A 72089-nucleotide genomic window follows, 5' to 3' on the forward strand; every position below is an offset into this window, starting at 1 on the left:
TGTCTGCTGAGACCACTGGCTGGGTTGGCCTATCATATGGAGCTGCTGAGTGGATACTTCAATGGTTTATGGTAATACCATTCACAGGAGACATTCCCTCGCTGGGCCATTTGGCTATTTGAGGTTTGTAGTTGGACAGTACTTCAGGCTGGGATCTGAGGTTAAGCAGAGTTTGCTGCTCAGCAAAGATAAGGCCAGGGACTATGCTCCTTAAAAATGCACAATTGATAATTGTATTCCTGTCAGGATGGAGCTATGGTATAGACTTTTTGCTGCGTTGAGTTGCTGTTTTCCTTCCTGAGTAAAGCATGTCTAGTCTCTATGAATCTCCAAAATGAACATAGATGAAAATAGCCCTGTCTGGGTGAAATTGTTGGGTGACTCTTTGGCTGATTGTAGCTGCTTGACATCCCAGGTCAAGCCAGTCTATATCCTCTGCTTCTGTTTCCCTGCCTGAACAGAGTTGTTGGGAGGATGTTTTATTGCTGAGTGAAGCCACTGCTTGACTTCCTGGATGAAACAAGTCTATTGCTTACACTGCTTAACAATGGTAACAGGTGGGTATATTCATGCTTGAGTGTTCATTGGGGTGAGTCCTCAGGCTGGATGTGTAAACTAGCAGTCTAAGTACTCAAACTTGGTCAAATTTCCCACTGTGCTTCTGAAGGTGACCAGTTCAATTTTGCAGGTGACCTTCGAGGTTAGTTGGTACCTGCCCTCAGGCATTATAGCTAACAAAAATACAGATGTACCATCAAATCCATGCATAGGTCACTATGACCTGTGCCCTCTTTCTTTGTTTCTGCCTGATTCCAGGCAGTTTAGTGATGCCATTTTTTTTTTTTCTAGTGTTTCCTTTAGTGCTGCTTCTCCTAGAGTACTTACTGAAATGAGATTAGATTGGGATTTCTGGGAAGTGTCTTGGAGTATTAGGGAAGCTAGATAACTGCCTTCAGTTTTTCATTTTCCCCTGTAGATACTAAGCACCCAGGAAAATTCTCTCCATTTGGTTTTATTCCAACTTGAGGGAGAAGCATGGGTGACATGGTCTAATTTGGAATCCACTCATTTCTGTGAATAATGTGGTTATCTTAGACTTATTTCCAAGTGTTGGGGTTTTAAAGGATGTTATGGTATGTGGATAGTTAGCAGTTGAACTTTCTTTGTGAGAAATGGAGCCTGAGACATCGGATTTCACCGTCTTTCTGATTTTCTGTCTCCAGTTTCTTTTAGTATTAAAAACTAATATCCGTGTGCTAGATGTGGTAGTTAATATTGGTGTGCAGTTGCTTCTAGGACCTCTCAGCTGACATGGAAGGAAATATTTACACATATGAACATACTTGTGTTTATAAATGTATCTATAAATATTTATATGTATAATTATCTGTATCTCTATTACACTAAACATATTAATGTCTCCAACTCTAAACCATTAGCACATATATCATTCTAGCCACTAACCTTGCTTATATGTAAACTCTTAGTCCAACAGCAATAAATGGTGTGTCTACCATCTTCCAGACATTTGCTTACATGTTAAATTATAGTATAAATATATATTGGTTTCAGAGTTGTTAATCTATACGTTTGTGAGAAACAACTTTACAACCTAGAGTACACTGCTTATGTACAGTTCCTGTTATTTTTAATTTTTAGTTTGTATTGACTTTCAAAGTTACTTAGGTCAGCACCTGTTTTCCTCCATGTCCTTCACAGAGCTTGTCTCTACATATATTATTTACACGTAGACACTTTTGTTGAATTCCACATTCAATCTTTGTATCCCCTGAACTCCTAATTGATTTTTTCAAGAGTTTACTTATCTTAAGTTTCACAATATGGTGCTATAAAAGTCCATAGGTTTTGACAAATACATATTATAATGTATATACCTTCACTATTTCACAAAGATTCATCCTCTTACTTTAAAAAGTGTAGTATACTTCCTTCTGTAATACATTTTCTCTTCCTCACATACTTTGTAAAAACTGATTTGTTTTCACTTTCTATAGTATTGCCTTTTCCAGAATGACATGAATGAAATCACAGAAAATGTAGAATTTTCAGATTGTCTTTTTTTACTTAGAAATAAGTATTTAATATTCAGTGATTTTTATATGGATTGATAGTTTATTCTTTTTTATTGCTGAATAGTAGTCCATTGCATAGATAGTTCATTCCTATTTATTACTGAATAGCATTCAATATCTCCAATTTCACTCACCTACTAAAGGATATCCTGGTTGCTTCCATTTTTTGGTAATAAAGAATAAAAGTACTATTAATAGGTTTTATTTTCAGTTTGTTTGTAGACTTAAGTTTTCAATTACCTCAGCTAAATACATAAGAGTGTGGGAATGTTGGGACATATGGTAAGATAATGTTTAATTTATGAGAAACTGCCAAATTGCCTTCTAATGTAGCCATACCATTTTGCATTCCCACAAAGAAAAGGTTTCTGTCTACATTCTTGTCAGTAATTGTTAATTCTCAATTTTTAGATTTTAATCTGTCTAATAGTTAATGCTATCTTACTGTTGTTTATAAATTATTTTTAACTTTCCAGCCTCTGTAATATAACGTTGCACACTAGAAAGTGGTTGGGATGAACACTGAGTGCCGATTTGCTATATCTATAGCAGGTTATTTGAGTTGCTTGGGGGTACAAAGATAACAACTGGGGCAGTTGTTAACCTCAGTTGGCATTTTCTCCAGGACTGAAAATGCATATTAATCAATGTACATAGATAAAAAATGCTCAAACGAAAATAAAACGTCAAACATCTCAGTGAAAAACATGGGGAGAAAAACAGCACCATTTGATCTGAGTCAGAGAGTATTTATTAAGCACCTGCTACTCACAAGATAGTGTGTTAGACACTGCAGTATATCTAAGGATGACTGAGAAACAATATAGCACCTTAATAAGTCTGTACATTTCTCAACTTCCAGAAAGACTCCACTGATAAACTTATTTTTTTCCCTCTATTTGGTAAGATATTCTTCCTCTATGTACCCAGAGTATATTGAAATATAATTTGATAAATATGGAATAGGATAAGGGACATGAGCATTTTAGATTTAAATCCAGGTATATTGGCATACAAGCTCTGTGACATTTCATAAAGTTTTTTAACCTCTATGGATGTATTTTTTTTATTTTTTAAAATCTGAATAATATTATACTATGTCTAATGTATTTAAATGTGTGTCTAATGTATTTAATATAGGTAAAATGAATAGTATACAGTATGAGCTTAGCAAATATATCAATTAACACTATCTTCTAGTTCTATTAATCTAGTATACAAAATCTCTAGTAGCTGCCATAGAGTTAGATATATGGGATGGGAATGGTCGAGAGAAAGCAAGAACCTACCAGGTAGAATTTCATGGAATAATTGAAATTTAATCTGGTCCATAAAATACGGATAGAATTCAACAGGTGGAGTCTGGGAGGATGACATTGCCTAAAGAAGCATTCTCCCTAATAAAACATTTATTTGCATAGAGGTTGAAACAATCTGAACAGTACAATTTAGACTGTATTTTGTAAGAAATGTTTCTCATTAATTTTTACTTTTATAAAGCACCCACATTAATGACATATGCACATAGTATATTGGAAAGTAATGGGGCCAATGATTCTTAAAGAGAAAAAGGAAATGTCACTTGACTAAAATATTGGAATATGACAGGAACAAGATCTGTTTTAAGGAAATATTCTAAGCTTCCAATTCAATACTTAAGACGTTTACAACTGAAAATCATCTTTCATTATCTGCCTCACTAGGCACACGTTGGCTTGTTTACTGCCCTGCTACATACAGTCTTCTTTCCAAGAAAGTTTGGTAGACAATTTTGGAAATTTAAAGATGAAGCAAGTCAACCCCAACCCCAGGCTAGCCAACTACTCAGAGCATTGAATTTCCAAGGTGGTCAGAAGTTCCACGTGTTGCTTGTAGAAATTCACCTAAAGAACTCACCAGCCTAAAAAACATGACTTCCTTTTTATTAATCTGGAATGGTTTAAAAAGAAACTCTATTTTTGTAGGCTGACATATTTTGGAGAAGAATTTTGGAATCCCACAGTAGTTACTACCCTAACCTTTACCAGAGGCAATGCTTCAGTAGCATACATCAGGTTGTTTATTTAATCAATTTCCCTCTTTTAGAACTTACTAATTTTTTCAAATTTGGCCACCAAATTCCACCAAATGAAACCATCACTTCACTTACTTTTGCTTGTAGTATTAATATTCAAATGGCAGTCTCCAAATTATAAATTGTCTAGGGACACATTTGATATATAGTCATAGTATTACACGAAGTGTTCTGATAGTTATTTTGGATAAAAGATTAAAAATTATTGTATCCTTTAATTTGTAAAAATATTAAATTATCTTTCAATAACAAAAATGTCATTATATTCAAAAATGATCCTCAGCGGAACATAAGACATGTAACCTGTCATGAACTGTTAAGTGCAAAATATTTGAAAGATTAATATATGCCTTTCATTTTATTCCAAGGATATTGGTTACATAACAGCTGCATTTGGTCAGGTGATTCTTCAGAGAATATGTTCAAGAAATGTGTCTTTGAATTTAGCTTAATAAAAAATTAGTTACATATGTTAAAATATAGACAAATTATAGATAGATGAAAAACTTAAGGTAGAAAATAGTGCAAATTAAAGTGCTTTTTCCCCTTCTCTTTCTAGGTTTCTAATTTTATTTACTTTATTTGTTTTCTTTTGAAATTGAAACATCTAGAATAAAATTTGTTTAAGTTAATGCATAAGCACACAAAATTATTTGGGCCACAGAGAAAAGTTGTGAGGGCCTGTAATTACCTTATATATATGCTTGTATGCTAAACTTCTGCTTCCTAATAGTGTGTTGCTCCAATGTGCCTCTAATATTTTCCTACTGCTAAAAGTAAGAAGATAAAGTAATAAATATAAATGTAAAAGCAAAATTGAGGAATTCCTTTTAAGTTCACTACCAGAATATCTCCTCTCAATGAAAAGATGTGGAAAAAATAACACGTCTTCTCAATGTCAGATGGCTACTGTAATAGATTTGCTTGAATTCCAGGGGCCACATAGTGATTCATAATTAGAATATTTGAGCAGTGACTTATCATGGTAGAGGTATTTGGCAATGGCTATGGTGACATTGAACCTATCCACTGGGTAAACCAAAAAGCTACTAGTTTTCAGTGGGGGTCAAAACAAAATAAGGTTCTGCAAAATATCCAGGCTGCTATGCAAACCATACTGCCACTTGGTTCATATGATCAAGAAGAGTCAGGCTGGGTGTGGTGGCTCACGCCTGTAATCCCAGCACTTTGGTAGGCTGAGGCAGGTGAATCACCTGAGGTCAGGAGTTCAAGACCAGCCTGGGTAACATGGTGAAAACCCGTCTCTACTAAAAATACAAAAAACTACCTTGGCATGGTGGCGGCACCTGTAATCCCAGCTACTTGGAAGGCTGATGCAGGAGATTCGTTTGAACCCAGAGCCGGAGGTTGCAGTGAGCAGAGATCATGCCACTGCACTCCAGCCTGAGCAATAAGAGCAAAAACCCGTCAAATAAAAAAGAAGAAGGAGGAAGAAGAAGAAGAAGAAGAAGAAGAAGAAGAAGAAGAAGAAGAAGAAGAAGAAGAAGAAGAAGAAGAAGAAGAAGAAGAAGAAGAAGAAGAAGAAGAAGAAGAAGAAGAAGAAGAAGAAGAAGAAGAAGAGAAGAAGAAGAAGCAGCAGCAGCAGCAGCAGCAGCGGCGGCAGCGGAGGAGGAGGAGGAGGAAGAAGAAGGAGGAGGAGGAGACTCAACTGTGCTTGACCATGTCAAAGGCCGATAGAGATGCTGTTTGAATCCTTTATCAGGCACCTATAGGTAAATCTCAGTGCTGACTCCTAGGATATTGAGACAAAGCCTCGTCATCCTCTGTAGATAACTACTCTTTTTATGTACAATAGTTCCTGGCCTGTTACTGGGCCTGTGTAGAGAATAGGCTCTTTACCATGGGCCACCAAGTTACTATATGACCTGAGCTTCCCATCATAAAGTAGGTGTCATCTGATGACAAAATGAGAGATAGACATAGGGGTCAGAGAGGTGAACACACCACCTACACAATTCCGTTGTAGGATATGGCTTAGATCTGGCCAATTGAACAGACAACTTACAGAAGCGAAGAAAAATTTTCAAATTGTGTATCTGACCAGGGTTTAATATCCAGCATCTATGAGAAACTTAAACAAATTTACCAGAAAAAACACCATTAAAATGTGGACAAAGGTTATGAACAGACGTTTCTCAAAAGAAGACAAATATGAAGCCAACAATCATATGGAAAAAGGCTCAACATCACTGTTCATTAGGAAATGCAAATCAAAATGACAATGAGATACCATTTCGCACCAGTCAGAATGGCTATTGTTAATAAGTAAAAATAACAGATACTGGTGAGGTTGCAGAGAAAAAGGAACGCTTTTACACTGTTGGTGGGAGTGTAAATTAGTTCAAACATTGTGGAAGACAGTGTGGAGATTCCTCAAAAATCTAGAGCTAGAAATACCATTTGACCCAATAATCCCATTACTAGGTATGTACTCAAAGGAATATAAATTGTTCTATTATAAAGTCACATGCATGCATATGTTCACTGCAGCACTATTCACAATAGCAAAGACATAGAATCAAACTAAATGCCCATCAATGAATGTGGTACATTCATTCCATGGAATACTCTGCAGCAATAAAAAAGGAACAGGATTACATTCTTTGCAGGGAGATGGATGGCGCTGGAGGCCATTATCCTCAGCAAACTAACACAGGGACAGAAAACCAAATAAAACATGTTCTCACTTATAAGTGGGAGCTAAATGATGAGAACATATGGACACATGGAGGGGAGCAATGCAAACTGGGACCTACTGGAGCGTGGAGGTTGGGAGGAGTGAGAGGATAAGAAAAAAATAACTAATGGATACTAGGCTGAATATCTGGTTAGTGAACTAATCTGTACAATAAACCCCCATGACTCACGTTTACCTATGTAACAAACCTGCACATTCTGTACACATACCCCTGAACTTAAAATTTAAGAAAAAAAAAATTAACCATAGGCAAGGTGAAGACACTTACTCAAAGAAAGGATCTGGCATAGAAAATAAATCTAGATCTGGCTTCTGAAACTTACCTGACCTGACGAGCATTTACCCTATTGTTGAGTTTCAGTTTTCCAAGAGAAGAGCCTTGGTGGCCCGTACAACAGTAGGGGGCTAAGACAAGTGGGTATTTACCAACTAGTGCAGAAGTATTTAGTATTTTATCAGCTATTGATAGAACTATATGCATGAATACTAGTTGAATATTATCCCTTAAAGATGCCATGAGTCATGTCTTTTCTTTCCATGATGAGAATCCAGGCTGAGAATATAAAGAAGAGTGATTTAGAAGTAGAACAGAAAAACAAACTGAGAGCTTTTCTTGGGGAGAGTGCTGGAAAAAGATGAGACACTAGAATAAAAAAGATTAGATATGACAAAGAGCCCCAGAAATGGTAAACATAGGAAGCAGAGACAAATATTTTATTTCAAAATTTTGCCAGGGGCAGGTCTTGCTTACCTCTTTTCTTCTTCTCAGAAGTTTAATAGCACTACACCTTAAAAAGTGAAAAAGAGAGAGGGAAAGACATGGTGGTAATAGCACAAGACTCTCTAAAAATTCACTCTTTAACAATCCCTCTCAGGTCCATCACAATTTATCAAGGAAGGGAAGGAAGAATATTCCTCTTTCCCAGTTTTCTCTCTGACTTTTTAAGGAAGTAATGCTGAGTAGTATAGGGCATTGCTCCTTCTATTCCTTTGTAGAAAGTGACATAATCTTTTTAAAACATATTTTGTATTCTTAGTTGGGAAATAATTCAGAAATCTTTAGTTCAAAATCTTCCTTTGACAGATGAGTAGACTGTGCCAGCAAGAAAGGGAAGTATCTAAGTCACACAACTGGTAATTGGCAGAACCCAGACTGGAACCCAGGTGTCTTGAAACCTAGTCGAATTTTCTTACTTACTACCCCATGTAGCTTCTCTTCTCCCTGGATCAAATTTTCATAGCTGTCAGTTGCAACTTACTAACAGCTATTCCTATTACCAACGGTTTTGATGGCAGTGAATTACATTATTTTTGTCTTTTTGTCCAGTAGCCCAATTCCATGAGTTTTGAGGCATTTTTTATGGATACGTTTCTGACACTAAGGCAATTTGTGAATTGACCTCCAATATGCTAAACCAATTCCATAGTCCTGTAAGAAAACTTCTGAATGACTGCTGCCCATTTTAAAATACTAAGGCAGCATGCAATTGTAGCCTGGAATGTAAATGTGATTGACGGTTTCCATTATTTATGAAAACACACCTTCACTTCAGATAGTGAACCATAAAATAGAAGACCATAAAGAAATAGAGTCCTGGCAAATGAGAAATAAACAGATGCCACAATTTATAGTGTAACTAATGGATACCCTTTGTTAACACTACAATAGCCACCAAATCTATACCATGGGGGACAAATTTTACTTTTGTCAGTTATCTGTCAGAGTTTTACCAATTTCAGCATTTATAATGTCTATGAATACTTACTGCACTACTTTGAGTATGATAGTAATAATGTTTTATGTATCTCATCACTCAACTCACTATTTAATAGTTTATTTGAAGTTACAATCATTGTCACAACAATTTTTCACATTAAACACACATCACAAACCTAAATAAATAATGACCCAGATTAAATTGCTTATCTCAAGTTAACCACTTACTCTGGAGTACTTTATATAGCTATAATAATAGCAATAAGTTGCATATTTATAATGTATTAAAATTATAAACATTGTGTTTTATACGCATATCACCAACATATTGTTTTCTGAATAAAAAACATATTGAGTTATAATTTAAATATCATAATATTCACCCTTATAAAGTGTACAATTGAGTGAAATTTAGTATATTCAAACAGCTGTGCAACCATCACCACTATCTAATTCCAGAATATCTTCACCACCCCGAAAAGAAATTCCTGAACCTTTAGCAGTCATTCCTTATCTGACCCTCCCCACAGCTCTTAGTCATCAATAATCTACTTTCTGACTCTATGGCTTTACCTGTTCTGAATATGTCATATACAGCCATCCCTCGGCATCTGTGGGGGATTGGTTTCAGGAACCAATGAAGATACTAAAATCTGTGGATAATTGAGTCCTTTACATAAAATGTTATAGTGTTTGCATATAATCTATGCACATCCTCCCATATACTTTAAATAATCTCTAGATTACTTATAATACCTAATACAGTGTAAGTGTTGTATAAATAGTTGTTATATTTTACTGTTTATGGAATAACAATGAGAAAAAAGGTGTATAGATGTTCAGAATGAATATGACCATCGTAGCCCTAGCTACAGTTTCAATCCATGCTTAGTTGAATTATCAGATGGCAGAACTCACAGATATGCAGGGCCAACTATAAATGGAAACACAGAGTATGTGATGTTTTGCTTTTAGCTTCTTTCAATAAGTGTGGTTTCAAGGTTCGTCCATGTTGCAGTATGTATCACTTTATTACTTTTTAGTACCAAATAATATTCCATTGTATGGATATATTACATTTTGCTTTTGTTATCTTTTTAAGGACATTTGGGTTAGTTACACTTTTTGGCTATTCTGAATGATAGCTTTGCTATGAACACTCATGTATAAGTTTTTTTTATGATCATATGTTTTTACTTCTCTTAGGTATATACTTAGAGGGGAATTGTTTTGCTATATGGCAACTCTGAAGTTAAACATTCTATGAAATTGCCATATTGTTTTTTAAAAAAGGCTACAACATTTTATGTTCCCACTAGTAATGTATAATGATTCCTATTTCTCCATATCCTTGGCAACACTTGTTATAACAATTGTATATGTAGATAACATGTATTTCAGACATTATTCATTCATACACATATAACATAAAATATAGCTATTATAGTCAGGTGTGAAGTAATAATTCATTGTAGTTTTGATATGCCTGTCTCTGAAGTGATGTTGAACATCTTTAAATTCATCTATTTTTAATTGCATTATATATAATTTTGGTTTTGAGTTTTAAAGGTTCTTTCTATATTTTGGATTCCAGACATGTATCAGATAAGTGATTTGCAAGTCATGATGATTTTGAAGAATGATTTTTCTTTTCTTTTTGAGATGGAGTTTTACCCTTGTTGCCCAGTTTGGAGTGCAGTGGCGCAATCTCAGCTCACTACAACCTCTGCCCCCTGGGTTCAAGTGATTCTCCTGCCTCAGCCTCCCGAGTAGCTGGGATTACAGGCATGTGCCACCACACCCGGCTAATTTTGTATTTTTAGTAGAGGGTTTCTCCATGTTAGTCAGGCTGGTCTCGAACTCCCGACCTCAGGTGATCTACCCGCCTAGACCTCCCAAAGTGCTGGGATTACAAGCATGAGCCACCGCACCCAGCCAAGGAATAATATTTTTAAAATTTTGATGAAATACAATTTATCAATTTTTATTTATTTTATACTTCTGGAGTCATATTTAAGAACTATTGCCTAATCCAAAATTAACATCTATATATTCTTCTAAGACTTTTAAAATTTTGGCCCTTACATTCAGGTTTATTATCTATTTTGGGTTAATTTTTGTATATGATATAAAGAAAAGGCTCAATTTCATTCTTATGCCTGTGAAAATACAGTTTTTTTCTAGCACCATTTACTGAAGAATACATTTCCCCCATTGAATTGTCTTGGCACCACTCTTGAAAATCAATTGACCATAAATGTTAGGGTTATTTCTAGATTCTCAAATCTAATCCATTAATTTATACTGTCTACCACTATGCCAGTACGACAATCTATTTCTTTAGTAGTAAATTTTGAAGTTAGTAAGTGGGGGTCTTCCACTTTGTTCTTATTTTCAGGATTGTTTTGCCTATTCTGGATCCCTTGCACTTTCATATAAATTTTATGACTCACCATATCTATAAATAAATTAACCATATTTATAAATAAATAATCCGAGCATGTACGAAGAAAGAGATTGTCTTGTTAATTTCTGCAAAAAAAAGACGAGAGGAACTGTGATATTAACTGCATTGAATCTGAAAGTCAATTGGGAAAATATTGCTATCTTAACAGTATCTAACAGTATTAGATCTTCCATTCTATGAACATAGAGCATCTTTCCACACATTTAGCTCTTCTTTAGTTTTTTCCAACAATTGTTTTTAATTTTTAGAGTATAAGTTAAACATTTATTTTTTAACTATGCTTTTTTGATGCTATTGTAAATAGAATTGTATTCTTAATTTTATTTTTGAATTATTTGTTGCTATTGTAAAGAAATACAATTGATTTCTGTACACTGATAATGTACTCTATAAATGTCCTAAATTTATTAATTTTAGTTGTGTGTGTGTATTTACTGGGTTTTTCTATATACAAGTTTGTTATCAGCAAGTAGAGATACCTTGACTTCTTTTTTTATCTGATGTCTTTTATTTATTTTGTCCTTACCTTCAGTACAAGGCTGAATGGAAAGTGAGAGCAGAAATCCTAGTCTTGCTCCTCATTGTCATAGGATCAATGTTTTCAGTCTTTCCCCTTTAACTATGATGTTAACTCCCACTTTTTTACAGATGCCCTCCACCAGGTTGAGGAAGTTCCCTTCTAGTCCTAGTTTGCTAAGTGTTTTTATTGTGCAAATTTATTCAATTTTTTAAAAATTATTTTTCTCTGTTTATTGTGATAATCATGTGATTTTTGCCCTCTCTTTGGTTAATACAGTGTTAAACATTAATTGATTTTCAGATGTTAATTTAAGCTTGCATTTTAGGAATAAATCTCACTAGATTGTGGTGTATAATTATTTTAATATATTGTTGAAATATATTTTTCTAATATTTTGTTAAACATTTTCTATCTATAGCTATGAGGTATATTAGCATACAATTTTTTGATATTTTTGTCAATTTTATTAATTCAGGTTTCATCTTTTCTAGTTTAAAAAATGTGTAGGATTGATATTAATTTTTCTTCAAATATTTGGTAGAAGTAATTAGGAAAATCATGTAGATTTATGCTTTTCTCTGCGGGAAGTTTCTAAATTTGCTAATTCAGTCTCTTCATTTTTATAGATCTGTTCATATACTCTATTTATTTTTAAATAAATTTTGGTAGCTTATGTATTTGTATATTTAATCTAGATTATCTAATTTGTTGGCATATAATTGTGCACAATATTCCTTTAAAATACTATTTATTTCTATAAGGTTAATAGTGATTTATTTTTTCATTCCTGAACTCATTAATTTTAGACTTCTCTCATTTTTCCCTGGTCTGTCTAGGTAAAGATTTTTCAATTTTGCTGAAAGTTTCTAAATACCAACATTTAGTTTTATTTTTTCCAATTGTTTTCCTATTCTGTTTTCATTTATTTTTGCTCTAATAGTTATAATTATTCTCTTTCATCTACTAAATTTGGGTTTAGTTTATGCTACTTTTTCTAATTTCTTAAGATAAAAATCTAGGGTATTGATTTGATATTATCTTTCCTTTTTAAATATAGGCAGAAGCTATAAATTTCCTCTAAGTACTACTTCGACTGCATCCCTTAAATTTTGGCATGCTGTGGCTTATTTTTATTTATCCAAAGGTATATTTTTTTCCTATGATTTACGGCTTAATTTGTTGTTTATTTAGGATTGTATTGTGTAATTTCCACAAACTTGTGAATATTTGTAATTTTCTTTTTTTATTAATTTTTAAAATTCAACATCCCTTTATAATAAACACTCATAAAAATTGTCATGGAAGAAACATTCCTCAACAAATAATAGTCATATACAAAACAACAAAAGCTAATACAATACTGACAGGGAAAAAAAAAAATCTGAAAGCCCCTCCTCTAAACTCAGGAAGGAGACAAGGATTCAAACTCTTACTACTATTATTCTACATAGTACTTGAAGTCCTAGTTAAAGAAGACAAAAGAAAGATATAAAGGGCATCCAAATTGGAAAGAAAGTACTCAAATTATCCTTGTTTGCTGATGGTATGATCTTATATTTGCAAAAATCTAAAGACTCCACAAAAAACCTATTAGAACTGATAAACAAATGTATTAAAGTTGCAGGACACAAAATCAACCTACAAAAATTAGTAATATTATATGTGCCGACAACAAACAATCTGAAAATGAACTGAAGAAAGTAATCCCATTTATAATAGGTGCAAATCAAATAAAACATCTAGGAATTAACCAGAAAGGTGAAATACCTCTAAAATGAAAAATACAAAACATTGATGGAAGAAATTGAGGAAGACACGAAAAAGCGGAAAGATATTCCTTGTTCATGGATTGTAGGAAACAATATTGTTAATAATGTCTATACTTCCCAAAGCAATCTACAGATGCATGCAATCCCTGTTCAAAATATCAATGACATTCTTCATAGAGAAAAAAAAAACCCTAAGATTTATATGAAACTGAGAGGAGGTTCTAGCTGGGCTGTCTGGGTCGAGTAGGGGCTCAGAAAGCTGTGAAACTAACTCATTTCCTGCAACAGGACTTACTTTGACCCTGGATAAATAATATTGAACATATATGCTTAAAATATTCCTAACATTAGAATTTGTATATGTGTTTTCTTTCTCAAGAAAACTATAAACAGCAACACTTTTGCTGTAAGCTTTTCTGTGTCCGCTCTTCCTCTCTCCCTTCCCTCTCCCCTAAAACTAAAAAGAATGTTAAAAGCCCGTTTTTCTGTGATCATCAGATCTTATTTATGCTCCCAATTCCAATTCCTTGTAAATACAATTTGAAAATCCTGTGAGATCCTGTCTCCTTTGCCGTGCCGCTACAAGGTTATAAAGTAAATAAAATTTAAGTTAAAATTCCGGTTTTCCTCAAGATCTAAGACATATTATTTGTCTTTGTTTTTTGCTCTGGCAACATCTTCCCGCCGCACGTATTTCCTGCCTTAAAAAGTTTAAAAGGTAATCAAAAAAATCTAACACTGGCTACCCGCTGGGGACCCCTTCCACGCTGTGGAAGCTTTATACTATCACTCTGCTCAACAAAGCCTACACCTTTTTTTATCTCGGTCCCATCCGTGTCTCTCTCTCACGGAGGTCTGCCGCCACACCAAATCTTTGGTGTGGCTAAGGCAAGAACCTTTGTTACATTTTGGCAAGCCAGCCAGGAGGATCTCCAGGAAAGGCATCTAGATCGTCATGTGATGAGCAGGACTGGAACTCTTTTGCTTGCTATTCTGTCCTGTCCTTCCTTAGAATTTGGAGGCTAAACCCGGAACTTTTCGGTCACTTAAAGGCGATTAGCGTGGCAGCTGGACTAAAGACACCGGTGTCAGACTGTCCGAAAAAGCGCTCTCTGACAACCCCGAACCCTCAGGGGCTGGGAATGTCGGTTAGTCTGGATCCAGTTCATAACTCTTTCACTTTCCGTGGCGGTCCCGAAGTACACCCAGGAGTTATCAGAGGATGTTCTAGTCTCCCAGATTTCCTGGTTGAGACCACGGCCCCTCCAGGGGCTCCCCCTGAAAGGGTTACTGAGCCTGAGACCGCCACATCTTCTGACCCCTGCCTCCTGGGTCCTAATGTCCGCGGGCTAGACTTCTTTCCTCATCTTGCAAGCGAGGTTATTCCCGCTAGGCCGGATGAAGATTCCCTATTTAGAAGTCTTTTTTTTTTTTTTTTTTTTTTTTTTAATTTAAAAATGTTTATTGAACAGAAATATAAACATAAGCCCCCGAAGAAAACAACATGACAAACTTTAAGTAAAATGTAATTTCCCCCTAATTAATATAACTGCTTTCTGTTCATGGTTTACAGAATGATGGATCTTTCCCTTCTATCCCTTTGTACCTATGTGTATCTAGCAGAAAAGTTCTTAGCTATGGCTATGGGCACACAGAAACTTCTTATAGATGATTATGTTCAAATGTTTATTTACTTTCCCCAGAATAAATTGGGGCACTGGCACTGGCTGGATTGATCACAGAACAGATACTCAGGAAGGTTTGATCCTCTTGAGTTCCACGTTTATGAGCAAAAAATAGACGCCATGGCTCGCTAACAGAATTTTGTTGAATGTGTAGATATGGCACCCATCACTAACATTGTAAAAGGAAATGGACCTCATACCTACATCCAGGAAAATCCCCAATCTGTGCAACTGGGGACTCACCCAGAGAGGAGTCAGGCATACTGCTGGCGGCAAAGACCTTTTCTTTTCCGCAACCCACAGTCAAGAAGCCGTGTTCTGAAGAAAGCACAATCTTCCCCTGTCGGTTCACAGATTCCTTACAAATGCCCACATCCCATACTTCGCTGGTGCCCACGTCCACCTCCCAGTAATGGCGGCCGGAAGTAAAGCAAGGGGCGCCCAGGACTCACAGTGCAGTGTCAAACCTCTCAGCTTGCTCCTTCCTATTCTGGCTGAAATCCCGACTTTGGAAGCTCCTCAGGTCTTCAGAAATGATGAGATAGTTGTTGGCTGTGTCCACATCCAAGGTCATATCCACTTGAAACTTCCTTATTTTTGGATTCGTTGTTAGAATAGATTTCAGCTTGGGCTCTAGTTCCTTGATGATGGAAACCAGCGCCCTCAGCTTGTACATGGGCTTGATGTCATTCTTCTGAGAGACCACAGAGCAGAAGCAGCACAGTAAACCTTCCCCATCGGGCTCCTTCTGCAGTGCATTGAGGCATTGGAGGCAGCAGACATATCCGCATTTCAGCTGCATGTGTTCTTCAAGATCTTTTAGACAGACAGGACATCTAATGATTTGTTTGAAGTGTTCAGCCACGGCAAATAGTCTCTCCTTCCGGAGTTTCTCCCCTGGCCTCCAGCTGCTTCTGTGGACAACTCAGATCTCTAGAAGTCTTATATACTTGGGGTGGTGCCCAAAAGATCCCTGTTCATGGTGCCCTCCAGGGTTTAGACAGTTGTCACCATTCGATGGCTATTTTAAAGAGCCAGTTCCCCACCATAGTGTATGGTCCCCCACATCAAGACAATTTAAAGACAGGTCTATAGTTTTCATGTAGATGGTAGACAAGCCTTAGAGTATTTCCTCCATTGCTCCCCAAATAGACTTTCCCCTTCCTTGGGGCCTCTCAAGTACAATCTGTGGTGCCTGGGTATAGCTCTTAGAACCGACATTAAAACAGTTACGGGGATTCCTTAAAATCACTGACTTTTGCCAACTGTGAATTCCTAAATACAATAAAATGACCAGGCCACTCTATACCCTAATTAAAAAACACTCAAAAGACAAACACCCATCTAATAAAAACCAAGAACAAAAACAGCCTTCGAAACTTTAAAACAGGCTCTAGTACAAACTCCAGCCCTGAGCCTCCCCACAAAACAAAATTTCTCTTTATATGTCACCAAAAAAACAGAAATAGCTCTTAAAGTTCTCACTGAAACTCATGGGACAACCCCACAACTAGTAACATACTTAAATAAAAAAAATTAATATGGTAGCCAGAGACTGGCCTCACTGTTTACAGGTGGTTACAACAATGGCCATCTTAATGTCTAAGACTATTAAAATAATAGAAGGAAAAAATCTCACCATCTAGACTACTCATAATATAAACAACATATTAAAACTAAAAAAAGTTTGTGACTCTCAACCGCCTACTCAAATAAGAGACACTACTCCTTAAGGGACCAGTATTTCAAATACACACGTGTACAGCCCTCAACCCTGCCACTTTTCTCCTAGAGGATGAGGAACCAATTAAACATAACTACCAACAAATTATAACTCAGACTTATGCCGCCCAAAAAAATCTCCTAAAAGTCCCCTTAGCTAACCCTAACCTTAACCTGTGCTCCAGTAAAAATTCTTTTGTAAAAAATAAAGTGCAAAAAACAGACTATGCCATAGTTAATGATACAACAGTACTTAAAAGTAAGCCTCTTCCCCCAGGGACTAGTATTCATTTAACAGAACTAGTAACACGCAAGCCTTAAAATGAAAAATAAATAAATAAATAAATGTATACACAAATAACAAGTATACTTATTTAGTCCTACATACACATACTACAATATAAAAAAAGTTCCTAACCTCTAAAAAAACACCCATTAAAAAAATCATAAAGTTATTACACACAGTACAAAAACCTAAAAAAGTAACAGTCTTACACTGCCAAGGCCAAAAAAAAAAAAAAAAAATACCGCCAGACACTAAGGCCAAACTTACTGCCAGACAAAACTTTCCTCCAAAAATGCCCATAAAAGGACCCCTGGTATAAAACAACTCCCTTCAAAAAGTTAAGTCCCAGTATTCCCCAATTAAAACAAAATGGGGACTTTCACGAGGCCATAATTTTCTCCCCTCGGGGTGACTAACAACAACAACAACAAAAAAGGTACTTATACCCAAAGCCGGCCAATAAAAAATACTTAAAACCCTTCACCAACTTCTCATATGGATATTAGAAGTATCCATAAGATGGCCACATCCTTATTTACAGGGCCACACCTCCTCAAAACCATTTGACAATTAGTCAAAGCCTGTAAAGTGTGCCAAAAAAAAATAACCCCTTAGTCCACCATAAGGCCTCTCCAAAAAGACAAAAAAAAAGAAGACATTATCCTAGAGAAGACTAACAGTTAAATTTTACCCATATGCCAAAGTCAAAAAAATGTCTGTACTTATTGGTCTATGTTAATACCTTTACAAATTAAATAAAACCCTTCCCTTACAAAACAAAAATAGGCCCCCAAAATAGTTAAAGTCTTAGTTCATAAAATAATTCCTAAATTTAAACTTCCCAAAAATATACAAAACAACAATAAACCACCTTTTGACACTACAATAACTCAACAAATTTCGAAGACACTAAGAATACAATATCACCTTCACTGAGCCTAGAGTCCACAATCCTCAAAAAAAGTCAAAAAAAACAAAACAACAACAAAAAAAAACTAATGAAACACTTAAAAGACATTTTAAAAAAACTAACACAAAAAAACTCATCGCCCATGGCCCACTCTCTTGCCCATAGCCTTATTAAATAAAAATTCGAAACTCTACTCACAAAATGGGACTCAGTCCATATAAAATACTATACGGACAACCTTTTCTCACAAATAACCTCCTACTCAACCAAAAAGTGCCCAATTTATTCAAAAATATAATTTCTCTAACAAAATATCAACAAAATCTTAAAACTTTACCTAAGAAGTATAACAAAGAAAAATAAAATTCTTTCGAACAAAAAATCTAGTATTGGTCAAGTCTCTCTCCCCTCTACCTTTCCATCTATAAATCCCTTATGGGAGGGACCATACTCAATAATCCTCTCTACCCCTACCACAGTTAAAGTAGTAGGAGTAAAATCCTAAATTCACAACACCCAAGTCAAACCTTAAATATCTCCTAAAAAACTTACAAAATTATCAACTCAAAAGTCACAAGGTCAGCCAGACCAGCTTCAATATACCTGTCAGCCACTAGAAGACCTACGTCTCCTATTAAAAAATAAAAATAAATAAAATAAATAAAAAAAAAAAACCTCCAGCCAAAAAAACTCCTACTGTTAATTCAAAAAAAAAAAAAAAAAAAACTTTTTCCTACCTAAAAAAAAAGTAAAAACCTACATAATCTTTAACATCTCTCCTTACTCTTTTTAATAAAATCCTTCTACTGTTTCGTTACATTATTAAACAGTATACTAACTGTACTTTTTACAGTAAAATTATATACTGTAACTCCAGCAGAGACAAAAATCTTAATCACATCAACCTTTCTTCTATCGTCCTTCCAACAACAATTTACTCCTTTTTCCCTCCTCTTTCCTATGACCGTTCCACCTACAACACGTCACAACTCCTCTTAGGCCTCCTGCCACCCTCTTTGTACTTATTTTCCTTTCTCCAACTATAACACACCCCCCATGTCAGTGTGCCTCTCCTAAAAGAGTCAACTGACATTCTCTCAAAAACTTTTGGGAATTAGGTAGCCCCTTCCAGACACCCACACCTTTTGCCACATATACTTGTATATATAGAAAAAAATGTTATAAAATTACTTCTTTCTGTTCTCACAATAGCCGTACATATCACCAAAAAAAAAAAAAAAAAAATCCAAACCAACTCCCTAAAAAATGGGGGACCAACACTTGTTAGACATATTATACCCATATAGGTATGTCTAACTAAGGAGAAGTTCAAAATAAGACTAAAAAATGACATATCCAACAAATAATTTAAAATTTAGTACAACTCTCCAATACTCCCAGTCCATACAAAAAAATTAGACCTTTCCAGACTACAAAAAACTCTTAACTCTCATTCCCATCTCTAAAGCCTGTTTAACACCACCCTTACAAAAACACAAAAAGCCTGTCCTAATAATCCACCCAACTGTTGAGTGTGTCTTCCCTTATGTTTTCAACCATATGTCCCAGTCCCTGTCCCCAAACAGTAAAACTTATCCACCCCAGTCCTAAACATCACCAAATTAATCAGTCCCATAGTCATCAGTTTACCAACCATACAGACCTCAAATCTCACATACATAAACTTCAACATGACTCTCAATAAAAACGCCTCCCAATGTCAGTCCTAAATATCAATAACCTCAGGTTTCACCTGTCTAACTTCAGACATTTTTTTCATCTATAATAACACAGCCTATCAATTCCTAAATGGCACTCCAAAAAAACTATACTTTCTCTCCTTTCTAACACCTCCCATGTCCGTATATACTAAACAAAAGTTACAAAGTCTCCTTATACCCCAATCTTACCACACAAAAGCCCTTATTGTCCCTTTTATTATAAAAGGCAAAATACTAGGCAAACTTAAGACTAAAATTAGAGACATAATCTCCTCCACCCAATTCTATTATAAATGATCACAAAAAATAAATAATAGCATAAAACAAGTTGCCATCTCCCTAGTGACCCTACAAAGCCAACTTAATTCTCTAACTACGGTAGTCCTTCAAAACCAGAGAGCCCTAAACTTAACAATTAAAAGAGAAAAAAGCTGCCTCTTCTTAAAAAAAAAAGAAAAAAAAAAAAAAAAAGTTATTATTTCGTTGATCAGTCAAAAATCATTACTAAAAAATAAAATAAAATAAAACAATTTAAAAACTTAAACACTCAAAGCCCTAAAACATATTTAATAAATAAATACCTTGACTCCTCCCCTTTCTAGGCCCTACAACAGCCATCCTACTATTACTCACTTTCAGCCCTTACATTTTTTAACCTCCTTGTCAAATTTGTTTCCTCCAAAATCAAGGCCATCAAACTACAAACGGTCTTACAAATAAAACCTCAAGAAAACTCAACTCACGACTTCTACCAAGGACTCCTATGTCAACCCACTGGTCCCTCACTAACCTAAAAAGTTCCCCTCTGAAAGATGCCACAACTACAGGGACCTTTGTTCTCCCCTAATCAACAAAAAGTAACCAAAACAATGTTGCCCAATTCCCAACAGCAGTTGGGATGTCCAGTCTAAAAGGGGGACTGAGGGGAGGTTCCAGCTGGGCTTCCTGAGTCCAGTAGGGGCTCAGAAAGCTGTGAAACTAACTCATTTCCTGCAACAGGACTTACTTTGGTCGTGGATGAATAATATTGAAGATATATGCTTAAAATATTCCTAACATCAGAATTTGTGCATGTGTTTTCTTCCCCAAGAAAGCTATAAACAGCAAAACTTTTGCTGTAAGCTTCCCTGTGTCCTCTCTCCCTCTCTCCCTTTCCCCTCACGTAAAACTAAAAAGAATTTTAAAAGCCCATTTTTCTGTGATCAGCAGACCTTATTTATGCTCCCAATTCCAATTCCTTTTAAACACAATTTGTAAAATCCTGTGAGATACTGTCTTCTTTGCTGTGCCCCTACAAGGTTATAAAGTAAATAAAACTTAAGTTACAATTCCGAGTTTCCTCAAGATCTAAGACATGTTAATTGTCTTTGTTTCTTGCTCTGGTGACATCTTCCCGCGGCACGTATTTACGCCTTAAAAAGTTTAAAAGGTAATCAAAAATCTAACACTGGCTACCCACCCGCGACGCCTTCCACGCTGTGGAAGCTTTATACTATCACCCTGCTCAATAAAGCCTACAGCTTTTTTACTCTAGGTCCGATCCGTGTCTCTCTCTCCCCGCAGGCTGCCGCCACACCAAAACTTTGGTGTGGCTAAGGCAAAAACCTTTGGTGTTACAAAAATCACAAAAGGCCTCAAAGAGTCAAAGTTATCCCAGGAAAAAAACTGGAGAAATTACATTACCTGACTTCAAATTATAATACTGAGCTATATTGACCAAGATACCACGGTACTGGCATTAAAACAGGAATATAAACCAACAGAACCGAATACAGAACAAAGAAGCAAATCTACACATCCACAATGAACTCATTTTTGACAAAAAGCCAAGAATACACATTGGGAAAGAGACAGCCTCTTCAATAAATAGTGCTGGGAAAACTGGTTAGCCATACTGAAAAGAATAAAACTAGACTACTCTATCTTCCCACATACAAGCATCAAATCAAAATAGATACTTAAACATGAGACCTCAAACTATGAAACTAATCAAAGAAAACACTGAAGAAACTTTTCAGGACAATGGACTGGGCAAGAATTTCTTGAGTAACACCCCACAAATACAGATAACAAACACAAAAATGGACAAATGGAATCACGTCAAGTTAACACACTTCTACACAACAAAGGAAACAATTAAAAAAACATGAAGAGACAACACACTGAGTAAGATAAAATATTTGTAAGCTATCCATCTAACAAAGGATTAGTAATCAAAATATACAAGGGAGTTCTACAACTCTATAGGAAAAATATCTAATAATCCAGTTAAAAATGGTCAAACATTCTTAATAGACATTTCTCAAAAGAAGACATACAAATGGCAAACATGCATATAACAAGGTGTGGAACATTGTTGATCATCAGAGAAATGAATATCAAAACTACAGTGAGATATCATCTTGCCCCAGTTAAAATGGCTTTTTTTTATTATTATACTTTAAGTTCTAGGGTACATGTGCATAACGTGCAGGTTTGTTACATATGTATACTTGTGCCATCTTGCTGTGCTGCACCCATCAACTCGTCATTTACATCAGGTATAACTCCCAATGCAATCCCTCCCCCCTCCCCCCTCCCCATGATAGGCCCCGGTGTGTGATGTTCCCCTTCCCGAGTCCAAGTGATCTCATTGCTCAGTTCCCACCTATGAGTGAGAACATGCGGTGTTTGGTTTTCTGTTCTTGCGATAGTTTGCTGAGAATGATGGTTTCCAGCTGCATCCATGTCCCTACAAAGGACACAAACTCATCCTTTTTTATGGCTGCATAGTATTCCATATGGCTTTTATACAAAAAATAGGAAATAAAAAATACCGTTGAGGATGCGGAGAAAAGGTAACACGATTACACGGTGAGTGGGAAAGTAAATTAGTACCACAATTTTTGGAGACTCCTCAAAAAACTAAAAAGAAAGCTACCATGTGATCCAGCAGTCCCACTGCTAGGTATATTCCCATAAGAAAGGAAATCTGCATATTAAAAAGATACCTGCTCTCTCAAATGTTTCAGCACTATTCACAATAGCCAAGATTTGCAAGCAACCTAAGTGTCCCTCAACAGACAAATGGATAAAGAAAAAACCTGGTACATAAGCACAATGGACTGCTATTCAGCCATAAAAACGAATGAGATCCTTTCATTTGCAAAAACTTGCATGGAATTCAAGATAATTCTGTTAAGTGAAATAAGCCACGCATTGAAAGACAAACTTCATATGTTTTCACTTATTTTTGAAAGCTAAAAATTGAAACAATCAAATCATGGAGATAGGAGGTAGAAAAATGATTACCAGCAGCTGGGAAGGGTAGTAGGTGATGAGAGTGGGTTTCGTTCATATGTACAAAAAAAAAAACTTAAAGAATGAAAAAGACATAGCATTTGATAGCGTAACAGTGTGACTACAGTCAACAACAATTTATCGTATATTTTAAAATAACTAAAAGTGTATACTTAGAACGTTCATAACACAAAGAATGGATAAATGCTTGAGGCAATGAATATCTGTACCCTGATGTGATGATTACATCTTGTGTGCCTGTACCAAAATATCTCATGTATCCCATAAATATATATACCTACTAACCACAAAAATTAAATATAAAAAATTAAAAGTAAATTAATTTTGTAAGTGTAATGAAATTCTTGTTTTTTAAGCATATTTTATCCATAGCCAAATTAAAGTTATATATATCTGGAAGTTTGTTGACATGGTATCATTTACAGTGACATTATTTCAGACAAAATGTAGTTCTAGGAAAATACAAGACAAGCTACTGTATCTACTGCAATACTGGTTAATTATGTTATGAATCCTCATGCTGTCAGATACTTTTGGTCACCGCAGATCAAATTTAAGGTCAGGCACAGTAACTCACGCCCGTAATGCCAACACTTTGGGAGGCCGAGGTGGGTGGATCACTTGAGGTCAGGAGTTCGAGACCAGAATGGCCAACATTGTGAAATCCTGTCTCTACTAAAAATACAAAAATTAGCCAGATGTGGTGACACAGACCTGTAGTGCCAGCTACTTGGGAGGCTGAGGCAGGAGAATCGCTTGAACCCAGGAGGCAGAGGTTGCAGTGAGCAGAGATCGAGCCACGCACTCCAGCCTGGGAGACAGAATGAGACTGTGTCTCAATAAAAAAAAAAAAAAAGAAAAAGAAAAAAAAAAATAAGAAACAATGGCATGATTATAACATTAGTTTTTTTTAGGCATACTAATCTTAAGGTATTTATTCAGGATGGCATTTGTGAGGGTAGTGAGCCTGGAGGTGAGAAAACAGTTTGAAAGCTATTAGTAATGACCAAGATGTGAGGTAAAAGCAGATAATACACATGTTTTCATTTTCTCTTAATTTCATTTGAATGTTTATTGGTACAATATAAGAGATCATTTTGTCCATGCGTTTCTCTCACTACATTGTGAACTCTTTAGAGACATGCCATGTCTTTTGATCTCACAATGTCAATACCCCTTGAATTAATTAATAGTAAGTCACTGTTTTTCTCCCTATCTTTAATTTGAGTGAACAAATTACCAGAGGGCTTAGATAGGCCTCTTCATAAAAAGGAAGAAACATCGGTAAGGAATTCTCAAAGGCTATTTCTCTAAATTATATAAATCTAAATTCATTTGATCAGTATCTCAACATTCCAATTCTCAAGTACTTCATAGGAGCATAGGAGTGATCATTTATGATAAATGCTAGAAGAAAATTTGCATGAACTCCGTTCTTATTTCCTCAAACAAAAATCCTAAATAAATGCTATGCATTATCTTATCTGCTCAGTGAAATAAAAAGAAAAATTTCCCTCCAATGTGCACTAAATACATAACATATCACTGAGAATTATACGTGCTTCAAATGTTTGTATATTTTGTGGACTTTAATAATGTTTTACACTTAATAGATATTATAAAAGTAAGTTTAGTATTAGACAAATTTGTATTAAATTCAAATAAAAGTTCATAGGCTTGAGACACTTGATGAATTTAAATAATAAGAATAAGCAACCCTTGCCCCAATTTAAGGGGTATTTTTTCCATAACCACTTACTGTATTTAACAACTGAATATGGTTTAAAGCAGAAATGTTTTTTTGGAAAACCACAGGAGGCCAGGCATGGTGGCTCACGCCTGTAATCCCAGTACTTTGGGAGGCCAAGGCAGGCGGATTGCCTGAGCTCCGGAGTTCAAGACCAGCCTGGGTAACACAGTGAAAACCTGTCTCCACTAAAATACAAAAAAAAAAAAAAAAAAAAAAAAAAAATTAACCTGGGATGGCAGCATGTGCCTGTAATCCCAGCTATTCAGGAGGCTGAGGCAGTAGAATTGCTTGAACCTGGGAGGCGGAGGTTGCAGTGAGTCGAGATTGTGCCACTACACTCCAGCCTGGGTGAAAGAGCAAGACAACGTCTCTAAAACAAACAAACAAACCAAAAAACAGAAAACAAAAAACAAAAAAAACACAGGAAACACTTTGTTAACACCTGTCAGAAATTTAAAAATCAATTATTTTGTCTATTAATAATTAAATCATGACAGAAGAATAATTTGAAATAGTAGCTGTTTTCCTAGTGCAATATAATCTTGTACATTTTAGTTAATCTCTGGATTCATTTATTCTGCTAGAAGATTCTGCTTTAATTACCAAAGGAAGGAATAGCAGCAGAACTAAATATAAGAATAATTTTTGGCTTTTAATTTTCAAAATTTTCAGTGGGAAAGCTGAAAGAATTCAGATCATGAAGAAATGAACAGTGAATTTGTGAGATTGCCTACTGATGAATAAGACCACAGCTATCTAATCTCAAGCTATGTAAAAGTTTCCCACTGAAGAAGAAAGTCAAGGTAAAGAAAAGAAAGAATAGACATTGAAAGTCCTCAGGAAAGGGAATTTATATGCCATGCAATATTTTCTAGATAAACCCTGCTATGGATGGTGGTGGTGGTATAGGTTTAATTAGATTTTAAGAGATTTGATAAGGTTTAAGAGATCAGAGATCACAGAAAACCAATTTCTCCCTTTCTGGGTCGAAGACCAAGGAGATTTCAGACCCTCAGAGAAGAATTATCTGTATTTTATGTCTAAGCAGAAAGGTTCTTAGATAACCTTCTGAAAGTTTGCCATTGCTCAACATGCAAAATAATTATAGAATGGTACCCATGCACTTGTAGGCTATGTGAGAGGCTAAAAGAGAACAGATCTACTGATACATTGTTTTATATAATTCCTGCTTACCTCCAATCCCAGAATTTTGATACAAACCTAAGAAATAAAAGAAACTCTAAACTCACTAAGATGATGTTTCTACTGTTAAAAAAAAAAAAGAGCTATTCAAAAAGTTGAAAATAAAGCAAAAGAAAGAAGAAATTACAATGTGCTTTTTCAATATCATACTGGAGTAGCACTAGTCAATGTACATATCTGTAATAAAACAATAAAACCAGGCACTTGCATCAGAATGCACATTTGCATGCTGTTCCTTCATTGAGAAAGTCTTGCTATTAAATAGAGGACAAAATGCTAGACAAATTAAGTAATGTACTTAGTGTCATAGTTGACTTCAAGCTGGCAAAAACTTTGTATTCTGTGACTGACAGTAACAAATATTCCCTGGACTAGAAGCTGAATAACATGCCACACTTCAGGTAGTACTGCACTAGAACATTATCTAATACATTTGATTAAAAGTCATATGATTCTCTAAGACCTGTAACTTCTTTGACTTGCTATTGCTCCAGATTGTAAAGTTGCCAATGCTAATTGGCAGAAGATTGATAATTTGGATTTTTTTTATCTATGAGATGAAAATTATTTCTGTTGAATATTGTAAAACAACATCCCAAAGCCTATAGCTTTATTTCTCTGTAAGACTTTAATCATTTCTATATGTAGCTTAATAACTTTATTCTGAATTTCTGTTTCCACTGACACACATGCACACACACAAATATATATATATATATACACACACACACACAGAGTGATTGTGTATAGTCATATATATTATCTTTTAATGAAATTATTTTAATAGACAGAGCATAAAAACCATCAGGTAGCATGTGACTGGGATTCAGCTAAGGACACCAAGTTTATACTTAGGGCTGTTTCACGAAGCAAAACCACAAAATCAGTGGCACTGGTTTTTGGGCCCCAGATTACTGTAAGCCATCTTTAATCATCTGGAGCTTCTATCTTTTCCTGAAATTTTGGATGGTGAAGTTACTTTATAATTACATTGTAAGGGTGGTAGTTGCTGTTATGTATCCATCCAGGATCATGTCATCTGCAGACAAAGATAGTTTGACTTTCTCTTTTTCTATCTGAATATCCTTTATTTCTTTCTCTTACCTGATTGCCCCAGCCAGAACTTCCAATACTATGTTCATGATTTTATCCATTCTCATCATTCCTATTCAACATAGAACTGGAAATCCTAGATAAAACAAATTAGTCAAGGAAAGAAAGAGAAGGCATCCAAATAGAAAAGGAAGAAATCAAACTATCTATCTTCACTGATGATTATTCTATAACTAGAAAATCCTAAAAGCTCTAAAAGAAGTTTCCTAGAATCGATGAACAACTTTAGTGAAATTTCAGGGTAACAAAACAATGTACAAAAATCAGTAGCATGTCTATACAGCAACAACATTCAGGCTGAGAATGAAATCAAGAAAACAATCAAACTTACAATAGCCAAGAAGAAAATGAAAGACATAGTAATACAGCTAACAAAAGAGGTGAATATCTCTACAAGGAGAACCACAAAACAGTGTTGAAAGAAATAAAATATGACACAAATAAATGGGAAAAAATTTCCTGCTCATGGATTGGAAGAATCAATATTGTCAAAGTGGCCATACTCTTTGCCTAAAGCAATTTACTGATTCAATGCTATTCCAATAAAATCTCCAGCGCCAGTTTTTACAGAATTAAAAAAATATATTCTAAAATACATAAAGAAACAAAAAAAGCCTGAATAATCAAAGCAATCTTAAGCAAAAAGAAAAAAGCCAGAGAAATAAAACTACCTGACTTCAAACTACATTGTAAAGACATAGTAACCAAAACAGCTTGGTTGGCACAAAAACAAAGACACAGCATAATGGAACACAATAGAAAACTCAGAAATAAAGTTTTGCACCTACAACCATCTGGTCTTTGGCAAGGCTGACAAAAACAAGCAATGGGGAAAGTATTCCCTATTCAATAATTAGTGCTGGGATAACTGGATAGCCATGTGCAGAAGATTAAAGCTGCAGCCCTGCCTTTCACTATCTACAAAAATTAACTCAAAATATAAAGATTTAAATGTAAGACCTCAAGCTATAAGAATCCTAGAAGACAAACTAGGAAGTACTGTTCTTGACGTCAACCTTGACAAAGAATTTTTGGCTAAGTCTACAAAGGCAATTGAAAAAAACTAAAATAGGCAAGTGACACCTAATTAAACTAAAGAGCCTCTTTACAGAAAAAGAAACTATCAGCAGTGCAAACAGATAACCTACAGTGTGGTAGAAGCTATTCACAAACTGTGCATTGGACAAAAGCCTACTATTCAGAATCTATAGGAAACTTAAATCAACAAATGAAAGGCAAATAACTTCACTGAAAAATGGGAAAATCACTTGAACAGACACCTCTCAAAAGAAGACATACAAGTGGCCAACGAACATGTGAAAAAAGTTCAGTATCACTAATTATCAGATAAATACAAATCAAAACCATAAGGTGATGCCATCTCACACCAGTCAGAATGGCTATCACTAAAAAGCCAAAAAAAAAAAAAAAAGAATGTTGGTGAGGCTGGGGGGAAAAGAGAATGCTTACACACTGTTAGTTGGAAAGTAAACTAGTTTAGCTACTGTGGAAAGCAGTCTGGAGATATCTCAAAGAACCAAAAGCAGAACTAACATTTAACTGAGCAATCTCATCACTGGGTTTATATCTAAAAAGAAAATAAACAATTCTACCACCACTGCAGCACCATTCACAATAATAAAGACATGAAATGAACCTTGGTGCCCATCAATGGTGGATTAAAGAAAATATACTGTATTAGTCAGGGTTGTCTAAAGGGACAAAACTAATAGGATGTATGTATATATTAAGGGAAGTTTATTAGAAGAATTGACTCACAGGATTACATGTTGAAGTCCCACAATAGGACATCTGCAAGCTGAGGAACCATGTTAGGTAATGCTGAGAACGTCTCTTGACTTGAATCTCCCTACCACATATTGTTATTGTGAATAATAGTGTGTTATTCAGTACTGAGGTGGGCTCTCATCTGTAATAGCTGAGGAGCAAGGAAGCCAGTGCGAGTCCCAAAACCTCAAAAGTAGGGAAGCTGACAGTGCAACCTTCAGCCAAGAGGCCCTGGCAAACCAGTGATATAAGTCCAAGAGTCCAAAAGCTGAAGAACTCGCAGTCTTATGCTCAAGAGCAGGAAGTATCCAGCATGAGAGAAAGATGAAGACTGGAAGACTCAGCAAGTTTGCTCTTTTCAACTTCTGCCTGCTTTATTCTAGCTGCACTGGCAGCTGATTAGATGGTGCCCACCCAGATTGAGGGTGGGTCTGCCTCTCTCAGTCCACTGACTCAAATGTTAATCTCTTTTGGCAACACCCTCACAGACACACCAAGGAACAATACTTTGCACTCTTCAATCCAATCAAGTTGACACTCAGTATTAACCATCACACATATGCGTTATGGAATACTACAAAGCCATTAAAAAGAAAAAACATAATATATTTTCCAGCAACATGGATGCAGCTGGAGGACATTATCCTAAGCAAATTCTCACAGGAACAGAAAACCAAATACCACGTTCTCACTTATAAGTGGGGACTAAACATTAGGTACTCATGGACACAAAGATGGCAACAATGGACATTGGAGGCTTTAAAAAGGACAAACTGGGGATGGAACAAGGGTTGAAAAACTGTTGGATAGTGTGCTTGCTGCCTTGGTGACAGAATCAGTTTTACCCCTACCTAAGCATTATATAATATACTCATGTGGCAAACCTGTACATGTAACTGTTGAATCTAAAATTTGAAATTAAAAAAAAAAAAAAGTAGTCCTTATTTACCAAATAGGCAATCATTTTTCACACCTTTGGGCATTTTCAAATGTCTTCCTCACTTCCCAGAACTTTTTCCCCCATTCCCTTTTCGGGTAGCAAAGATGCCGCAATCCTTTGTTACTGATAACGTAGTTTAGGAAACTTGAAGAGAGGGCAGAAAGACGTGTTAGGTAATGCTGAAAACGCCTCTTGACTTGAATCTCCCTACTACATATTGTTATTGTGAATAATAGTGTGTTATTTCAGTACTGAAGTGGCCTCTCATATGTAATAGCAAACCATTTCTAGGAACAACAAAATCAATTTTGTGGACAGTAAATTAACCTGTGTGGTCAATTTGCATGTTTTTTACATGAGATTGCACTAAGGTTTTGTATTTTTCAAAGATCCAAGTAGCAATTTGGAAGGCATGCTATAGGCATTGTTGTTAATCCTTAAGTATAAAAGTATTTCAATACCTCAGGACATAACCTTACGAAAGGAAAAACTTAAGCAAGTATCATCTTCTTAAACTTTGCATGTTGCCAAGATACCGTGAGAAAATAAACATAGGAAATTGATTTTTTAATTCTTCTATGGTACTGAATAAACCATCAAAAAGAAAATCTGCCAACATATGGCAGTCTGAAATGCAGTTGGAGAATCTTTCCACCTGGGACCACTGAATGCGCTACTTGGTTGACCTTTGCAAGGTCCCCTGTGAAAAACAATAAGGAATGTATTCCCTTAGTCCATGCTGGACACTTGAAGTACTTGCAGGTTACCCAACCTAACTGCCTCTGAACTCCCCAGAGACAAGGACACCGACACAAAACTGATTTATGATGAGGAATGTAGTTTTTTGTTTCCAAAATGGCAGATAAGAGGCAATGCTAGCATACCACTTCTACTTGAAAGGGTAAAAAAGTTTGTAGAGAGTCACTCTGTGAACTATTTTCAAGAAGTGATACAGGAACTGAACAGGAAAACCAAGGGAAGTCAGACTCTTTGAAGGAAAGTGACAGGCTGCAACTACACAGTGAATTAGGCAAAGAACTGTGAGTCCCCAGAATGTGAAGAGGGGAAGATATTGCCTCTGGGACACAAACCAATGAAGAGCTTGAAAGTCCAGGCCACAGAAAATACTTACTTCTACTCAGCACTGGAACCAACTTGGGAGGGGGTCATGAGATATAAAAGTGGAATCAGTATCAGAAAGACCCATGTGTACACTCCCAGTGTCCAGCATGGACTGAGGGAAGACATTTATTGTTTTCCATAGGGGACTTTGTGGAGGTCAGCCAAATAGCTCAAGCAGTAGTCATAGGTTGAAAGACACCCCTGAGTTTCACAATGTAATGACAAAAGGGTTGAACTCCTTTGGTCAGGAACTGGGGTGGGGGTGAGTAAAAAGTGGGCTGCAGCCAGGAATGCAGAAGTCAGGCACCTGACTTTGTAGGCAGATGAGGTGGCGGGGGGGGGGGTGGGGGGGTGGGGAGGGATGGCCTAAAAGCCATGGTTGCTTTATCCACAGGGAAAGCTTATGAGCTTATGACTTGGGGCAGTTGTGAGTTCTGAATGCAAGCTGCCTGGAACTTAGCTCGCTGCTTCTAGTGGAACACTGTGGGAGTGGGGTTTGCCTCAGCAAGTTTGTGGGATCTGTGTAGGACTTACTGCTGCCTGGCCTTCCCCAATCCCTGCACAAAGTCTTTTGTGCAGCAGAGGCAGAAACATTCCTTTCTGGAACATTAGCTCAGTGGCCTGAGAGCTCTTACTGTCCCCTGACACCTATGGGGCTGCTTCTTGCCCTGGGCATGTAGAGTCAAAGCACAAATCCTCCTGACCCAGACCCCGCCTGGGTTTTCTATGTTACCCACCCTGGTAGCTTAGAACAAAGGACAAAATATTCGGGAGCTATGTGTCCCTGACCATTGCCTGAGAAACCAGAGTGACTCCACAAGCAACATAAGGCAAGCAAAAATCTCACTGCTACTACCATAACTGTCGCTCTATTGGAAGCACAACTTTCTGGCTGGAGGCCAACCAACACAGTCCATTGCAGCATCTCCTGGTAGAATAACACTGTACCCAGAAAGAAGAAAATGGCTGTGTGACCTCAGCTATCACCACTAGTTGTATCACTATGGATAACCAGAGGTTCTGGGGTCTATTAATGTGACCAGTTTATTACTATTGTAACTTGTGCTCAAGAAAGCCAACACACCATGGCTATCTGTAACCAAGGAATCTCAGAGAGTCTACATTACTCCTCTGACACCGCAATTAAAGCTGATGCTGCCATCCACTGCTGGGAGACTTGAGGACAGGTCACATAATCAGATATCTTGCAGACACTCCCCAGCACTATCCTGGAGTGAGGTAACTTAACTGGGTGGCTAGACCAGAGGAGCAACAGCACTCACAGTATTCTGGCTCCTAACCACTCCCACTTCTAGGGGATGGGGAGTACACCAAATAAAGGGAATACTTCATGGGAGAAAAGAATCCTGATGGCAGGCCTTGTGCACCAGATCTTTCCACTGGTGGGAAGTTTCTTTCAGCAGAGACACAGTTGCAGTGCTAGGCTCAGCAGGAAAAGTCTTCAGCTCTAACCCAACAGTCAGACAGCCCTTGTGCATGTGAAGAATCTTGGATAAGGGAATGTCTATTGTTATTTATCTACCAACAAAGGCACATTTCTGGCTTCTCTTACAGGAACTTGGCATGGGTGCAACTATAGAAAGATTTTCTGGAACACGACAGGGTGACAGCATTGCCACCGGAGGAGCACCCCCCAGGTTCAGGCTTGCATGAGAGACAGAGTCACAATTCCTCCCCACTTGAAATATCAACATTTCTACAGATGAAAATAGGTACCTGTTTGATATGAATAGCCAGAGCACTGGGACAGGAGTGTGTTTGAGAGGCAGATAGCTTTCCTGTTTACCAGGCAGAGGAGCTAAGGTGACTTCAATTCATCTTTCTGATAAGACCTTAACGTGGCTCAATTAAAGCTCCTCCAGCCACCTCTGTCAAGGCTGGGACCTCTGCCCACCATCAAGTATTGTATTCACCCATTGTCTTTAGCCACAACTGGTCCCAACCTAGGGACACCTCCCTACTGGCCTGAAGGCTGAACCATCAAACCAGTAAATAATATACTGGGCTAAATAAATAAATAAATGCACAGCATGAGGAAATGAGGTAAACTTCAAGAGACCTCTACCATTCCAACCCCATAGGAGACAATGAACTTGCTCACACATCAAACATATTGCTACTACAACCAGCATATGAGAAATTCAACATACAAAGATTCTCTGCAACCAAGGAAATCTTATAGAGTCTTTATCCCTGAAAGCACCAAGAACTGAATTAGGCTATACATAACCATAAGCATTAAAGCTATATCTTTAAAGGGAAAAAAAAAAAAAAAAACAGTAAAAGAAAACATATATTCAATAATAATTTTTAAAAATTCTAACCAAATTAGAAGGAACCAAAAAAGTAACTCTGGTAATATAATAAAGTAGGATTCTATAACACCTGCAAAATACTGTACTACCTTTCCAGCAATGGAACAAAATCAAGATGAAATATTTGAAATACCAAGTAAAGAATTCAGAAGATCTATTATTAAGATACCCAAGAAGATCTGAGAGAAGGTGAAAATCATCATAAAGCAATTTAAAAAGCAGTTCAGAATTTAAATAAAAACATTTCTAGAGAGTTAGATATAAAATCATTCAGAACTTCTGGAAATGGATGGCACAGTTAGGAAACTACAAAGTGCAGTGAAAAGTTTTAACAATATACTAGAACAAGTAGAAAAAACTTTTCAGAGATCGAAGACAAGGCTTCTGAATTTGCCAATCAGGTAAAAATAAAGAAAGGACAATCAAAAGAAATGAAGCCTTCAAGAAATATAGGATTATGTAAAATGTCCATACCCAAGAATAATTGGTGTTCTTGAGGGAGAAGAGAAAACAAAAAAGTCTGGAAAACTTATTTGAGAAAAACTTTCCTGGCCTGCCTAGAGATTTAGATATCTAAATGCAATAAACTCAAAAAACTCCTGGGAAACTCGTTGCATAAAGACCTTCACCAAGGCATGTAGTCATCAAGCTATCTAAAGTCACCATGAAGGAAATAATTCTAAGAGCAAAATGACAAAAGCATCAGATAATCTATAAATGAAAGACTATCAGACTAATAGCATACTTCTCAGCAGAACCCTACATGCCAGAAGGGTTTGGAGTCTTATCCTCAGCCTCCTTAAGCATAACTGTCAGCCAAAAATTTTGTAGCCAGTGAAACTAAGTTGCATAAATGAAGTAGAAATAAGGCCATTTTATTATAAGGAAATGCTGAGAAAATTTGTCATTACAAAACCAGCACTACAAAAGAAAGCTAAAAGAAATTCTAAACTTTGAAATAAAAGTTTAATATTCACCAAATTAGAACTTCTTAAAAACTTAAAACTCATGGGGCCTATAAAACAATAATGCAATGAAAAAGTGAACTAGGTAGATAATAATTAGAATGATGAACAGAATATTACCTCACATCTCAATATGCTCATTGAATGTAAATGACCTAAATGCTCCACTTAAAATATACAGGAGGTAAAATAAATTAAAAAAAATCACAAACCAAATATCTTCTGTCTTCAATAGACTCACTTAATATGGAAGGATTCATACAAACTCAAGGTAAAGGTGTTAAAAAATATTTCACATGAATGGAAACCACAAGCAAGCAGAAGTAGCTATTACTATATCACACAAAACAGACTTTGAAGAAACAACAGTTAAAAAAAGATGAAGGTCATTATACAATAATAAAATAATAAATCTACAAAAATATATTAAAATATTAAATTTATATGCACCTAAAACTGCAGCTACTAGATTCATAAAATAATTACCACTAAGCCTAAGAAATGAGATAGACAGTAACACAATAATTGTGGGAGAATTCTAAACACCACTGACAACAGTAGACAGTTCATCAAGGCAAAACGTTAACAAAGGAACAATGGACTTAAATGATATGCTGAAACAAATGGACTTAACAGATATTTACATAACATTCTAACCAACAAGTTTAGAATATACATTCTTCTCATCAGCACATAGAACATTCTCCAAGAGAGACCATATGAAAGAACCACAAAACAAGTCTCAGTAAACTTTAAAACTACATACACAGTGTTCTCACTCATAAGTGGAAGTTGAACAATGAGAACACATGGACACAGGGAGGGGAAAAACACACACTTGTCAGGGGGTGAGGGACAAGGACAAGGAGGGCATTAGGACAAATACCTAATGCATGCGGAGCTTAAAACCTACCTGATGAGTTGATAGGTGTAGCAAACCACCGTGACACTTGTATACCTATGTAACAAACCTGCATATTCTGCACACATATCCTGGAACTTTAAAAATATTGAAATCATGGCAAATATCCTCTCACACCCTAATGAAATCAAAATAGAAATCAACTCTAGAAGGAGCCTTCAAAATTATACAAATACATCAGAATTAAATAATGTCCCAAATGATTTCTGAGTTAAAAATGAAATTATTATAAATTTAAAAATTCCTTAAATTTAATGGTAATAATAGCTCAAGTTTTCAATAACTCTGGGATACAGAAAAGCAGTGCTTAATAGGAAAATCTATAGCACTAAATGCCTACATCAAAAAGCCTCAAAGAACACAAAGGGACAACCTAACGTCACACCTCAGGAAACTAGAGAAACAAAACCAAACTAAACCCAAAGCAAGCAGAAGAAAAGAAATAACAAAAATCAGAGAAGAACTAGATGAAATTAAAACAAAGAATTAATTAAAAAGCTGGTTACTTGAAAAAATAAACAAAAGTGATAGACCTTTAGCTAGATAAGCCAAGAAAAAAGAGAGGATCCAAATAAGCACAATTAGAAATGAGACTGGAGACATTACAACTGACACTACAGAAATACAAAAGATTACCTGAGACTACTATGAACACTTTTGTGTGCACAAACTAGAAAACTTAGAGAAACTAGATAAATTCCTGAAAAAGTTCAACCCTCCTAGATTAAATCAGGAAGAAATAGAAACCTGGAACAAATAACAAGCAGCAAGATTGCATTCATAATTTACAAATGACCAACATAATAAAAGCTCAGGACCTGAATTATACCAGACATTCAGAGAAATATTGTTATCAAGCCTAGTGAAACCATTTCAAAAGACTGAGGAAAAGGGACCTGATATCATTTGACTGTGTCCCCACCCACATCTTACATTGAATTTCCACCTGTTGTGGGAAGGAACCAGTGGGAGGTGATTGAATAATGGGGGCAAGTCTTTTCCATGCTGTTCTCATGATAATGAGCCTCATGAGATCTGATATTTTTAAAAAGAAAAGTTACCCTGCACAAGTTCTCTCTCTTTGTGCCCTGCCATTTATGTAAAATGTGACTTGCTCCTCCTTGCCTTCCACTATGATTGTGAGGCTTCCCCAGCCATGTGTAATTGTAAGCCCATTAAACCTCTTTCTTTTGTAAATTGCCCAGTCTCTGGTATGTCTCTATCAGCAGCATGAAAATGCATTAATACAGTAAATTGGCACCAGTAGAGTGGGGTATTGCTGAGAATATACCCCAAAATGTGGAAATCACTTTGGAACTGTGTAACAGGCAGAAATTGGAACAGATTAGAGGGCTCAGAAAAAGACAGGAAAATGTGAGAAAGTTTGGAACTTCTCACATGTCAAAATGACTTTGACAAAAAATGCTGATAGTGATATGAACAATAAGGTCCAGGCCGAGTGGGTTTCAGAAGGAGATGAGGAACTTGTTGGGAACTGGAGCAAAGGTGACTCTTGTTATGTTTTAGCAGAGAGACTGGTGGCATTTTGCCCCTGCTCTAGAGATTTGTGGAACTTTGAACATGAGAGAGATGATTTAGGGTATCTGGCAGAAGAAATTTCTAAGCAGCAAAGCATTCAAGAGGTGACTTGGGTGCTGTTAAAGGCATTCAGTTTTATGAGGAAAGCAGAGTATAAAAATTCAGAAAATTTACAGCCTGACAATGCAATAGAAAAGAAAATCCCATTTTCTGAGGAGAAATTCAATCCTGCTGCATTAATTTGCATATGTAATGAGAAACCATATATTAATCTCCAAGACAATGGGGAAAATGTCTCCAGAGCATGTCAGAGGTCTCCACAGCTGCACCTCCCATTACAAGCCCTAAGGTCTAGGAGGAAAATGTGGTTCCATGGGCCAGGCCCAGGGTCCCCTTGCTGTATGCAGCCTAGGGAATGGTGCCCTGTGTCCCAGCCACTCCAGCTGTGGCTGAAAGGGGCCAATGTAGAAATGGAGTGTGACTTCAGAGGGTGGAATCTTCAAGCTTTGGCAGCTTCCATGTGATGTCAAACCTGCAGGTGCACAGAAGTCAAGAATTGAGGTTTGGGAACCTCCACTTAGAAAATCCTGGATGTCCCAGCAGAATTTTGCTGCAGGAGTGGGGCTGTCATACAGAACCTCTGCTAGGGCAGTGTGGAAGGGAGATGAGGAGTTGGAGCTCCCACACAGAGTCCCTGCTGAGGCACTACCAAGTGGAGCTGTGAGAAGAAGACTGCTGACCTCCATACCCCAGAATGGTAGATTCACTGACAGCTTAGTCTGTGTGCCTGGAAAAGCCACAGACACTCAACATGAACCCATGAAAACAGCTGGGAGGAAGGTTGTACCCTGCTAAGCCACAAGGGCAGAGTTGCCCAAGACCAGGGGAACCCACCTCTGGCATCAGCATGACCCAGGTGTGAGACATGGAGTCAAAGGAGATCATTTTGAAGCTTTTAAGATTTGACTGCCCTGCTGGATTTTGGACTTGCATGGGCCCTGTAGCCCCTTTGTGTATTTACCAAATGCCTGTATCCCCACTATATCTAGGAAGTAACTAACCTGCTGTTGATTTTACAGGCTCATAGGTAGAAGGTAGTCACCTTGTCTCAGATGAGACTTTGGATTGTGGACTTTTGAGTTAATGATGAAATGAGTTAAGACTTTGGGGAAATGTTGGGAAGGCAAGATTGGTTTTGAAACATGAGGATGTGAGATTTTGGAGGGGCCAGGGGCAGAATGATATGATTTGGCTATGTCCCTACCCAAATCTCATCTTGAATTCCCACATGTTGTGAGAGGGACTCAGTGCAAGGTGATTGAATCATGGGAGTAAGTCTTTCCTGTGTTGTTCTTATGATAGTGAATAAGTATCATGAGATCTGATGATTTTTAAAAGAGGAGTTCCCCTGCACAAGCTCTCTCTCTTTGCCTGCTGCCATCCATGTAAGACGTGACTTGCTCCTCCTTCCCTTCCACCATGATTGTGAAGCCTCCCCAGCCATATGTAACTGTAAGTCCATTAAACCTCTTTTGTTTGTAAATTTCCCAGTATCAGTTATGTCTTTATCAGTAGTGTGAAAATTGACTATTGCTGACCTCTTCCCTAAATCGTCCTATAAATCCAGTATCACCCTTATAGCAAAACCAGGTAATGACATTAAAAAAAAAAAGAAAAGAAAAGAAAAGAAAACTACAGACCAGTATTCCTGATGAACATAGATGCAATCATTCTCAACAAAATACCAGTTAACAAAATTCAACAGCATGTCAAAAATATAAAAATCACAAGCATTCTTATACACCAGTGACAGTCAAACAGAGAGCCAAATCAGGAATGAACTTCCATTCACAATTGCTTCAAAGAGAATAAAATACCTAGGAATCCAACTTCCAAGGGATGTAAAGGACCTCTTCAAGGAGAACTACAAACCACTGCTCAGTGAAATCAAAGAGGACACAAACAAATGGAAGAACATACCATGCTCATGGATAGGAAGAATCAATCTCGTGAAAATGGCCATACTGCCCAAGGTAATTTACAGATTCAATGCCATCCCCATCAAGCTACCAATGAGCTTCTTCACAGAATTGGAAAAAACTGCTTTAAAGTTCATATGGAACCAAAAAAGAGCCCGCATCTCCAAGACAATCCTAAGTCAAAAGAACAAAGCTGGAGGCATCACGCTACCTGACTTCAAACTATACTACAAGGCTACAGTAACCAAAACAGCATGGTACTGGTACCAAAACAGAGATATAGACCAATGGAACAGAACAGAGTCCTCAGAAATAATACCACACATCTACAGCCATCCGATCTTTGACAAACCTGAGAGAAACAAGAAATGGGGAAAGGATTCCCTATTTAATAAATGGTGCTGGGAAAACTGGCTAGCCATAAGTAGAAAGCTGAAACTGGATCCTTTCCTTACTCCTTATACGAAAATTAATTCAAGATAGATTAGAGACTTAAATGTTAGACCTAATACCATAAAAATCCTAGAGGAAAACCTAGGTAGTACCATTCAGGACATAGGCATGGGCAAAGACTTCATGTCTAAAACACCAAAAGCAACAGCAGCAAAAGCCAAAATTGACAAATGGGATCTCATTAAACTAAAGAGCTTCTGCACAGCAAAAGAAACTACCATCAGAGTGAACAGGCAACCTACAGAATGGGAGAAAATTTTTGCAATCCACTCATCTGACAAAGGGCTAATATCCAGAACCTACAATGAACTCAAACAAATTTACAAGAAAAAAACAAACAACCCCATCAAAAAGTGGGCAAAGGATATGAACAGACATTTCTCAAAAGAAGACATTCATACAGCCAAAAGACACATGAAAAAATGCTCATCATCACTGGCCATCAGAGAAATGCAAATCAAAACCACAATGAGATACCATCTCACACCAGTTAGAATGGCGATCATTCAAAAGTCAGGAAACAACAGGTGCTGGAGAGGATGTGGAGAAATAGGAACACTTTTACACTGTTGGTGGGATTGTAAACTAGTTCAACCATTATGGAAAACAGTATGGCGATTCCTCAAGGATCTAGAACTAGATGTACCATATGACCCAGCCATCCCATTACTGTGTATATACCCAAAGGATTATAAATTATGCTGCTATAAGGACACATGCACACGTATGTTTATTGCAGCACTATTCACAATAGCAAAGACTTGGAATCAACCCAAATGTCCATCAGTGACAGATTGGATTAAGAAAATGTGGCACATATACACCATGGAATACTATGCAGCCATAAAAAAGGATGAGTTTGTGTCCTTTGTAGGGACATGGATGCAGCTGGAAACCATCATTCTTAGCAAACTATCACAAGAACAGAAAACCAAACTCCGCATGTTCTCACTCGTAGGTGGGAACTGAACAATGAGATCACTTGGACTCGGGAAGGGGAACATCACACACCGGGGCCTATCATGGGGAGGGGGGAGGGGGGAGGGGGGAGGGATTGCATTGGGAGTTATACCTGATGTAAATGACGAGTTGATGGGTGCAGCACACCAACATGGCACAAGTATACATATGTAGCAAACCTGCACGTTGTGCACATGTACCCTACAACTTGAAGTTTAATAATAATAAATAAATTTAAAAAAAAAAAAAAAAAAAAAAGGATGAGTTTGTGTCCTGTGTAGGGACATGGATGCAGCTGGAAACCATCATTCTCAGCAAACTATCACAAGAACAGAAAACCAAACACCGCATGTTCTCACTCATAGGCGGGAACTGAACAATGAGATCACTTGGACTCGGGAAGGGGAACATCACACACCGGGGCCTATCATGGGGAGGGGGGAGGGGGGAGGGATTGCATTGGGAGTTATACCTTATGTAAAAGACGAGTTGATGGGTGCAGCACACCAACATGGCACAAGTATACATATGTAGCAAACCTGCACGTTGTGCACATGTACCCTACAACTTGAAGTTTAATAATAATAAATAAATTTAAAAATATATATATATATATAATACACCATGATTAAGTGGGTTTCATCCCAAGGATGCAGGGATAGTTTACATACATAAGTCAATAAATGAGACACATCACATACAAAGGATTAAAAGCAAAAACTATAACATCACCTCAACAGATGCAGAAAAAGCATTTGATTAGTTGCAGCATCTCTATATGATAAGAAGTCTTAAGAGATTCAGCATTGAAGGCACTTACCTCAAAATAGTAAAATGCCATACCTGACAAACCCACAGCCAGCATCATACTGAATGGGGAAAAAATTACATTCTTCCTGAGAACTGGAATCAGAAAAGGATGTCCACTTTCTCCATACCTATTTAACATAGTTCTAGAAGTCCTAGCCAGAACAAAAACTCTTAGATTTGATAAACAAACTCAACAAAGTCTCAGGTTACACAATCAATGTACACAAGTCAGTGGCACTGTTATACAACAACAATAACCATGCTGAGAATAAAATCAATAACTCAATCTTTTTGACAACAGCTACAAAGAAAAAATAAAATGTTTAGGAATATCTTTAACCAGGGAGGTTAAAGGAGATCTACAAGCAGAACTACAACACACTGTTCAAATAAATCATAGATCACACACACACACAAACACACACACACAAAATATGGAAACATTCTATGCTTATGAATTGGAAGAGTCAATATTACTAATACAACCATACTGCCCAAAACAACTTACAGATTCAATGTAATTCACATTAAAATACCAACATTTTTCACAGAATTAGAAAAACAATCCTAAAAATTGTATAGAATAAAATAAAAGCTCAAATAGCCAAAGAAATCTTAAACAAAAAGAACAAATCTAGAGGCATCATATTACCGACTTCAAATTATACTATAAGGCTATAGTTATCAAAACAGCATGGTACTGGTATAAATGCTGGCACATGGTCCAATAGAACAAAATAGATAACACAGAAATAAAGCCAAATACATATAGCTAACTGATCTTTGACAAAACATAAAAAATATAAATTGAGGAAAAGACACCCTATTTAGTAAACGCAAAACTCACTTTGAATTGTAAAAATCCCCATGTGTCATGTGAGGGACCTGATGGGAGGCAATTAAATCATGGGGGTGAGCTTTTCCCATGCTGTTCTCTTGATAATGAATAAGCCTCGTGAGATCTTATGGTTTTATAAAGGGGACTTACCCTGCACATGCTCTCTTGCCTGCCATCATGTAAGACTGGACTTTGCTCTTCCTTCACCTTCTGTCATGATTGTGAGGTCTCCCCAGCCATGTGGAACTGTGAGACTATTGTATCTCTTTCCTTTATAAATTATCCAGCCTTGGATATGTGTTTATTAGCAGCGTGAGAACAAACTAATACATCTGATTTCCTGATAGTATCAACAAAAGTCCAGGAATTGAGTCTCATTGTCTCTAATTAGCTTGACCTTTGTCATAAACTCAATCCTGAATCAAAAACTATAGATAGAGGAATAAAATGTGATTGTTGTAGGCTTATGCCATAAATTTGTATCTATAGAGCTTGTATTATAGTTAGTTTCACCTGAAGTACATAGTGTGAAATTAAAATTAGGATATTTAAATACAGAAAAGTGGTTTCTGGGTGGCCAAAACAAAACAAATGTTAACTACAAGAAAACAGGTTATATAGCAGCATACACCTCAACTAAAGTGTATTTCATATGGAAATATATACTGTTACTAGTACCAAGAGCTGTCACATGACATTGCATTTAACAATACCTTGTTAAAGTATTTCCATTACATAGACATAGGAAGATAGAAGAGAATAAAGTTCCAAGAAGTACAAGAAAAATCCCAAACATGATGTAAAAATGTGTAATGTGAAAAGAGCAATGACAGAACCAACACCAGAAGAGAGCTATTATCTTATAGTCAGGAAAGGTCTGCCCAATATCTTATCTCCTTCCTCACATAGAGTCCTAACTTTATTTATACAGAGAATTTTCCAAAGAAATACAATTCTAATGTTACAGAAAATAACAACAGAAAGCAGATTTTTATTTGCATATTTTATTACATTTATACCTAAGTATTTCATTTTGGGAGATGCTAATGTACATGGTATCGGGTACTTAACTTTGGATGCCAATTGTTGTTTTCTCATAATTTTTTAGTTTTAATTTTTGGGGGTACATAAGAGGTGTGTATTTTTTATTGCTTGTACATACAAAAGCGATTGAATTGGCTTTTGTACATTAACCTTGTATCATTCAATCCTGCTATAATTGCTTATTAGTTCCAGGATAGTCAACTTTGTCAATTTTTTAAAAAATTATTCTACATGTGCAATCTGCAAACAATAACAACTTTACTGCTTCCTACTCAATCTGTTTATCTTCTACTTATTTTTTTCTTGTCCTGTTGCATTCGCTAAGATTTGCAGCACAATATTGAAAAGGAATGGTGAGAGGGACATCCTTGCCATGTTCCTGATTTTGGTGGTAAAATGTCTGGTTTATCACCATGGATTGTAATCTTATCTGTAGGTATTTTTGAGATTATTTATACATTTTAGATAGTTTCCCTAGACTACAATACATTTTTATGCCTAGAAAACTTTGAGCTAGTCATGCATTAATAATTTGATTTCCTTGAGTGTTCTTAGTTTTACAAGGCAATACAAAAATTCACACTCACATGGGGTCCTAGATGAGTTTTCTGCATTTTGAATTGATTATTCTGTACTGTAGGGCTGTCTAATCAGATACTACCACAGTCACTGAAAATGAACGCTTTCATAGATCCTTGCTCTCTTATTCATGTAACCACCATGCATGCAAGAAAGACAGGGAGTGGGGCTGACAATTAGATGACACACAAGGCTGTATTCCACTTTCAAGAATCCTCACAGGAACGGTTAGCAGCAGTAGAAAATAATGATGGAATCATTTAAAATGCTTTAATTCAACTCTAGGTCATATGCATGCTCTTTAACAACAGGTAGTTTATATTCTGGCTTGGTTAGGTAAAGCATAAGTTAGAGGTGAAATGGGATAAGTTTTTGCCTTCCACTTGGAAACTAGAGACCAGTTTCTATTTTTTTAAACATCTATTGAAAAACGTCTTCAACCATATAAGCAACAAATATCTGATGATACTAGCTAGCCTACTAAAATACAATGTGTGACTATGAAGTAAAGTGGAAGTCAGTCTAATTGTGTCAAACACATACAACAGTTTCAATAACCCAAGGATTTTATTGCTACTTTGAGAATTATTACTCAAATATGGATGGGGTAATAATGGGCAATAATGGGCTTATGGGCACAAACTGAGCAATCACTTTGGATTTTAATAAACTCTCACATCTGATTATATTTTCAGTTTTAATGACCAAATATTCTTTTACCTCACAAGTTATTTACAAATATATGGTGTGTGGATTACCAGCCTATCTTTTCATGGGAAGTTTCTGGTAAGGGCTTCAATGATTGTTTCTCTTTGTTCCATTCATTCTTCAGAATCCCAACATTGTATTGTTAAATCTGCCCCATTCTCTAGTTATAGACCTTGACTTCTAATTACTGCTGGAGAAAAATCACATAAAAATGCTTTAATGTTAGGACGAGTGGGGCGGCTCATGCCCATAGTCCCACAACTTTGGAAGGCCAAGGCAGGCGGATCACTTGAGGTCAGAAATTCAAGATCAGCCCGGCCAGTGTGGTGAAACCCTATCTGCACTAAAAATACAAAAAGTAGTCTGGCGCCATGGCACATGCCTGTAATCCCAGTTACTCAGGAGGCTGAGGCAGGAGAATCATTTGAACCTGGGAGGCAGAGGTTGCAGCGAGCCGAGATTGCACCACCACACTCCAGCCTGGATGACAGAGCAAGATGCAAGACTCCATCTCAAAAAAAAAAAAAAAAAATGCTTTAATGTTATCTATCACACTAAAATTATGTTAATATGGGGGATACATACAGCACTTTGGGATATACCTCTATGACATATACCTCTATGACATAGAATTAAAACTCAACATATAAACTAGAAAACTTACAGTAATTTACATTGTAATTAAGTTACTTTCTCCACTTTATGCATCAATATATGTTTAATCAATGTTTTCAGCATTTTTAATCAAAACCAACTTCAAATATATGAATATATGACCATATATATGGTCACAGAGGCTGGTGTTGAACCTCTGGTACAGATTTTAATACATCACCCTTGCTTTGTTACACACTGTCATTATTAGTCCATGTGTGGTCCTGTTTTGCTTTTCTAATTAAGTATATGGCATATACCTCTATGACAGATTATAGTACAAAAAGTGGAAGCAAGGCTTTTTTCAAAATTTATGACAGAAAATCATTTAACTTGCCATATTGAGGTCCTTATACCGCAGTAGAATTATATAGTCCTAGAAGACATACCAAGGGAACCAAGTTTAGGACAAAAAAGTCAGAAATATGTTGAAATCACAGAAAATTAAGTTTAATTTTCAGGCATACAAGACATCTTCGGAAAAATCCAGAGATACTAAGAAAATGATTTGCATTGACTGAGGTCCTATGAGTGTTGGTAGAAACAAAAACCAGTAGAATTTGAGTTGTTAATAACAATTCACAAGCTGGTGTTGAACCTCTAGTACAGATTTTAATACATAATCCTTGTCTTGTAACACTCTCATTATTAGTCCATGTGTGGTCCTCTTTTGCTCTTCTAATTATATAGAAAATGCCTGAGAATTAACAACCTTACATAGAAACTAGAAAAATGACAGTAATTTGCATTGTAATTAAATTACTTTCTCCACTTTATGTATCAATATATGTTTAATCAATGTTTTCAGCATTTTAGTCAAAATCAACTTCAAATATATGAATATATTTAGTGAACAAAATTGACATTGTGTCATGTCTAATGAGAAAATATAGGAAGCAAATAGAAGGGGCAGCAAAATAGTACTTATGTAATGTCTTGCTTAAGATAAAATTTAAAATATAAAAAGGAGTTTGTTAAATGAAGGGATATATAGGGAGAAATGCCTATTTTAGATTGGAAAGGGTCTACAAGGGCTACCTCATCCAATCTTCTCCTAATTTAATAACCACTTCCCCTTATCTGTAAGGGGAATTCCAGCTTCCAATTAAAAACCTTTGGTAAAGGGAAACTCACTACTTCACTGTCTTGTTGCACATTTCTGATTGTTGAGGGATTTACTCTTATGTTTAACACTATTTCTTACACTATAAAACTAAAAAAGTTGTAAGACATAATTAGAAGCACTCTCTGAGTGAAGCCCTCGCTTTGACACTTACTGACTGTGAGACTTCAGGAGTCTGTAAATCTCTTTAATTCACAGAGCTATAAATGAAATTACATTGTCATGGTTACCACCAACATTAAATGAATTCAGATTTCTTGTTAAGCATACTCATTTATCATATTTCCTGTATGTGCTATGGAGTAAAATAAATAGACATAACTTGTTAGACTGCAAGCTCTAAAGCTGCATCAATCTAATTTACTACTGTATCCCTGAAATTTAAAACACACAAAATGTACTCTAAAAATTGTTCAATGAACAACCGACTTTAAGGAATATACAACATCAGTTAAGAACATAGATCTGAATGGGTCTTAAACATGAGCTACAAAGAATAAAAGATATGATGGGAAATGTTACCCTAGCATTCATCAGTGGCCCCCAATTAACACAGTATTTGAGTTGTGCACAAAATGAGTTGACTGGTAAACAGAAGGTCTAAGGTCTAAAACTGTAGCTTTCCTTGTGTTTATTGTCATCATAATTATCAGTTGTCATTATCATCATAGCAACAATTATTGGGCATTTCTATGTTCCAGGCACTGTGCTTAGAGCTTTACATGAAATAACTAATTTAATTCTCACAATGCCTTAATGAAATAGGTACTATCATTATTGATCTCATTAGATAAAGGGCCTTGATAAATTAACTAAGTTGCACAGGACCAAATCTATAAAAAACTGCAGAGCAGTGCCTCAAATGAATTCTATTTTTTATTCAAAGTTGACACTCTGAACCACTATTCTATATTTCTGCAAGAGTCACTCATGCCAGGCTTTTCTGAGGCATGCCAGACCCCATGCAAGGGGTCCAAAATTGGGCTCCACCTGTGTCAGCGGCTTTGGCAAGGGTGAGAGTGGAGCTTGAAGAGCCAAGACCAAGGGGCGTGGTGCTGCGGAGGCACAGCTGTGAAAAATGCCTCTCTTAGCTTTATTATGTTTTTTTCATCCATTCATTATATTGGCACAAGTCATTTCCAGGCTTTTTCAAAATGCCTCAATGTAAACCAAACATACCCACTTTGTTCTTTGTTACAAGCCCTATCCAGCTAGATTACTTCTAACTAACAGATACTCTTCTGAATCAAAGATTTAATTTACAGTCATGTACCACGTAATGACATTTCAATAAATGATGGACCAAATATATGACGGTGCTCCTATATGTTTATAATAATGTATTTTCACTGTACTTTTTCTATGCTTAGATATGTTTATATACGCAAGTACTTACCATTGTGTTACAATTCCCTACAGTACTCAGTACAGTCATATACTGTAGAGATCTGTAGCCTAGGAGCAATAGGCTATGCTATATAGCATAGGTGTAGACTGTACCATATAGGTTTATGTAAACACACTCTATGATGTTGGCACAATGATGAAATTGCTAAAGGATACATTTCTTGAGAATGTATCCCAATTTTTAAGCAACACATGACTGTATTTGCATTTTAATGGAGTGCTTTGGTTATGTTATTTTATCCCTTAAGAGGTGTACTAAAATGGGACAAGCTAGCTCGGCAGCAGGTAGGTATAAGCAAACTGCTTATTGTTATCCCATTAGATATCCTGATCTAGACAGCCATACTCCACATACTTTAAGGTCATTCCTGTCTTTAGAAATCTGGCTACAATCTGTTTGAGTGTTGATATTTATGTCTATGTTATATGATATGGTTTTGCTGTGTCCCCATGCAAATCTTATCTTGAATTGTAACTCCCACAATTCCCACATGTTGTGGGAGGAACCCAGTGGGAGGTGATTGAATTATGGGGGCAGATCTTTCCTGTGCTGTTCTCATGATAGTGAATAAGTATCATGAGATCTTATGGTTTTAAAAATAGGAATTTTCCTGCAAAAACTCTTTCTTTGCCTACCACCATCCATGTAAGACGTGACTTGTTCCTTCTTGCCATCTGCCATGATTGTGAGGCTTTCCCGGCCATGTGAAACTATAAGTCTAATTAAACCTCTTTCCTTTGTAGATTGCCCAGTCTCATATATGTCTTTATCAGCAATGTGAAAATGGACTAATACAATAAATTGGTACTAGTAGAGTGGAGTGTGGCTGAAAATATACCCAAAAATGTGGAAACTACTTTGGAACTGGGTAACAGGCAGAGGTTGAAACAGTTTGGAGGGCTCAGAAGAAGACAGGAAAACGTGGGAAAGTTTGGAACTTCCTAGAGACTAGTTGAATGGCTTTGACAAAATGCTGATAGTGATATGAACACTAAGGTCCAGGCTGAGGTGATGTCAGATGAAGATGAGGAACTTGTTGGGAACTGGAGCATAGGTGACTTTTGTTATGTTTTAGCAGAGAGGCTGGTCACATTTTGCCTCTGCCCTAGAGATTTGTAAAACTTTGAACTTGAGAGAGATGATTTAGGGTATCAGGTGGAGGAAATTTCTAGCAGCAAAGCATTCAATATGTGACTTGGGTGCTGTTAAAGGCATTCAGTTTTAAAAGGGAAACAGCATAAAAGTTAAGAAAATTTGTAGTCTGACAACTTGATAGAAAATAAAATTCTATTTTCTGAGGAGAAATTCAAGCCTGCTGCATTACTTTGAATAAGTAATGAAGAGTTGAATGTTAATCTGCAAGACAATGAGGAAAATGTCTCCAAAGCATGTCAGAGGTCTTCACGACAGCCCCTTCCATCACAGGCCTGGAGGCCTAGGAGGACAAAGTGATTCTGTGGACCAGACTCAGGGTCCCTGTGCTGTGTGCAGTCTAGATACTTGGTGCCCTGTGTCCCAGCAACTCTAGTCATGACTAAAAGAGGCCAAGGTACAGAGCAGGCTGTGGCTTTGGAGGGTGCCAGCCCCAAGCCTTGGAAGCTTCCATGTGGTGTTGAGCCTGTGGGTGCACAGAAGTCAAGAATTGAAGTTTGGGAACCTCCACCTGGATTCCAGAGGATGTATGTAAGCACCTGGATGTCCAGACAGAAGCTTGCAGCAGGAGTGGGGCTGTCATGGAGAACCTCTGCTAGGGCAGTGTGGAAGGGAAATGTGGGGTTGGAGCCCCCACATAGAGTTCCCCACTGGGGCACCACCTAGTGGAGCTGTGAGAAGAGGGCCACTGTCCTCCAGATCCCAGAATTGTAGATCCACTGACAGCTTGTGCTGTGTACCTGGCAAAGCCACAGACACTCATCACCAGCCAGTGAAATTATCTGGGAATTAGGCTGTACCCTGAAAAGCCACAGAGGCAGAGCTGCCCAAAACCATGGAAAACTACCTCTTGCAACAGCATACCCAGATGTGAGACATGGAGTCAGAGGAGATCATTTTGGAACTTTAAGATTTGACTGCCTTGCTAGATTTTGGACTTTCCTGGGCCTTGTAGACCCTTTGTTTTGGCAAATTTCTCTCATTTGGAATGGCTATATTTACCTAATGCCTGTACCCTCATTGTATCTAGAAAGTATCTAACTTGCTTTTGATTTTACAGGCTCATAGTTGGAAGGGACTTGCTTTGTCTCAGATGAGATGTTGGACTGTGGACTTTTGAGTAAACGCTGAAATGAGTTAAGACTTTGGGGGACTGTTGGAAAGGTATTGGCTTTGAAATGTGAGGACATGATATTTGTGAGGGGCCATGAGTGGAATGATATGGATTGGCTCTGTCCCAACCCAAATCTCATCTTGAATTGTAACTCCCACAATTCCCAATTTTCATGGGAGGAACCCAGTTGAAGGTGATTGAATTATGGTGGCAGGTGTTTTCTGCACTGTTCTTGTGAGAGTGAATGAGTCTCATGAGACCTGATGGTTTTAAAAATGGGAATTTCCCTGAAGAAGCTCTCTCTGTTCTCCTACTGCTATCCACTAAGATGTGACTTGCTTCTCCTTACCTTCCACCATGATTGTGAGGCTTCCCCAGTCATATGGAACTGTGAGTTCTCCATTAAACCTCTTTTCTTTGTTAATTGCCCAGTCTCGGGTATGTCTTTATCAGCAGTGTGCAAATAGACTAACAGATTATGTAACAGCAATTAGTAAATATGTAATTAGACACTCCACCATTAAGCACTTAATTCTTCATTAAAGAAACCCTCCCCTTTGAGCCACCGATATCCACAACAGAAAAGCTGCTCACAGAAGAAGATCCAAGTCATTGAAAGTTGCCAATAAAGCAATCATTCAGGATTTCTTACTCCTCCATTAACATTAAGTGTACTTAATGTGCACAGCAACCGCCTGGGTAAAATTCAAAACCTGGATAAGACAGAATATTAGCTTAATAAAAAGGAGGATGGCGACTAGACGATTCTACCCTTACTATTTTATTTTCTACCTTAAAAAGAAATGCAGGGGGTGACATAAAAGGCAAGGATATAACTCCATTATCAAAGACTGAAAGAGCCCTAGAAAGCCCGGGATCTGTTTAAGGAAAGAAATGTATTCTGACAGCTAAAGTCTACACTTAACTGAGGGAGAATCCTTGTGGCCTTGAAGTTTCATCTTCTTGAGCCTCTTTGGGATCTGCATTCCCGCAGCACTTGTAATGTATTATCTAGCTCACTAATACACCTCTTGGCAAACAGCCTTGTATTGTTTCTTCTCTGTTCACATGGGAGAGCAGGTATAAGCCTGGTTTTACCGAACTGCCTGAGCTTGAGTTTCAGGTTCTTGTTCATTGCATGTCTAACCTCAAGTAGGTTATTTAACTTCTCTATACCTTAAATTTTCTCAACTGTAAGATGAAGATAGTATTATCAATATACAAGAATATTGTAATAGTTTGTCTAGACAACGTACGTAAAGTACTTAAAATGATTCCTTGTGCATACTATAGACTCAGTAAACATTAGCTCTAATTATATTTACAAGCATCTTCTTACCTTAATGAGATGGTGTATTTACTGAGGACTAAGTGCTTGGAGTGGAGTAGCCACTCGCCAAACGTCACTCTTTTATTTACCAAGTAAGAAGGAACAACCTCCTTAAAATGCTTTGCCCTGTTTAACTACATGAAGACACTGGCTGCCAGACTCACACAAAATGAATATTTATGCAAATGAAAAGGAGAAGATGCCACATATATCTATAATAAAAATAAACACATTAACTAGGTTGTGTCACATTTATATCCTTTACAATGCACTTCCATATCCATTACTTTATTTTACACCTGTGGAAGCTGCAACTCAGAAAGTTTAGGCGATTCACCAGAAGTCATTCACCTAAAAGTGACGAAGCAAGAATTTAAACACACCTTTCCTGAATAGGAAATCCTTTCCATTTATCCCCCTAGTTTCTTTTGAAGCATCAGGCATGCAGCCATCTCAAACTCAACTCTTACACTTCCTAACTTACAGATGGTTGTATTTTAACCTTTTATTTGTAGGTTGGTTGCACTAGGACTCACAATGTATCTTATCATACACACAGTATTATGGCAGTTAAATCCCTACTCCAGTCCACAAAAACCTCTGTAACTCACATGTACCTGAGATCAGAAACCATGTTTTAATCATATCTCTCTCTGATTGCACCTAGAACAGTACCTTACACATACTAGCTATTCAGTGTTTCCTACATTGGCCGGTTAAGTCTGGAGGAGGGCGGCTTTAATTTCTTAACTTAAAGGCACCATTATTCAGTGAGACTTGGAGTCAGACAGAGTTGGCCTTGAGTCTCTACCTTAGAACTTTTGGAGTAATAGCCAGCAAATTCACCCTCCAGAACCTTGGTTTACTTATATTAAAAGTCAGAATAAGGTATGGATTATTTAACATTATTTAATGAACACACTTGGCACAGTGCTTAGTGCATTGTTGGTTTTTAATTAAATTCATTGATTTTTTATTTATTTTTAATTTTAATTACTTTTGGTACATAATAGTGTATATATTCAAAGAATATATGTGATGTTTTGATACAGGCATACAATGCGTAATAATAACATCAGGGTTATAGGGGTATCCATTAACTCAAGTCCTATTTATTGTTTCTTTGTGTTAACAGCATTCCAATTCCACTCTTTTGGTTATTCTAAAATATACAATAAATTATTGTTGACTATAGTCAACTGTTGTGCTATCAACTCCTAGATCTTATTCATTCTATCTAACTTTATTTTTGCACCCATTAATTGTCCCCAAGCCACACCCCCACCCCCACTGCTACCCTTCCCAGCCCTTGGTAATCCTCATTCTACTTTCTATCTCCATGAGTTCAATTGTTTTCATTTTTAGCTCCCTCATATAAGTGGGGACATGCAAAATTTGTCTTTTTGTGCCACGTTTATTTCACTTAATGTAATATCCTTCAGTTCTGTCCATGTTGTTTCAAATGATGGGATTTTATTATTTTTATAGCCGAATAACACTCCAGTAAATATATGTATCACATTTTCTTCATTCATCTGTTGATGTACACTTTGAATGATTCTAAATCTTGGCTATTGAGAATAATGCTACAATTAACATGGGAGTACAGATATCTCTTCAATATACTGATTTTCTTTCTTTTGGATATGGACCTATCAGTGGGATTGCTGAATCATATGCTCTATTTATTGTTTTTGAGGATCCCCCATACTGTTATCTACAGTGTCTGTACTAATTTACATTCCCAACAACAGCGTACGAGAGTTCCTCTTTCTCCACATCCTCACCATATGCAGAATGAAACTAAACCTCTATCTCTTACCATATATAAAATCAAATGAAAATGGATTAAAGATTTAAGTCCAATATCTCAAACTGTGAAACTACTAACAGAAATCAGTTCAGAAATGCTCCAGTACATTGGACTGCACAAACATTTATTAAATAATACCTCAAAAGCACAGGCAACAAAGCAAAAATGGACAAATGGGATCACATCAAGTTAAAAAGCTTCTGCACAGCAAAGAAAACAATCAACAAGATGAAGAGACAACTCACATAATGGGATAAAATACTTGCAAGCTATCCATCTGACAAGGTGTTAATAACCAGAATGTATAAAGAGCTCAAATGACCTGATAGGAAAACTCAAATAATCCAGTTAAAGAATGTACAAAACATTCAAATAGACATTTCCTAAAGAAGACATACACATGGCCAACGGGTGTATGAAAAAGTGCTCAACATCAATATCATCAGAGAAATGCAAATAAAAACTACAAGGAGCTATTATCTCACCCCAGTTAAAATGGCTTTCATCCAAAAGACAGACAATAATGAACACTGGTGAGGTTGTGGAAAAAGGGGAACCCTCATTAAATGCATTGAATATTTTATATGAAACTGCAGAGTTCCACTTAGGGACACCAAGCAGTCATAATGCTTGTTTTATTCTTATGACTTGCATTGGTGAGGAAAACACTTCTTTAGATACCCACCTTTTCTCCTTTTTCATATATAATCTCTAACAATATAAAAGAACAGTAACATGTACTTTTTATCTGGAGTAACTATCATCCGTTGGCATAGTTCCAGGCACTTTGCATCCATAGTCTCATTTAATCCACACTACAACTCTTTTTCTCCAAGAAAGATGCTTTGTAAGAAAAAAACGAATTTCTGCTAGATATTGTTAAATATTACCTGTCTTGAGATCTATGAGATTTATTTTATTTTATCCTATTTTAAATCAACTTAAATTTTATATTCAGGGGGTATATATGCAGTTTGGTACATAAGTATATTGCATGATGCTGAGGTTTGGGATCCAAAAAACCCTGTCACTCAGAGAATAAGCACCATACCAAATAGTTAGTTTCTCAACCCTCAAACCATTTCCTCTTCTGGTAGTCCATAGTTCTGTTTGTTTGTTTGTTTTTTGAGATGGAGTCTCTCTCTGTTGCCCAGGCTGGAGTGCAGTGGCACAATCTCTGCTCACTGCAACCTCTGCCTCCTAGGTTCAAGCAATTCTCCTGCCTCAGCCTCCCAAGTAGCTGGGACTGTAGTCACACGCCACATGTCAGGCTAATTTTTGTATTTTTGTAGAGATGGGGTTTTGCCATGTTGGCCTAATCTCAAACCACTGACCTCAAGTGATCCACTTGCCTTGACCTCCCAAAGTGCTGGGATTATAGGCGTGAGCCACCATGCCTGTCTGGTAGTCTGTAGTTTCTACTGTTGCCATCTTTATTTCCATGTGTGCCCAGTGTTTAGCTCTCACTTATAAATGAGAACATGTAGTACTTGGTTTTCTGTTCCTGAGTTAATTCATCTTGGATAATTGCCTCCAGCTGCATTCATGTTGCTGCAAAAGACATGATTTTTGTTCTTTTTAATGTTAGCGTAGTATCACATGGTGTAAGTGTGCCACATTTTCTTTATCCAAGCCATAGTTTATGGCCACCAACGTTGTTTTCATGTCTTTTCTATTGTGAATAGTGCTGCAATGAACATATGCATACTACAACTCTTAAAAGAGAGATATCATTAACCTTGTTTTACAGAAAAGGGAACTGAGGATCAAAGAAATTTAGAACCTTCTCCAATGTTAGAGAGTTTGTTGATGGCAGAATACAAATTAACCTGTTTCTTGTATCATAAAGCTTCATGTACTTTCTACTGTAGCCACTAATATGTTCACAGGTGATATGAATCATGAAGCTTTGTATGCCTAAATGAATAAAACAAGATTGATTTGTATTTAAGAAATAAAATTAATCCATAGTTCTAGTTAGTTATCCATTCTTGACATTTTATACCAGGAATGAGGGCATGGGCTGAGGGCTTAGTGGAGACACATAGTAAGTTACTGCAACAGGGTCATGGGATGGTGTAAAACCAACCAGTAGCGATGGCAAGAGATGAGAGAGTCTCTTGGATATTTTCTCCTGATTTAACTTCTAGGAGCTACTCTGCCATGGAATTTGTGCAATATTTAGGATGAAATAAACAACATTTCAACAGATTTAGTTTAAAGATCTGATTGACTTTCATTAGCAGCTCATGATTCAGGCAGTGCCTTAAATAAAGAATAAGCTAAGTACTCTGTTGGGCATGGCGGAACTATTGGTTTTTATAAATAAGCTTGAGTAGAAACAAAGAAACAAAATTATACAAAAAGTGGATTGATTACCACCAGCTTACTTCAGGTTGCTTTCATTGTAAAGGTTAAAGCTGAAAGAACTTCCTTGATACACAGGCTAAACTGGTCTGTTTGGGGATTTGGCTATCAGCTCTCTCCTGATTTCTCAAAAGGTCAGAAAAACAACTTAGTTTCAGTTTATTGACATGAAACTTGAGCATGAGTGACTCCATTTTGGCTTGGTCTTTTGGGGCATAGTGCAGGAGCTCAGTCCAAATAAATGGTCTCCCATAAATTTTAATTAACAAGGGATGGAGCATGAAGTTGCAGGTTCAGACTATTTGAAAAGGAGGGAAAAGAGACCAGAGGTGTCTAGTTTCTAACTTGAAAATGAAAGAGAAGTGGGAGCTCCACATAGAAAACATAATATTTAGTACAGTGCTTTGGTATAACACAGACTGAGTTTCAATCTTTGTTTTAACATGTTTTATTTGAATGACATTGGGGATATTGTTTCATTTTTCCAAACCCAATTTTCTCATCCAGGAGATTTGGAAAATAATAGTGCCCACTACATAGGATTGCTTAAATGATTAAATGAGTTAGTGCTATACTTGTAATGTTTCTGTGTTTAAAAAAAAAAAAAAATTATCTTGAAATCTAAATCCCTAAGGTGATGGTATTACCTTTGGAAGGTGATCAGTTCATGATGGCTTTGCTATCATAAATGGAATTAGTGTCCTTGTCAAAAAAAAGGTTGAGAAGATTTATTTGCCTCTTTTACACTTTTCACCATGTGAGGACCTAGCAAGAGGCATCATCTATGAAGCACAGAGTGAGTCTTCAGCAGACATTGAATCTACTGGCACCTTAAACTTGGACTACCCAGCCTCCAACACTGTGAAAAATAAATTTCTATTATTTATAAAAATTATCCAGTCTAAAGTATTCTGCTAAAGCCGCTTGGATAAACTAGCTATAGTGAAGAAACAATTATTGTTTCCCCACACCTTACAAAGACAGATAGTGAACACCAATTAATTAGACAGAACCAGGCACAGAAAATGTCTTCAATTAATGTTAAACATTATGATGACGATAATGATGATGTTGATGACAACAGTGATCATGATGAGCAGGATGATAGTTCCTATCATTGTTATGACAATCACTCTTACAATGGCAACTCAAGGTTTGTGGAAGCCATTTATACATAAGGGACACAAGTCTAGCATATGCGATAGCTGAATGAAATATTCGTATGAGAGGTTTTATGTTTACATCCTATGAGTATGAAGGCTAAAATAAAGTACAAAGGCAGCCATGAGGAAAGCTGAAATGGGACCCTAAATTTGTTCATGGATATTCCATAAAGTCAATAATTCACTGACAGAGAATTCATGAGCTCAGTTCAGCATTAACAGCAAATTTTATAAAAAGGTAAGAAAAGAGGACTTTAAATATTTCAAAGTACTAAATATCCCACATCCCCAAAGATACAGAGATAGGAGAGATCAATCTATTTGAATGAAAGATAAACTCACAGAAGGTGATGTTGAGAGATTAATTTCATTATTACTAGTGTATGGTAAATTATTTGCATTTTACTCAGGTATAACCATAGTCAGACATTCTGCTCTTGCTGATGTAAATTTGAACACAATCTTATAATAACTTTCATGAATTATGCTGTAATAATATCCTCATTAATAGGAGTGATAGTTGAGGTTGCTTAATGTCTAACACAAATACTAGACAAAGAGCCGAGAAGTCACTTACAGAGTTTACAGATGAAAGCTGCCCACCACCTCTTAAGTTTTGTGAAATTGTCAGTCAATGTCTCCCTACAGAGATCCTTTTTGGACAGGGGAGGAGAAGAGGAAAAAGGAGACTGTGATACAGCCTACTCATTGTTGCAAAATTACAATTATTGTTTCTCCACACCTTACAAACATTTCACACAGTTTTACACAGTCCATGCCACAAAACATACCAAGCAAACAACTGACGCATTAGTTAAGAGGCCTTCCATTTTACTTTGACAGTTCACGATAATGGAATTTAATTGTGAAAAAAGCAGAATAATTTTAGCTTAATGTCATTAGGTTCATTCAAACTGGAAATCAGGGACATATTTAACAAAGGTTTTGAAACTTCTTTTGAAATCAGGAAGCTGCTCTGCACAGATAAGAGGAGAGGTTTAAGAATTCTCTATCAGAAATTTCAAGGTTTTTTTCCATCTGCTTTTTCAAATTAACTGGTAATTATCCAGAAAGGCACATAATAGCACAGAAATGACAGAAGCCAACAAAGGTTTTCCTAAGATATGTAAATTGTCAGTGATCAGCAAGGTGCAACAGAAAGGCTTTCTACAGCACAATTATTTATGCTAGTTCAGCTTGCATTTCGGTAGCAGTGAAGGTCTGTTACAGAGAAGCTCGTTATCATGGACCCTGCACATTAGCTTCCACCAGTACTAAGAAAACATGGCAAAAAGGTTGCTTAAAAGACTGGTGATTGTTCCTTATGTAGAAATTGTTTTCCAAAAAACAATATTTTTTCCACCTACCTGCATATTAAACAATATAAATTTCCTTTATTTTTCTAGCATGCTATAGTTATTATATACTTTCCAGTTAATATTTACATATGAGTTTGTTCACTCTATGAATGTGGATCTTCTCAAGACCCTATATACAATCAAACTATGTATCCTATGAGTAACCCATGAGTTTCTGGGACACTTTTAGAGCATATGCCTTCCTTATAGAGCCTCTTCCTGCCTGTAAAGGTTTCCCATGACCCATAAAAAAGAATATCCTGGCAAATCTGACTTGTCCAAAGCCCTTGATTTATTCAGTTAATACATTTTCTGGTCTCAAAGTCCTTGATTTATTCACTTAATACATTCTCTGCTCTCTTAACAATTTTCAAAAGCTCAGTAATTTTCCTGATATATAAAAGGAACCTAATAAGCAATAACAATATAAAACTTAAAATACTGATAATATTACTTATAACTATTATTTATGGAATGTTTACTAAAAGAAACAAATTAACTCATTATATGTTTACAACAACCCTATGAGATGCTTATTATTCTCCCAAGTTTACAGATGATAAAAGATACTCAGAAAAGCTAATTAACATGTCCAAGAACAAACTTTGTAGATACTAACTTAAAATTTAGATCCCAGGTCTATTTTATCTCTAAAGTCTATTATGTTAGTCACTAGATGCCATTATCTCTACAATGAGTATGTGTTGAAGAAAAAAAAATAAATGATGGCATTCCTTATTACTTACCTCTCTCCAGAAGCCCCCTGTTTCTATCTGTCTCACTTCTCCTTTTAGGTATTCCATTCATTTGTTTTCCATTCCCAGCTTTGACTCTGCCTATGGATCTATATCACGCCTCAGCTCAATGATTCTATGAGAAGCCGTCCAGATGAAATCCTAGACTTCACAGGACCCTTGAAGCCTCTCCCCTTGAATCCTGTTCTATAGGTTGTCATAGTCTTCCTGGTCTTGTACGTAGGGTCTAAATATTGTTGAAAACAAAATATAATCGTCAAGAGAGTGTTAAGCATTCCTTTGAAATTATATTTTCCATAAATAAAGTGTTCACCAAACTGAACTCTTCTGTTCTGGCCCTGTTGGGAGGCAGTCAATACTATACAACAATCTATCTTAGGTTTAAAAATTGTTTCTGCTTTTTTAAGATGCTCTTCCAAAGACAGGATATTTCTATGAAAGTAAATTTTATTTTATTTTTTCTTCATTCTTTCCTCAAATATCACTAGATCTGGGGATATAGCAAATGTTTCTAAAGAGAGCAACCAAACTATTAAGCCTCAGGATAAGGTTTAATATTAACATTAGCTACATTTAAAAGTACTTGCATAATGAGATAGTATTTCGGGGTCTTCCTCCCTCCCAAACTCTCCCCACCATCAATAATATTGCCTAAAATTGTACATTTTAACTTCCAAGCATGTTTGAATATAAGGAGATCATAATCATCAATTTGAGTTCCTTTAGAGTTTTACAAGTGAGGTAATTGAAGTCAATAGAGACAAAGCAGCACAGCTCATCAGAGGCTGAAGAGGCATGATGTACAGGGCATGTCAGCTATATTTGTTTTTTTTTGTTTTTTTTTTTTGAGACGGAGTCTCGCTCTGTCGCCCAGGCTGGAGTGCAGTGGCCGGATCTCAGCTCACTGCAAGCTCCGCCTCCCGGGTTTACGCCATTCTCCTGCCTCAGCCTCCCGAGTAGCTGGGACTACAGGCACCCGCCACCTTGCCTGGCTAGTTTTTTTGTATTTTTTAGTAGAGACGGGGTTTCACCGTGTCAGCCAGGATGGTCTCGATCTCCTGACCTCGTGATCCGCCCGTCTCGGCCTCCCAAAGTGCTGGGATTACAGGCTTGAGCCACCGCGCCCGGCCAAGCTATATTTGACTTAACTAAAATTTCCATCTACATGAAATTTTTCTAATCAAATTTCTTGCACAAGAATGCAATTTCAGGCCAGTGTTTTTGTGCAATGTTTGTTTATACCAGAATGACTACAGGTGGAAACAGAGTGTTCAAATAACCCAAAGAAAAATAAATTGTACAGTGACTCATGATGTAGTCTGACAAAAGGAGGTTTGCCAAATTAAAGTAATAGTAATTAATAACAACTACTATATTAAATGTGCCAGATTCCAGAATTTTAGCTGGAAAATATAAAAAGGATTGTTCAGTAGAAAATACAAAAAGAGAGCAGACACACAGAGAAAAGCAAGAACTCCATGGTGGAAGTAGATGTGTCATGAAAGAGAAATACCAGAAGAAAGGGGAGGGAAGGGAGGGGGAAGGGGAAAAGGTGGAGAAGGAGGAGTAGGAGGTGAGGCTTTGAGGCCAGGTGGAGACAGACAGACAGAGAGAGAGAAAAAGAGAGAGATAGCAAGCAAACATTTATTCATAGACATGCTGCTTTGGACCCTAAAGGCTTCCTACTTCTAATACAGTTCATATGGATTTTGATAACAAATTTCATTTTTCTTATGTTGGTCGCAGTGACTCTCTTGGAACCCAAAGACTTTAAGAAGTACATATGTAAACCAAAGCCATTTGATTTCTGTAGATACAAAAAAGATGAAACATACTCTATTCTATAACCTTTATGTATATTGACTTCTACTATGTCATGGTGTCTCTTTTCATTGTAACCTTTGGTTATAATCAAAGTCTTTCTTAACTAAAAACTTACATTCTGAAAGTTGAAAAGGCAGTCTATTAAAGCTAAACCTTATCTAGTCTTTCTTTGGAATAATTACCATAACATAGAGAAAGCACATAAGAAATACTATTTATTTATTACCTATCTACTTATTTAGTTTAAATTGACAATAATTTTATATATTTATAATGTACGATATGGTGTTTTGACTTGTGAATATATATAGGTAGATTCAATCAATGTAATTAACATGTATATCACCTCACCAATTTATCGTTTTACATGACCACAGTTAATATTGTATTTTATGTATCAAAATTTCTGAAATAAATTTTAACATTGTTCCCTCAAGAAAAAATGTTTTGAAACTCACCTTAACCAACTGGCAGACTGAATCTTAGCTGGCAGTGTTTCTTTTATTTTGTGGTAAATGACAACATTGCCATATCAAGTTGGAAATGATAATCTTTACTAAGGCCTGAGATATAGAATTTCAAGAGCATATAAATTTGAAGAATAGTAAGTATTTGAATTGCCTGAAGGAAAGGATGTTGTTATAGAAGGAAGGCTAGTTTCTAGTTTATCAACTGCTGTGCAAACAATGCCAGTGAAGCAATGCTGGTGCCATGTATATTCTTTAAACATTTTCTAGGAAAATGACAAGTTACATTTCTATGAGACTATTAATTCAAGAACTTCCACCTGCAGGTTTTAAATACAAAACAGAATTGAACAAAAGAAGCCTGTATTGCCAATACCTTAGGATCTCAGTAATGATCTAGATTAGCATGGCTGATAATGAAACCCTGTAAAACTTGTTTAACTAGAGCTTTTAATGAACTTTAATTGTGCAGATTAATTTATTATTAGAAGGAATTGCTTTGTAGAAGATGGCAGGTAAAAAATTGATATCAGGGATTTAGTCAAAACTTCACTTTGCTACTATTCAGGGTGTCTTTCAGTTTGTTAATATTCAGACTAAACTCTTAGAAACCTTAACATAAACTTATGTATGCAAAATAACAGCGTAGCTCTTTTTTTCTAATAGAAAATACAGATTTTCAAATAATGCAATGTACCCATTAACAGATGATAATTTATCTCAAATGAATGTCTTTATCAATTTACAGTTTAAAATCTGTTAATGTCAGTCAACCCAGGACTTTGGATCTATTGATATGTGGTCTGAATTGGGTCATAAATGTAATTTTCATGTGTGACCACTAGCTTCTATGATATACATTTTTGTGTTCCTTCCAAAATTGATATGTTGAATTCCTAATCCCCAATGTGATTCTTTAGGACGTATGCCCTTTTGGAGGTCATTAGGTCATGAGGGCAGAGCCCTCATGAATAGGATTAGGGTCCTTATAAAAGAGGCCTAAAAGAGAAACTCATCACCACTTCATCAGTTGAGAACATAGCTAAAAGGTGCTGTCTATGAATCAGAAAGTGGGCCCTCAGCAGACACTGAATTTTCAAACAACTTGATGTTGGATTTTCCAGTTTCCAGAACTGTGGAAAATACATTTATGTTACTGTAAGCTACCCAGTTTATAATATTTTGTTATGAATAGATAAAAACACTTAGAATGCTCATAAATTTGGCTAAGTTTACACTAGTTCTGTGCCTTACACAGAGTAGGTACTTAACAGATGTTTGAATGAATACATTCTGCACCTTATTTTTTCCTTTTTTTTTTTTTTTTTTTTTTTTTGAGACGGAGTCTCGCTCTGTAGCCCAGGCTGGAGTGCAGTGCCCGGATCTCAGCTCACTGCAAGCTCCGCCTCCCGGGCTTACGCCATTCTCCAGCCTCAGCCTCCCAAGTAGCTGGGACTACAGGCGCCCGCCACCTTGCCCGGCTAGGTTTTTTTTGTATTTTTTAGTAGAGACGGGGTTTCACCATATTATCCAGGATGGTCTCGATCTCTTGACCTCGTGATCCGCCCGTCTCGGCCTCCCAAAGTACTGGGATTACAAGCTTGAGCCACCGAGCCCGGCCTATTTTTTCCTTAAATACTATGCCACTTCTTCTTTCCCATAGGTTCAGAGACTACTTTCCTGATTAAATCTCATGGAAAGGAAGCCTCATTAAAGAGACTAAGAACACTGAGAGAGAAAACTTAACCCAAACCTTCAAACTCTAGTAGGAGAGTTCACTCAATTTAAATGCCATGGTGAAACTAATGGGAATAGGGGTGGGATGTAGGATGAGCAACCATCCCAACCATCCTAGTTTGCCTGGGATTGTCTCGGTTTCAGTAACGAAAGTCCTATTTGCTGTGAATTGTCTCAATAAAGGGCAAACTAGGATGACTGATCACGCTGGAGTTAGAGAAGCAGTGAAAAGCACAAGAGCAGGCAAATTTGCAGTAGACATAGGGAGTGGCTGTTTAATGAGTATAAAGTTTCAACTATATAAGGTGAGTAGTTCTAAAAATCTGCTGTACAGTGTTGTGCCTACTGTTAACAACACTGTATTTTGCAGTTAAAAATCTTGTTAAAATGGTAGATATTATTAATACTTTAAGTGGTTTTAATACAAAGCAAACAAAAGGGCATAAAGAAACATTTGGAGACAAAATATGTTTATTACTTTTATTGTGGTAATGGGTATAAGAATATGTCCAAACTTACCAAATTGTATATGTTTCAATTTTTCTTCAATAAATTTATTTAAAAAACAAAGTATATTTCTCATCTTCACATAAAAAGAAAGAAACAAAACTGATGGATTCAGTTTTACTCTGCTTAAACAGAAGAAATTCTCATCTTCACTATTTCTTTTTCTTTCTTTCTTTCTTTTTTTTTTTTTTTTTTTTTTTGGAGACAGAATCTTGCTCTGTTGCTCATGCTGGAGTGCAGTGTCATGATCTCTGCTCACTGCAACCACCGCCTCCTGGGTTCAAGTGATTCCCCTGCCTCAGCCTCCCAAGGAGCTGTGATTACAGGTGTGCACCACCACACTCAGCTAATTTTTGTATTTTTATTAGAGACTGGGTTTCACCATGTTGGGCAGGCTGGTATCGAACTCCTGACCTCGTGATCCAACCACCTCAACTTCCCAAAGTGCTGGGATTACAGGTGTGAGCCACTCTGCCTGGCCTATCTTCACTATTTTAAAAATATTTTGTTTGGAGATTTCAAGACTATGATCAAGAACCACAATATGTTCTGTGAATAAGCATTTTAGGTTTCTGAATGAATGAAAGTTACAGCCCCATACATTAATTTTTTTCCTTGAACATTTATTTTTAAGTTCCCTGGTACACGTGCAGGATGTGCAGGTTCGTTATATAGGTAAACGTGTGCCATGGTGGTTTACTGTACAGATCAACCCATCACCTAGGTATTAACCCCAGCATTCATTAGCTATTCTTCCTTATGCTCTCTCTCTGCCCACCACCCCCCAATAGGCTCCAGTACGCCTATTGTGTCCATGTATTCTCATTGTTCAGCTCCCTCTTATAAATGAGAACATTTGGTGTTTGGTTTTCTGTTCCTGAGTTAGTTTGCTGAGGATAATGGCTTCCAGGTCCATCCAAGTCCCTGTAAGTGACAATATCTCATTTCTTTTTTATGGCTGCATAGTATTCCATGGCGCATATGTACCACATTTTCTTTATCAAGTCTATCATTGATGTGCATTTGTGTTGATATCATGTTATGGCTATTGTGAATAGTGCTACAGTGAGCATATGTGTGTGTGTATCCTTATAATAAATGATTTATATTTCTTTGGGTATATACACAATAATGAGATTGCTGGGTCAAATGGTATTTCTGCTTCTGGACTTTTGAGAAATCGCCACACTGTCTTCCACAAAGATTGAACTAATTTGCACTCCTACCAGGAGTGTAAAAGTGTTCCTTTTTCTATAAAACCTTGCCACCTTGCTAGTGATAGTTTCTTTGGCTGTGCAGAAGCTCCATAGTTTAATTAGATCTCATTGTCAGTTTTTGTTTTTGTTCCTATTGCTTTTCGGATTTTTGTCATGAAAGCTTTGTATGTGCCTAGGTTCTGAATGGTATTACTTAGATTTTCTTTTAGGGTTTTTATAGGTTTGGGTTTTACATTTTACATTTAAGTCTTCAATGTATCTTGAGTTGAGAGAAGAAAGATTCAGATGATCGGTAATAACAAACTTCTCTGAGCTAAAGGAGGATGTTCGAATGCATTGCAAAGAAGCTAAAAACCTTGAAAAAAGATTAGATGAGTGGCTAACTAGAATAAACAGTGTAGAGAAGACCTCAAATGACCAGATGGAGCTGAAAACCATGGCAGGAGACCTATGTGACCCATGCATAAGCTTCAGTAGCCAATTCAATCAACTGGAAGAAAGGGTATCAGTGATTGAAGATCAAATGAATGAAATGAAGCAAGAAGAGAAGTTTAGAGAAAAAAAAGAATACAAAGAAATGAACAAAGCCTCCAAAAAATATGGGATATGTGAAAAGACCAAATCTCTATCTGATTGATGTACCTGAAGGTGAAGGGGAGAATGGAACTAAGTTGGAAAACACTCTGCAGGATATTATCGAGGAGCACTTTCCCAACCTAGCAAGGCAGGCCAACATTCAAATTCAGGAAATACAGAGAATGCCACAAAGATACTCCTCGAGAAGAGTAACCCCAAGACACATAATTGTCAGATTCATTAAAGTCGAAATGAAGGAAAAAATGTTAAGGACAGCCAGAGAGAAAAGTTGGCTTACCCACAAAGGGAAGCCCATCAGACCAACAGTGGATCTCGGCAGAAACTCTCCAAGCCAGAAGGGAGTGGGGGCCAATATTCAACATTCTTAAAGAAAAGAATTTTCCACCCAGAATTTCATATCCAGCCAAACTAAGCTTCGTAAGTGAAGGAGAAATAAAATCCTTTACAGACAAGCAAATTCTGAAACATTTTGTGACCACCAGGTCTGCCTTACAAGAGCTCCTGAAGGAAGCACTAAACATGGAAAGGAACAACCGGTACCAGCCACTGTAAAAACATGCCAAATTTTAAAGACCGTCGATGCTAGGAAGAAACTGCATTAACTAAAGAGCAAAATAACTAGCTAACAACATAATGACATGATCAAATAAATATATAACAATATTAACCTTAAAGGTAAATGGGCTAAATGCTCCAATTAAAAGACACAGACTGGCAAATTGGATAAAGAGCCAAGACCCGTCAGAGTGCTTTATTCAGGAGATCCATCTCATGTGCAGAGACACACACAGGCTCAAAATAAACGGTTGGAGGAAGATCTACCAAGCAAATGGAAAACAAAAAAAAAAACAAACAAAAAAGCAGAGGTTGCCATCCTAGTTTCTGAAAAAACAGACTTTCAACCAACAAAGATCAAAAGAGACAAAGAAAGCCATTACATAACGGTAAAAGGATCAATTCAACAAGAAGAACTAACTATTCTATATATATATGCACCCACCCAATACAGGAGCACCCAGATTCATAAAGCAAGTCCTTAAAGACCTACAAAGAGACTTAGACTTTCACACAATAATATTGGGAGACTTTAACACCCCACTGTGAACATTAGACAGATGAACGAGACAGAAAGTTAACAAGGATATCCAGGAATTGAACTCAGCTCTGCACCAAGCCGACCTAAAAGACATCTACAGAACTCTCCACCCCAAGTCAACAGAATATACATTCTTCTCAGCACCACATCACACTTATTCCAAAATTGACCAAATAGTTGGGAGTAAAGCACTCCTCAGCAAATGTAAAAGAACAGAAATTAACAAATGGTCTCTCAGACCACAGTGCAATCAAACTAGAACTCAGGATTAAGAAACTCAAACAAAATCACTCAACTCCATGGAAAATGAACAACCTGTTCCTGAATGACTACTGGGTACATGACGAAATGAAGGCAGAAATAAAGACGTTCTTCGAAACCAATGAGAACAAAGATACAACATATCAGAATCTCTGAGACACATTCAAAGCATGTGTAGAGGTAAATTTATATACTAAATGCCCACAAGAGACACCTAACATCAAATTAAAAGAACTAGAGAAGCAAGAGTAAACACATTCAAAAGCTAGCAGAAGGCAAGAAATAACTAAGATCAGAGCAGAACTGAAGCAGATAGAGACAGAAAAAATCCTTCAAAAAATCAATGAATCCAGGAGCTGGTTTTATGAAAAGATCAACAAAATAGATAGACCACTAGAAAGACTAATAAAGAAGAAAAGAGAGAAGAATAAAATAGACACAATAAAAAAATGATAAAGGGGATATCACCACTGACCCCACAGAAATACAAACTACCATCAGAGAATACTATAAACACCTCTACACAAATAAACTAGAAAATCTAGATGAAATGGATAAATTCCTGGACACATACACCCTCCAAACCCTAAACCAGGAAGAAGTTGAATACCTGAATAGACCAATAACAGGCTCTGAAATTAAGGCAATAATTAATAGCCTACCAACCAAAAAAAGTCCAGGACCAGACGGATTCACAACCGAATTCTACCAGAGGTATAAGGAGGAGCTGGTATCATTCCTTCTGAAACTATTCCAATCAACAGAGAAAGAGGAAATCCTCCCTAACTCATTTTATGAGGCCAGCATCATCCTGATACCAAAGCCTGGCAGAGACACAACAACAAAAAAAAAAAAAAAAAAAGAAAGAGAGAGAGAGAGAGAAAGAATTTTATACCAACACCCCTTATGAACATCGATGCAAAAATCCTCAATAAAATACTGGCAAACCGAATCCAGCAGCACATCAAAAAGCTTATATACCATGATCAAGTGGGCTTCATCCCTGGGATGCAAGGCTGGTTCAACATATGCAAACCAATAAATGTAATCCATCATATAAACAGAACCAAAGACGAAAACCACATGATTACCTCAATAGATGCAGAAAAAGCCTTTGACAAAATTCAACAGCCCTTTATGCTAAAAACTCTCAATAAATTAGGTATGGGTGGGATGGATCTCAAAATAATAAGAGCTGTTTATGACAAACCCACAGCCAGTATCATAATGAATGGGCTAAAACTGGAAGCATTCACTTTGAAAACTGCCACAAGACAGGGATGCCCTCTCTCACCACTCCTATTCAACATAGTGTTGGAAGTTCTAGCCAAGGCAATCAGGCAGGAGAAAGAAGAAAGGGTATTCAGTTAGGAAAAGAGGAACTCAAATTGTCCCTCTTTGCAGATGACATGATTGTATATTTAGAAAACCCCATTGTCTCAGCCCAAAATCTTCTTAAGCTGATAAGCGACTTCAGCAAATCTCAGGATACAAAATCAGTGTGCAAAAATCACAAGCATTCCTATATACAAATAGCAGAAAAACGGAGAGCCAAACCATCAGTGAACTCCCATTCACAATGGCTTCAAAGAGAATAAAATACCTAGAAATCCATCTTACAAGGGATGTGAAGGACCTTTTCAAGGAGAACTACAAACCACTGCTCAATGAAATAAAAGAGGACACAGACAAATGGAAGAACGTACCATGCTCATGGATAGGAAGAATCAATACTGTGAAAATGGCCTTACTGCCCAAGGTAATTTACAGATTCAATGCCATCACCATCAAGCTGCCAATGACTTTCTTCACAGAATTGGAAAAAACTACTTTAAAGTTCACATGGAACCAAAATATAGCCCACATTGCCAAGACAATCCTAAGCCAAAAGCACTAAGCTGGAGGCAGCATGCTACCTGACTTCAAACTACACTACAAGGCTACAGTAACCAAAGCAGCATGGTACTGGTACCAAAACAGAAATATAGACCAATGGAACAGAACAGAGCCCTCAGAAATAATACCACACACCTACAACCATCTGATCTTTGACAAATCTGACAAAAACAAGAAATGGGGAAAGGATTCCATATTTAATAAATGGTGCTGGGAAAACTGGCTAGTCATAAGTAGAAAGCTGAAACTGAATCCCTTCTTTACATCTTATACGAAAATTAATTCAAGATGGATTAGAGACTTAAATGTTAGACCTAAAACTATAAAAACCCTAGAGGAAAACCTAGGTAATACCATTCAGGACATAGGCATGGGCAAAGACTTCATGTCTAAAACACCAAAAGCAATGGCAACAAAAGCCAAAATTGACAAATGGGATCTAATTAAACTAAAGAGTTTCTGTACAGCAAAAGAAACTACCTTCAAATGAACAGGCAACCTATAGAATGGGAAAAAAAAAAAAAATTTGCAATCTACCCATCTGACAAAGGGGTAATATCCAGAATCTACAAAGAACTTAAACAAATTTGCAGGAAAAAAATCGAACAACCTCATCAAAAAGTGAGCAAAGGATGTGAACAGACACTGAAAAGAAGACATTTATGCATCCAACAGACACATGAGAAAATGCTCATCATCACTGTCTATAGAGAAATTCAAATCAAAACCACAATGAGATCTCACACTAGTTAGAATGGCGATCATTAAAATGTTGGGAAAGAACAGGTGCTGGAGAGGATGTGGAGAAATAGGAACACTTTTACTCTGTAGGTGGGACTATAAACTAGTTCAACCATTCTCTAAGACAGTATGGCGATTCCTCAAGGATCTAGAACTAGAAATACCATTTGACCCAGCCATCCCATTACTGGGTGTACACCCAAAGGATTATAAATCATGCTGCTATAAGGACACATGCACATGTATGTTTATTGTGGCACTACTCACAATAGCAAAGACTTGGAACCAACCCTGATGTCCATCAATGATAGACTGAATTAAGAAAATGCAGCACATATACACCATGGAATACTGTACAGCCATAAAAAAGAATGAGTTCATGTCCATTGTAGGGACATGGCTGAAGCTGGAAACCATCATTCTGAGCAAATTGTCTCAAGGACCGAAAACCAAACACCACATGTTCTTACTCATAGGTGGGAATTGAACAATGAGAACACTTGGACACAGGATGGGGAACACCACACACCAGGGCCTGTTGTGGGGTGGGGGGAAGGGGGAGGGATAGCATTAGGAGATATACCTAATGTAAATGACGAGTTGATGGGTGCAGCACACCAACATGACACATGTATACATATGTAACGAACCTGCACATTGTGCACATGTACCCTAGAACTTAAAGTATATTAAAAAAAAACTGTTAAAAAAAAAAAAAAAAACCCGGCTCTCCATTGATTTTTTGAAGGGTTTTTCATGTCTCTTTCTCCTTCAGTTTAGCTCTGATTTTGTTATTTCTTGTCTTCTGCTAGCTTGGGGACTTGTTTGCTGTTGGTTCTCTAGTTATTGTAGTTGTGATGTTAGGTTGTCGATATGAGATTTTTCTAGCTTTTTTTTTTTTTTTTGTTAAAAATAAAATTTCAGCTTTTATTTTAGATTCAAGGGGTCTGTATACAAGTTTGTTATATTGGTATATTGTTTTTTTTTTAATTTATTTATTATTATTAAACTTCAAGTTGTAGGGTACATGTGCACAACGTGCAGGTTTGCTACATATGTATACTTGTGTTTTCTAGCTTTTTGATGTGGGCATTCAGTGGTATAAGTTTTTCTATTAACACTACTTTAGCTGCCTTTCAGAGATCCTGATATATTGTCACTTTGTTCTCATTAATTTCAAAGAACTTCTTTATTTCTGCCTTAATTTCATTACACACCAAGAAGTCATTCAGAAATAGTTTGCTCAATTTCCATGTAGTTGTGTGGTTTTAAGTGAGTTTCTTAATCTTGAGTTCTAATTTGATAGTGCTGTGGTCTGATAGATTATTATGATTTCAATTATTTTGCATTTGTCGAGGACTGTTTTATTTCTGATTATGCAATCTATTTTAGAGTAAGTGCCATGTGGTGATCAGAAGAATGTATATTCTGTTTTTTTTTGTTGTTGTTGTTGTTGTTGTTGGAGAGTTCTGTAGATATCTAGCAGATCCACTTGATCCAGAGCTGAGTTCAGGTCCTGAATATCTTTTTTAACTTTCTATCTTAATGATCTGTCTAATATTCTCAGTGTAGTGTTAAAATTTCCTACTATTATTATGCGGGAGCCTAAGTCTCTTTGTAGGTCTCTAAGAACTTGCTTGAGAATCTGGGTGCTCCTGTATTGGGTGCATATATATTTAGGATGGTTACCTCTTCCTGTTTAATTAAACCCTTTACCATTATGTAATGCCCTTGTCTCTTTTGATCTTTGTTGGTTTAATGTCTGTTTTGTCAAAAACTAGGGCTGCAACTTGCTTTTTTCTGTTTTCCATTTGCTTGGTCAATTTTTCCCCATCTCTTTATTTTAGTCTAAGTGTGTCTTTGCACGTGAGATGGGTCTCCTGAAGACAGAATACTAACGGGTCTTGACTATTTTTCCAGCTTCCAATTTTGTGTTTTATAATTGGGGCATTTAGCACATTTACATTTAAGGTTAGTATTGTTATATGTGAATTTGATCGTGTCATTCTGATGCTAGTTAGTTATTTTGTAGACTTGTTTATGTGTTTGCTTCATAGTGTTCCTGGTTGTTGTACTTCAGTGTGTTTTTGTAGTGGCTGGTAATGGTTTTTCCTTTCCATATTCAGTGCTTCTTTCAGGAGCTTTTGCAAAGCAGGCCTGATACTAACGAATTCCCTATGCACTTGCATGTCTGAAAAAGATCTTATTTCTCCCTCACTTATAAAATTGAATATGGCAGAATAAGAAATTTTATGGTTTTTTTTTAAGAATATTAAATATTGGGCCCCAATCTCTTTTGACTTGTAGGATTTCCACTGGGAGATCTACTGTTAGTCTGATGGCCTTCGCTTTGCAAGTGAAATGGCCTTTCTCTCTGGCTCCCCTTAACATTTTTTTCTTTCATTTTGACCATAGAGAATGTGAGGATTGTTTGTCTTGTGGCTGATCTTCTTGTGGAGTATCTTTCTGTGGATCTCTAGGTTTTCTGAAATTAAACATTGGCCTGTCGTGGTAGGTTAGGGAATTTCTCCTGGATAATATGCTGAAGTATGTTTTCCAACTTGATTCTATGCTCCTCATCTTTTTCAAGTACCCCATTCAATTGTAGGCTCAGTCTTTTTAAATAATGCCATATTTCTCAGAGGTTTTGTTCATTCTTTTCTAATATTTTTTCTATTCTTGTCTGCCTGACTTATTTCAGAAAGATAGTCTTCAAGCTCTGGGATTCTTTCCTCTGCTTGCTCTATTCTGCTATGGATATTGTAATTGTACTGTGACATTCTCAGATTGTGTTTTTCAGCTCCCTCAGTTCAGTTATTCTCCTCTCTAAACTGGATATTCAGGTTATCAGCTCCTGTATCATTTTATCATGATTCTTAGCTTCTTTGCATTGAGTTATGACATGCTACTTTAGCTCAGTGAAGTTTGTTATTACCCATTTTCTGAAGCCTACTTCTGTCAATATAGGCATCTTAGCTTCAACAAAATTATGTGCCCTTGCTGGAGAGGTGTTGTGGTCATTTGGAAAAGAAAAGGCACTCTGGATTTTTTAGTTTTCAGCATTTTTGTAGTGATTCTTTCTTATGTTTGTGGGCTTATCTACCTTTGATCTTTGTGGTGGCTGATCATTAAATGGGTTTTTTGTGGGGTATTTTTTAATTCATGTTGTTGTTGTTGTTGCTTTCTGTTTGTTTTTCTTTCCACACTTAGGCAACTCCTATGTAGGGCTGCTGTAATTTTCTGGGGGCCCATTCCAGATCCTCATTGCCTCACTCCCTCCCACACCTGGAGATATCACCAGTGAAGGCTACGAAATAGCAGAGATGGCAGCCTCCTTCTTTCTCTAGGAGCTCTGTCCCAGGAGCACCCACCTGATGCTGGCCCTAATGCTCCTGTAGGAGCAACCACCTGATGCTGGCCCTAATGCTCCTGTCTGGAGACCCCTGTTGGGAAGTCTCACCCAGTCTGAAAGAATGA

The 72089-nt window shown here is 36.7% G+C and overlaps 1 pseudogene; it reads right to left on the reverse strand.

Moving 5' to 3' along the window:
* Positions 1 to 15045: 15045 nt before the first annotated feature.
* LOC103232950 (ret finger protein-like 4A) lies at positions 15046 to 47898 on the reverse strand (annotated as a pseudogene).
* Positions 47899 to 72089: the final 24191 nt, after the last annotated feature.

This window comes from Chlorocebus sabaeus, chromosome X, assembly GCF_047675955.1.
Source record: "Chlorocebus sabaeus isolate Y175 chromosome X, mChlSab1.0.hap1, whole genome shotgun sequence".
Lineage (NCBI taxonomy): Eukaryota > Metazoa > Chordata > Mammalia > Primates > Cercopithecidae > Chlorocebus > Chlorocebus sabaeus.